The 72,089-nt window shown below is 42.8% G+C and overlaps 1 long non-coding RNA gene across 1 annotated transcript; it reads left to right on the top strand.

Annotated features, from left to right (window-relative positions):
* Positions 1-34,587: 34,587 nt before the first annotated feature.
* Positions 34,588-48,953, top strand: LOC122455989. Its single transcript, XR_006274569.1, has 2 exons — positions 34,588-34,913; positions 45,540-48,953. It is a non-coding gene; the product is annotated as an uncharacterized LOC122455989 (long non-coding RNA).
* The last annotated feature ends 23,136 nt before the right edge of the window (positions 48,954-72,089 follow it).

Genomic DNA, 72,089 nt, shown 5'->3' with positions numbered 1-72,089 from the left:
ATCCAAGATGTCAAACCCGAAAAGCACAACTTTCCTTCCAATGTGTCATTCAAAAGCATGGGCAGGTGTTGACGCCTGCTCCCAATACATCTTGCAGAGAGGCTATCTTGGTCCCATCGATATTGATTTTCATTCCTGCAGTGTGCCCTATCTGCACTCCCATGATTGTTGATGTTACTTTAATATCAGGGTATCTTAACTTTGGATCATTTATTTCAGCTAATATTTTCCTTGAAAAGGTGTCAATATCCTCAACCATTGTCATTCCAATTCAAGTGTTCAAGCTTCAAACTTTGGCCATATCATCTGCTACCTCATGCCCATATATAAGAATGTGATGGAATCCACTGAAAAACCAATTTATTGCCCCACTTTCTGATCCTCTGTGCCTCCTTATGCATTGCATTGTTGATAGCATTCTGTTTTCTTTGAAAGGAACTGAGGATTACTGCCTGTGAGTCACAAACATCACAACATCCATCTCTATTTTTTTCTGTTTATTTAGTTCAGTACAGTGAGCATAACTTTCATTTCAGTCATATAATCTGAACTGATGTATCCTGAACCAATGCTCTTTCTTGTACTCTCTCCATTTGGCCACTGGATGAAGACACCATAATCATCATTCTTGAAGGATTTGTCTGCCGAACCATCAGCATACACCTGAATCTGTTTGCCTTGTGACTGATACTATTGAATGGTCTTTTCTTTAGTTTTTCTCAATGTGGCCAAATTTGGGTGTTCCACTGAAGAAGGCTCCAAAAGGAAGATTCATGGATTCCAAGGCCAGAAGGGACCACTGTGATCACCTAGTCTGACCTCCCATATAACATAGAACTTCCCCCAAAATAATTCCTAAAGCAGATCTTTCAGAAAAATGTCCAATTTTGATTTTAAAATTTCCAGTGAAAGAGAATCCACCATTACCCTTAGTAATTGTTCCAGTCATTAATTACCCTTACTGTTAAAAATTGATGCCAGATTTCCAGTCTTTTCCTGCTAGATTGAAAAGCATGTTATCAAATATTTGTTTCACATGTAGGTACTTATACATTACAGTCAAATCATCCCTTAACCTTCTCTTTGTTAAGTTTAAGAGATTGAGCTCCTTGAGTCTATCACTATTACACATTTTTTAAAATCCTTTAATCATTCTTGTAGCTGTTTTCTGAATCCTTTCCAATTTATTAACATCCTTTTTAAATGGTTGATACCAGAACTGGACACAGTATTCCAGCAGAGACAGTATTCCAAGGAGAGACATTTATTAAAATAAAGAGGCTTCGGTGGAGAAATTACTGGGCATACGAGCTTCTTCATGGACTTTACCCTCCGATCATCATCAAATGCTTCCACTTCTTCAATAGTCTTTACTTACCTTTTGAAACAAGGCAATTGTTTCAGCCTTGATTTGGTTTTCTGATTTCCGAACAGACCTGAACAGTGATGAGGTTCAGATAGGGAACACAGATGATTTCCATGCCAAATTAGCTTTTCTTTCTATGATTCTCAGAAGGTTGAACGTCAGACTCTTCTTCACAAATTGTTGTTGGAATAGATCTTACTTATCAATTATCATGTGAATGGCAGACTATTGCACAACATTGATCTTTGCAAGGTTACTGAGAATAGTTTGCGACCAGACAGATGCGGCATATTCAAGTATTGGATTAACTATTGAACAGGACATTCTTCTCAGTGTCCTAACACATGAATCCAAATGGTGCCAGCAATACAGAGTAGAAGATTCAGTCTTTTCTTTGCTTTGGCTGCCATCTTTCTGACTTGTGGTCCAAATCACCTTAGTTCCGTGTCCAAGGTCACTCCAAGGTATGCCAGTTCCTCTCAGTGGCAATACCTTCTCTATCAATGTCAGTTTCAGACTGTAGTTGAACCTCTTATGGTTTGTGGTAAAGTAGGTGACTTTGTTTTTGCTGAATTCAGCTAGAATTCACATTCCTTTGCCCATCAATTTCCAAGTCCTCATTCAATTAATTTTCCAATACATCTATTTCACAATAATACAAAGCGCACTATTGTCTGCATACAGTTGATTTCAAGTAGCCTGACAATCCAGAGTAGTACAGAAGGAAGAGAAGCAGCACTGTAAGTGTAGACAAGCCCTATGGGAGCAAGTTGGATAGGTACAGAGTCACAGATGCCCACGCAGGGGAGGTTCTCAAGAGAAAGGGACAGTCCACCGTGATGAAGGCAATTGAGAGGTGAATAAGCCCAGAGACGAGGCTCTGAGGTTTATCCAATAGGAACCTTGATGAGGATTGAGGGGAGAGAGGAGAAGCCAGACTGAGGTGGATAGACAAGAGAGCTGGAGGACAGGGAGTTAAGGCAATGGGGACAGACAACACACTCAAGGTGCTTGAAGGTGGTTAGGAGGGCAGATGGGGGTATTGGAGAGGAGGAAGGTGAAGTTGAGGAAGGCTTTTTGATGAAAAGGTTTTACAAAAAATGTTTCAAAAATGTTTGGTGAGAAATGTTGCTGTTTTTCAACCAGCTTGTAGAGTGGTGGACTTCTAAAAAAAATCTAAACGTTGACAAATCTTTTTGAAAATTTTTCAATATTTTTCAGCCAGCTATGTTATTTACATCTGTGTAAATGGAGAGAAAAATACTGCAAAATCCGAAGTCCTCATTCACTCACATTAGCAGTAGAGATTTTATACCTACACTCATTTTGCTCTGATTGTCAGGCGACACAAATTCCAGGGCTGAGGAGAATCAAGCCTACAATATTTAAGGACCTAGAGAAAGAGCTGATTGTATATTTAACAGGAAGTTGAGGAGATCAAAGGCATTTAAAAATGGCTCTGTTTTTAAATTATACTCTAGCTTTATTTTGTTTAGAGCAAGCTGAGGCCCTTCATAAAGAGGATAAAAGGAGAACAGCAACATCTAACAAAGACATTTCCCCTCTCCTTAATAGTCAAGACAACTTGACATCTCAGTCAAGCAAAAGCAAAAGAACCATTATATGCAGTGTTACCAGAAAGGAAGCTATTTTATCCTTGAAAAGAAGACAGATGTTATCTCCTACAAAAGAGGTTAAGTTCTGCAGAAGTTCAGTGCTGTTAATAGATTGTTATGACAACACGCTGTTGCATTTTCAGTGAACAATACATATGAGAGTGCTGTATGCTGGGTCAGCTAAGAGAGAGAAAATAGAAAACACAAGAACCTAGTATCTGATACTGGCTGGTCACGTATGCCAATGAGTACTCTTTATTTAAGAGTTAAGGGCCAAACTGTGCCACCTTTACTCTCACTGAGCCATTCCCAACTCAAAACACAGGGATGCCTCTGCGTGAATAAAGGTGGCACAATCTGGACCCTAATGAATTAAGATGAAATAATAATTAAACTCTGGGAAGAGAGTCTTAGTGACTAATCAAAACCAGAGTCAGAAAGCCTGATATGACATCATGGGAGCCTTTCCTTTGATTTTAAAGGGGTTTTAACTAGGTCTCAGGCCCAAATTAAAAAAAAAAATTAAGCACATGCTTAATTCTATCCTTGTTCAGCAAAGCACTTAAGCACAGGAGTTAAGCATGTTCTTAAAGTTACACCTGTGCTTAAGTGTGTTGCTGAACTGGGACCTTAATGTACAAGTTAGTAGTGCAATTCAGTCCCACGCTTTGAATATAGCATGCGGACAGTCTTACGAAGCTGAAATCTCAGCATCCATTTAAAATGGGGTATGAAAGATTACAAATGACAGGATACCAGAGGAAGAAGACACTCTCCAGAGGAGGCAAATATTCCCTCCTTGCATCAGAATGTGGAGCGAACAACAGGCAGTTTCCCATCTCTGGAGCCACAGCTGATGTTAACAAAGTAATTATAGCAGCACCCGCCAGAGTTACTATAGTTAAAGTGGTGCCAACTTTTCCACTGGAAACCCTTATATTCAGCGTTTTATAACTAAGCCGTAAAAGTTTGCTTCAGGCTGAAAGTTGGCAAGTAAAACTCCCAGCCCTGCAGCAATATTTTAATACAGTTTCTTCCCTCACCAAAAAACCTGTGAATATTTTTTAAGCTTAAGATTTGCAATTAAAAAATGTTGCAAGGGTTTTTTTTGGGTGGGGAGGGAGGGAGGTAGGGATGAAGTTTGCACACATATAAGTCTAAAAAGGCTTCATACGTTGAAATGAACTGTGATGTCATCCCTCTCTTCTGTCCAAAAGGAAACTATACTCTTTAGTTAAAACTTTTCAATGGTCAGGAAATTGAAAAAAAAATGAACATCAGTCACCATGTATGAGCACAAGTGTCAGAGGGGTAGCCATGTTAGTCTGGATCTGTAAAAGCGGCAGAGAGACCTGTGGCACCTTATAGACTAACAGACTATTGGAGCATAGGCTTTCATGGGATGCATCTGATGAAGTGGGTATTCACCCATGAAAGCTTATGCTCCAATACGTCAGTTAGTTTATAATGTGCCACAGGACTCTTTGCCATGTATGAGCTGTGACTTTTAAAATATATTTTTAATATGCATACGTTTATACTTTTCTAGGGTATCCTCTATCTGAGTATCTTAAACTGATTGATAAACATTATCTACTCTTTCATCACCAGATCTATCTACCTGGATCCCTCTGCCCATCTGTCGCTATCTGACCTATCTGCCTATCCATCTACCACCATCCTCCCTAGAGCTATATGTTGATCTATCATTGCCAGACGCTATCTATCTATCAACCCAACATCCATCTACACTGACCTAGCTACGTACCTAACATCGCTATACCTATCCACCTATCTATTAATCTGCCTAGCTACCTACCTCTCTATCATGCCCTTTCCCTTACTATAACAACTTTTGAGCTGTGTTCATTAGAAGGTATCTGCAGTCTGATTCATTTAGCTTCTGTCTGTCAGAGCTATTCAACACCAGGCTCAGCCAGCTGGTGGATGCATTTTTCTGTGGCTACATGGCTGCCTTCTGTAGTGTGCAGTTGGCACAAGGAGAAAGAGGATGTCTTATGTTGATGGGTTTTTGTTCCCTGTCCCCTTGTGCAGCTTTTCTCTCATCCTGATTCAAAGGGATAAAGCCCTGGCGCTGCTTCTCCCCCCCACTCCCAGCCCACGGCTGCAGTCAGAAGGGTTATGAGGCTGTGAGTCAGGCCTCGCCTGCTCGCCCACAGACAGCTGCCCGCTGGCTTTGTGGTCTCTTCTGGCAAGATGCACAAAACTTTTGTTTGACTAACCTTAGCAAGGCGCTCCCTGTGTTCTCCCTTTGACCAATATTGCCCTCAGTTGCTCTTTTTCTTTTTAAACTTGTAAATCTCTTTGGCTTTGAGACTCTCCTAGCTTCTGACAGCAAATGTTGCCAATCCCCGAGGGAGAAAGTCCATTTTCCTGTGCTGGTTATCCCGGTGATATGCTCAATGGAGGCCTCTGGAGCATCAGTATTGACCCCTTCTATAAGGCTAGGGTATGCAGAGGATATCCCTGAGTGGAGGAAGAAGGTGCAGGATGCAGGGCCAGGAGACAGATCTAGCCTTCCCCAGCTGCAGGGAGGAGACAAATGTATCTTCTGAGTCAGGATTAAGCACCTGTGGAGCTGAGGTTTGGCCGACTAGCAGCCTTCACTATTAAAAAGAGTATTTGTTCAAGGAGAGCACTCACCAAAGGTATTATTTGCCCAAGGAATTGGCAAATGAAGCTCATCTGGGCCATGCAGCGGTGAAAGTGGGCCAGTACGGCATACCAGTAAGAAGTGGCCGCCGGTACCGACCCGTACACAGCCAACGTTAAAGTGCTGCATCACTGCCCTTTTCCCTCCCTGCGTTGATGGGGAAAAGGGCAGCTGCCCCAGGGCCCAGTGATTTACAAGGGCCTGGGGCTCCTGGCCACTGCCGCTACCACAGCAGTGGCTGGGGACCCAGGCCCTTTAAATCACCTCCAGAGCCCCAGGTGGTGCGGGCTCGGCAGCGCAAAAGGGCGGGCTGGGGAAGACTGACCCCCAGCCCTGCCCCTTCTGCCCGAGGACCCGCCCCTTATGGGGCCCGGAGCCTGGCCCCCGTTCCAGTAAGCCTTTTATGTTACTTTCACCCCTGGGGCCATGTCACACATCAACTGAAGTGAGATGACCAGCAACACAGCAGAGATTGAGACATTTAAAACAAGTAACATCTGATCCAACCTCAGAATGATTTTTTCAGTCTGAGCAAAAGAAATTTACCCTCTGTGAACACAGGGAACAAATTACACCAGTATTACCTAGAAATCAATGGAGCTGACTTGATTGACACCAATGCAACATAGAGCAGAATTTGACCCAGATAATTTCTGGACCTGTGTGACACGCATGCGATTGCCTCTAAAACCATGTTAGCCTAAATCAATATAGCAAAATGTTTGGTGACTTGTTCTAATAGTGCATAGGGCCTTTGACATGTTGTTTCCATGTGTATGTGCTGTATTCACCAATCACATATTTGCTCATATTGTGAAATACAAGCCTGTATTCTAATGAATAAAGGGCTAGACTGTGCCTTTTAAAGACAGTCTGGAGTATGGGGCGGTGGGTAGCTATACAACACCTCCCAGGACAACCTAGGGCTTACACAGAGCTCTTCTTCAGGTCTGGGAAAGGTACTGAGAGTGTCACAGCTAAATACAAGGTGGAACAGATAAGGAGTTAACAGGTTGCAAGAGACCATTCAAAGTGAAGAGGGCAGTCATCACCTCTGATGTCCTAGAGGCACTGAGACAATGGAATCATTTGTTTAAGCTCTTTTCAGGGTGCACTTTACTCTCTCCCTTCTCCCCTTCCCCGCCATGTATCCAGCCAGATTCATTAGTCAGCACCAGGTGTATGGGGCATGGGGAGCTGAGCCATGGATTTGCCTTCCCCCCCCTTTCACTCTCTCCCCGGGAAGAGCATCTAGCCCTGCCTCCAGCACCCATAGCTAAGATCCATGTAACCCTACACAGACACACAAAGGTTCTTACCCGTGCTGCAGAGATGTTAGGCTTAGTAATGATCCAGGCCAAAATGGGCCAGATTCTGATCACAGTTAGGCCAGTGTAAATCCAATGGAAGTCCACTGAAGTCAGCGGAATCACTCAAGATGTACACCAGTGCAACTGAGATCAGACTTTGACCCACTCAGTAGTTTATCACTTTTGAAACAAAACCCTACTGTACTAGTCCTCCCATTCTTGTCAGAGCAGAACTCACACTTTCCTACTGAAAGTTCAACCTAATTTTGGATGTTTTTGCCTAAATATAAATGTCACTGAAAGCCCAGTTCTAGATCTTTGGGCTTCTAGTTTCACCCTTCTCTAAGCCCTGGGGAAGGTTATGCAACAGGCACTCCATGGTGAATCATCATCTGGCATTGCTGTAAATTAGGAAACGTTTGCTGTGATGTTGCATAAGTTTCTTCAGTCTATCTGTGGTTTACTTTTTCTCTTTCAGAAGAACGTAGTGCTTTTACCTTTCAAAGGGTTGTCTGTTGCCCTAATCTGATCCAGGAAAAGGTTTATCAGAATGTGTTGTAGCTCTGTTTATGAGCGAAGGGTAATGACAGCAATTATGTTAAGGAAACAATGCAAAAGAAGTGGTGAACACCCTTCTTCAGTACAGACTTCTGCAGGAATTTCCCATAATGTATTGAATCACTTTCTTTGTCTGCCTGTAACTACTAACCTCATAGTTATTCGTTAGGTGCTCCAGACCTGAAAGGATCAGTCAGTCAAAAAAACTACCCAGCTATGATCAAGTGTTTGTTCATGAAGTACAAAGATAGACAGGATCTCGATGGCAATTCGCCATGGCTTACCCTGCAAAGTTTTCCAGCACAGCTGCACTGGCTAGAAATGTCAAAAAATCATAGCTGCAGCTGGTGTAGATGCAACTGCACCAACAGAAGACTGCTTTTCTCAGCATAGCTAGCAGTTCAGGGAGGTGGTGTATGCTGGTAGAAGAACTACTTTTGCCAGTATATCCTGCGTCTCCACTAAGGGGCTTTGCTGGCATATCTATGCCAGCAAAGGCTGTAGCATAGACAAGCTCAGTACTGCTAACCCCAAACAGTGAAAAATGTCGAGTCAGACCCAAAAAATCATAAGATTGGCCTAAAAACCAAGAGATTTTAAAAATACTAAATGTGCGCGTGTGGCGGGTGGGGGAGATTATGAGCACACTAATGTAGCCATTTGGGTTCATGCTCTCAAGCTTTTTTCTACAGCTTAAGTGCTAGAAACTTAATATTTTTATATGTAAACTGAGATTCTCACATTAATCGCATGAAACCAGCAGCTGGGATGTTAAAAAAAGTACCCAGACTCGTGATAAATTCCTGAGAGTCGGCAAACACTTACACATTGCTGTACTTACCTTGCAAAGCAAGGATATAGGCTGACAATGGCGATCCTCTCTTCAGAGATATGGACCTTAATGAAAACCTCAGGTAAACCTCAGATCCAAATACTGCTGCCTTTGTGCATTCACATGCATGTGTGTGTAGGGCAGAGGATTGGGGGTGGGAAGTGCTTCAAAGAGCTGAACCTGGAGCAGAAATTTTGCAAATGAACTCTGTCATTTTAATTAAGAAGGTCAGATCTCCGGATGGGACATCCCCAAGTTATCACTGTGATAAACCATATCTAGTTTGGAATTCTGAAGCTTGAGTTTCTCTCTATTTCCATCTAAACTTAAATTCCAGTTTAATAAAAGGGGACGTCAGTTTATCATGCTGCTGTACATATTGTTTCATGTTAATTCTTCGGAGTTAGAAAATGGGAATTTATTCTGCCATGGAAATCAATTATGGCATCAAAAGTCCAATTTCCTCAAAACAGTATCCATCAGTTCACTTGAAGCAGACATTTTTATAGCTAGCCATGTTAACAAATCCAAACTAAGCATCCAATCTGTCAAGGAGAAAAAAGAAGAGTTTACAATGGGAGTATGCATTGCTCAATAAACTTTAATGCTGAGGCATTTAAAAGGAGAAAGCCATCCATTATAATGTTGGTGGAATACCAAGATGTCAGATTTTCTAGAGAGAATTTTTATCTTGGTGTTTAAATATATTATTGTTAAGGATGGCTGTTACTTTTTCCCCTTCAATGGGATTTTTTTTAACCCTTTAGAGGAAAACTTACAATGTCCCCAAACCAAAGAGTTTACTAGCTGATCTAAACAATATTAAAGTCCATGACAAGAGCTGGCTCCTACAGCTTGAAGAGAAAAGAGCCCATAGGAAGCAAGCAGCTCCCAACCAAGAATTACATACATCTGTAATAACTGCCAAAGATCATGGAAATCTCGGATTGGACTATTCAGTCACATGAGACATTGCAAACCATCTACAGTATAGGCTGCAATTCCCACTGTCTCTCTTAGATGAAAAAAGAAAAGGAGTACTTGTGGCACCTTAGAGACTAACAAATTTACACTCTATACGGCTAAATTCAGTGCCTTGCATAATGACAGGTTTCAGAGTAGCAGCCGTGTTAGTCTGTATTTGCAAAAAGAAAAGGAGTACTTGTGGCACCTTAGAGACTAACAAATTTGTTAGTCTCTAACGTGCCACAAGTACTCCTTTTCTTTTTGCGAATACAGACTAACACCGCTGCTACTCTGAAACCTGTCTTAGATGAAAGAGTGCCAACAACAATTAAACCCAACAGAAGGACACATAATGGCATTAAAGTTAATTGTTACCTCCTGCATAACCTTCAGAAACAGGGACTTTGGGGATTTGTACACACCATTTTACATGGATAGTTTGGATGGTGTCAAGCCATTTTACGTACTATAGTGATATAGAAACAAACAATTTAGGAAACAAATGACTTGAATTCAGGGGAAATCGGTCAGCCTTGGACACGGCTCGAGTTTCAGTTTCGCAGCTGCTTTAGTAATCTCTAGTTTGCAAAGCTGAAGGCCCCTGGAATCAGAGAAATGTAGAATCCTTATGCGGGGCCTCCATACAGTTACAAAGTTAGAATACTGAAGCTGAAGGGAAAAGCTAAGGGACACCAATCAAGGATGCCAGGCCTAAAATTAGACTTACCAGCTCAGTGCATTCATGTGAGCACCTCTCTCCATTCCTCCTCTGTCTCTTGGCTGCATTTATATTGAGCTGGAAGTGGTTGGAAACCAGAATTCTTGCTTATTTCAGTGCTGTGTGTGATGACTGACAGACTGGAGGAACAGCTTAATAAACACACATCGGCTAGAGGTCTGCTGAGTTCCAGCATGGAAAGACTTTGATTGACTTCACTGGGCTTTGGATCAGGCCCTACATGAGCAACGTAGTGGGAAACAGTCATAACAGTACAAGAATGTCATCCTATTTGCAATGAATGCCAGTGACTTATATCCTATCCCCCAAATCCTTCATTGGTCTCGTCTATTTAGGTTATGTCTACACTTATGGTGGCATGTAGAGTACATACAAGGTATGCTTCCAAGCAAGGGTATAAACAGCCCTGTAGATGGTGAAGTACTGCTTAGATGACTAAAAATAGCAGCGTAGTGTCCTGTTGCCCCCCCCCGTGACAGAGCCTTTCACTGCCGCTTGTAGGTATACACTGCAGTGTGGATGCAGCCTGTTTTTTGTAGCTACATGTACCCTACACACTGCCACTAGTGCAGACAAGGCCTTAGACTAGTGGTTCTCAACTAGGGGTATGTGTACCCCTGAGAGTACTCAGAAGTCTTCCAGGGGGTACATTAACTCATCTAGAGATTTGCCTAGCTTTACCACAAACTACATAAAAAGCACTAGCGAAGTCTGTGCAAACAAAAATTTCATACAGACAATGACTGGTTTATACCGCTCTGTATACTATAAACTGAAATGTAAGTACAATATTTCTTCCAACTGATTTATTTTATAATTCTATGGTAAAAGTGAGAAAGTCAGCAATTTTTCAATAATAGTGTGGCTGTAACACTTTAGTATTTTCATGTCTGATTTAGTAAGCAAGTAGTTTTTAAGTGAGGTGAAACTTGGGGGTACGCAAGAGAAATCAGACTCCTGCAAGAGGTATAGTAGTCTGGAAAGGTCAAGAGCCACTTCCTTAGATGCTAAACTCTCTGGGGAAGAGACTGTCTCCTGTTCTGTTTTTGTACAGCCTCTAGCACAATGGGTTTGTATCTCAGCTGGGGTGGGAGGGCATCACTTGCTGCTACTGCAATACAAATAATAAATAATAATTTTAATAATAAAATACTGACTTCGGTGGGCTTTGGGGCAGCCACTTAGGAGCACTGACTCTTTGGCTTCCTTGTTTCCTCCTGCTGATGAGCTCTTCTGCATCATCAATTCCCTGAGGCGGTTATCCTCACTGTTGTTTGGATGTGCAGGAAGTACCATTGCTTAAGTCTGTTGGCCTTGGGATTTTTTTCCACTGACGTGTTGTAAAATCTGCCTCCACACCCTTCATGTCCCAGTAACATCTCCCTGAAAAGCACATCCTCATTTAAAGGTCAGCATTTGTCCACTAGGCAGTGGAATCTGGGATATGACAGCTCTTTCCAATCCTAAGCATAGTGAAAAGCTGCAGATATTCCTGGGGTCTGTACGTTAGCAAAACAGACATTTTAGTGTGGACCACTTTAACTTTCTGACAGAAGACAGTTAAAATATTTTTGCGTGAAAAACGTTCATTGATGAAAAATGGCTTTTTGACCAAAATGAAAATGTTTGTGGACAAGTTTTGTTTCTGTTCAAATTTTTCATTCTTTTTGAACAAAAAAATGCAAACAATTATGAATTTTCAGTTTTCGTTCACTTTTCCACTGAGAAAAAAGCGGGGAAGGAAGAGAAAAATGGGGAGAAAACCAAAATATTGGCAACCAAATATTTTTCAGGGTTTGTTTACCCCAAAAAACCAAAATGTTGTCTGAAAAATCTTGAACAAAGTGGACATCTGTCACAGAGAATATATAAGATTTTCCAACCAACTCTGCTTGTGACCTATAATTAAAGAGTAGTCCAAGCCACAAGATTCAGAACCAGACTTTCCCACAATACACAGGTGTCTGGGATTTAGTCCAGCCCATTGTAAAACAGAAGCCAGGAAGCTGAGATCCAGCTCCATCCTTTTACCAAAGCATGAGGGTGTTTGGAGTGGTTTCCTCCTATATATCAAATCTGGCAGACTGATAATGGGCATCCTCTTCCAGCATATGAGCATTGTCAGTTCCACTCTGCCCCAGTAGCCGGGTAGCTAATACAGGACAGAGTGTGATGGGAACAAGCCAATCCCCTTATGAGTAGCAACCAGCTTTGCACTGCTGCTGCGTGCTAGCAACTGATGGAAATGAAACACATTTTTTTGTATATGATGCTGGTGCCAAAGTCCCATCCACAAATGCCAGGGATGTTTAAGCTGTATGTGAGTCACACTCCGACTTCCGGGATTGGCTATGGGGAGGTCTTTCTCACTTGCTCTCCACTGCACAGGGGGCAGGGTCAGCTGCCCAGGGAGACACAGCCAGAAAACCTGCAATCATGTCCTCCCTCTGTCCAATATGTAATGGGTCCCCAGTTTGTGGGTTTGCTGTCAGCTGAGCAAATCGGAGCTGTGTCTAGCTAGAGAGGGAAGGCATTCCTGGTGAGGAGGAATGGGATGGATAGGGACCTCTTTTACTGGGACACATGGATGGGACCAAAGTCTTATAGCCAGCCCTGCAAGGAAAGGCTGCTGCTGCAACCTATGGAGAGACTGGCTTTTTTTCCATGTGTTTGCACAGTGCCTAGTATGAGAAGGCCTGGATCCCATGAGCTACAAATAATAAATAATAACAAGGATAATGCTTGGGGGACAGGGAAATTGACTTTCATTTATTTCTTTGTTTCTTTTAGGCTCTACCTTTAAAATAATTATAACAACTTTAAAAAATAAAGGGAAGAAAGAAGGAGGAAAGAAAACGAAAGGAAGTGGAAGGGAATTACACAAAGTAACGTTAGCGGTTGAACCTAAACTGAAAAACACCAGACAAGCGAGGGTAAGGCTGAGACTCATGATTTCTGGTTTAACTCATGATGGTGGGAAGGTGGATAGCAAGGAGTGCTGCGAGGCTGCTTCCAATGACCTGAGGTCTTCTCATGCTTGGTGCAGTAAGAGAACCATTTGTGGCACCATCAAGTTTGATATTTCTGTATTAAACCTTATGAGCTAGATTTTCAGAAGTGCTCTGCCTGTGGGGCACTGAGCTCTTTTGAAAATCTGACCCCTCCCTTGCCAGTGCTGAGTATTTGCAAATCTGGCCCTGAGCTCTATTAAAACCCCCATCAGGACTAGTTCTGCATGGCCAGCGACCTCAGAAAATCTGTATATTGGCAGGAATTCAGCATTGTTTGTAATTCCTTCTACCAGGTGTTGTTTGTAGAAACGTGCCGTCCTCACCACGGTACCTTATGTGTTAGAACAATTTAATCGTGTGTTTTGGATCCAAACCAACAAGCTATTCCTACAGGCTAATAAAAACACTTATTTTATTTTATTGTTGTTAATATGCCTGAGTGGTTTGAAAGGAATTCCAGAGTCTGATGAAAACAGGTTACCTGCCTCTCCTCTCAATGAGACTGATGGGGCAGTTTGCCAGGAACAGCTGTTTCTTAATTCCATAGACACTTATCTTGTCCTGACACCATATGCAAACATTCATGCTTTTCCTCAAACATTGGAAATTGGCTGCACAGATTTTTAAAAAATTGTGGGCACTCATGTGCTTGTGTGTCTAGGCCTCAAGGATGGTGGAGGCAGATGGAATAAATGTCTGGGAGGGAATTGGGTAGGTAGGTAGCTCTGAACATGGAGACACAGAGGATCAAGAACTATGGGTTCTGGCAGGTGGGTATCTCTTAAAATAGGTGATGGTGGTTCAAGGTCTGTGGTTGGGGCGGGCACTTCTGAATGTTGGGGTGGTAGTGAATCAAGACCTAGAGACTTATTGGTGGGAATACTTTGAACATGAGGGTAGTGGAGAATCAAAGTCCATACACAGCATAGGGAGAATACTTTACTACCCATTGACTTTTCCAAATAGCCCAGGGCTCTACAGTTGCTTGCAAGGGGAGAATCTCTAGGCAGGCATCAACATATTGGCTAACACAATGATGGCATCCTTGGGAAAAGCACATACTTAGAGGAACTATTCTGGGCATGACATACACACATCTGTTTGTCACAGCTGTGTAACCTAATCACAGAGGGGAAAAAATAACCGCCTGGCTAGAGCTGCGCTTTACAGACCAAAGGAACACACAGGTGTTATGTATGCACTATGGACTATACGATATTCACTAGTCCTTGAAAAGCAGCTGTGCGAGAATAGGACATTTTGGACCTATCTGGCTGCCTGCTTCTTCCGGGAGTGCGACTGCAACTGCAAACGGTTGACTGCCTGCCAGCTCCATCCGAGAAGTCATTACTTGCTGATTTCTAGGGTCCAATAGTTTAAATCTTATTTGGCCCAAACAGAGGGTCTGTTTCATTCCTGAATCCCATTCACTTCAGTGAAACTCCAGCTGCGATTTGTACAACACCAGGTCAACGAACTAGGAGCTGATTATTCAGCTTACAACAATTAATCAGATTTTTTTAATTTAAGTGAGAAGAAATTGGATTCCTTTAATATGGAAAAAAATCAAGAAGGATGGTTTTATTCATGCTAAAGAGAGGGGTTAAAAAAAAAAAGCCTCCCTGGGGCCGATTCTCATCTTGCTTACACCAGTTATCTGTTATCTTTAACGGAGACTCTCCTGACTTACACGTTAATTAAGATCAGAATCAGGTCCTTTCTCTTTACATGAGCTCAGTTGTTAGGCTGAAAATTAAATACTGATAATTTCCACTCCTGAGGACTATTCCAAATCAGCACTTTGCAGCAGATTTAATTAATGGGTAAAATTCTGCACTGGAAAACTTGAAAAAACTCATCTCTTTGGCCTCCACCGACAAGGGACAATCTAGGCCACGCAGCCTCCCCACTCAGCCGTCTCAAATCAAATGTTTCTGTTTCATTCACATGCACTGGCACGAGTTCTCAGCATATCACTGACTGAATTTCTGTTCATCTAATGGGGGCATATGTACAGGTGGCAGAAAATGCTCATTCCAAAGGGCCGTCCTGTCACATACATTTAGTAGACAGAACTGTTGTTTAGCTGCTTGTGAATCTGGAGGAGCAGGGATGCCATCTGAGAGGTTGCCACAAAACTCTACCCACTTATCGACATGGTGGCTGTGCCCAAGTGCACATCTTGGTGGTAGCGAATAGGCAAAGTATGTGGACAACATGTGTGTGACCTCTCAGTTAGAGTGTGGGCCAGATTCTCTTTACAGCAGAGAATAGCCTTATTGACCTCAATGGGAGGGGTCACTCCTGATTTTTAATGGTTTCACCTATGAGCCAGATTCTGCTCTCATATCAGTGTAAATCCAAAGTAATTAATAAATCACTGGGATTACTCTAGTTTTACACCATCATAAAAAAGAGCAAAGCATCTATTATCAAATTGCATCTTCTGCCTTTGTAACAATCTTAAATTTTTCACCCAAGAAAGTCCCTTGGTGTGGGTGTGGGTGGGATTTCTTTTGAAGATTCCCAGTGCTGGCTGGCTCTCAGCAAAGGTTTTATTTTTGGTGCTCATCCCGAAAACCAAAACCCTGCTCCTCCCTTTGCTCTGACTGCTACTTTTGGAAGCCTGTCTGATGTAAACATTGACCAACTAAGGACAAGATATGAAAGGAAAGCTGGGAACCCAGCTTGTGCTGTGAGGAGTGGCTACAGAAATGGTTATGGGCTGTCTCAGTCAGTGATATAAATCATCATAATTAAGGTTTCTCTGGTGAAGACATGAGATCACTAGTGGAGGGGACCTTGAAATATCTCTGTCTCTTGCTCAGGGCATGACATTTAAGAATGCCCCCGTTAAAGGATACTGTCCTTGAATAGAAATCACCAGTTAGGGTGGTTAGCACTGGTGATCAAAACAATTCTTCTAGCTGCCTGCCTGTCTCTTACAGACACTCCGATGGAAAAGTCCTGTAGATTTTACCAGGGATTAAACCATTTTGATTTGATATAGATTCATTAAATGTAACAGGAGGATCGTCTTTTTAGTGGGTTTGTAAAACTCTCTATAGAAATCTGTAGAAGGCATATGATTTTCTATTAAAGTCTAAAGGATGGTTCATAAACAGAGTCATTTAGGGGTGTGATTTTTTAACTCAAATAATTATACTGGTACAATCCCTAATGTGGATGTAATTATATTGGTAGAAAGGTGCCTTATACTAGTGTAGCATATTCCCATTTCCATACTAAAATAAGCTGTACCTGTATAAGCGCTTCCATGTTGGTCATAATTGTGTTCACACTAGGGGAATTGCACACTGGGTATAGTGAAAGTAGTACAACTTGTGTGTAGAGAAGGCCTTAGAAAATTAGTGTGTCGCGGGAGCAGGGACTTGGTTCTGACTAAGGACAGCAACTACACTCTGCTCCTTACCTGTCTAACGAAAGAAGAAAGAAGGAGCCTGTTAAATCAGAGCTTCACATTCTTCTTTCAGATTCTGAATCGTGCTGTCTAAGGTACTTTCTGAAATGCATCTTCACTTGATTTCCATCATTCTGCTTTTCGAGTTGTGTTTGAGTCTCTTGCTTTTTGCCACTTGCGAATCACACACATGAACACGCACACACACACACACACTCTACTAATGGAGTTTACAACTTCAGTACTTTCACAACAGGACTGCAGGGGTAATGGAAATGATAAACAAAATAAGTCAGTCCAGAAAGGGACTATACCTGAAGCAAAGGGGAATTCCACTGAATTCAGGCACTGATTCAGTACAGCACTTGAATACATGCTTAATTTTTAAGCTCAAGGCCCATCTAAAGTCCATTGACATCAATAGGAGTCTTTCCGTGGATTTCAATGGACTTTTAAGTCAATGTGCTTAAAATTAAGCACATGCTTAAGCACTTTGCTGAATCAGAACTTTGTGACTTGAATAATATAAAAAAGGAGCAATTACCTTTGTTTATAGGTCAAATTTCATTTGGCAGATGGATGAAAGGGCCCCAAGTTGTCTACTACTTGGATGAAAGGTACAAAGTATCATTAAAGGCTCTCAAAGTGCTTTTTAAAAGGTTTCAGAGTAGCAGCCGTGTCAGTCTGTATTCGCAAAAAAGAAAAGGAGTACTTGTGGCACCTTAGAGACTAACAAATTTATTTGAGCATAAGCTTTCGTGAACTACAGCTACATTGCATCCGATGAAGTGAGCTGTAGCTCACAAAAGCTTATGCTCAAATAAATTTGTTAGTCTCTAAAGTGCTTTTTACAAATGATAATTAAGAGCCAAGGTCCAGAGTCTCAGGTATTTAGGTTTTTAAGCTCCATTGAAATGAATGGAAGTTAGGAGCCTAAATACTTTTGCAGAGCTGGGCCCAGACTCCTTACACACACTGCGATACCTTGCTCCCGGGCACTCCTTTAATTTCAGTGGGACTATTCGTAGTCAGCATGAGGAAATGTAGCGGAGTCATGCACTCATGTTACCTATCATCTCTGTGTTCTTGGGAAACCAGGTTGCAGTATCCAGACTGTCTGACTCACGAAAGACTCCCCCCGCCAGCTTCTGCTTGAACCAAAGTCGATCAGAAGAAAGATTTACAAAAAGCAATGAAAAGGCAGTGGAAGATACACCTAAACCCCTCCGGACAATGGTGACAGGATTATGGAAATGCCCCTAGCCTCATTTGCATCAAAGATGGAACAGGGAGGCATCCCCGTTAGCATACAGAATGGAGAGCAGAGATTCCAAGGTAAGAACTGCACTGATCTCTGCGACCAAAAAAGCAGGAAAGCACTGCATGATGGGGAATCTCTGCTCCAGATGTTAATGACCCCATGCCTGCACACCCCCAACTCAGTAGTTATCAGCCCAATACTAGTAATAAATCCTTTATTGGTATCCAAAATAGTGAAGCTGCCTAATTGCATTGTGAGCTCCTTCGAAGGAATACCGCCCATAGCCAGGAATGATCAGTTCCTATTGTCTAGCCTGAACAAAACAACTTTGCTATACTCCCTTGAGCCATCAGTTTACTCATAAACAAACCTAGTGTTCTCCCTTGAACCATTGTTCTTTTCCTACAAAAAACCCTACCCATGCTCAAGTAGGTGCTCTGATGCCTGGATCCAAAACCTGCATCAGTTGAATTGGGACTATCTTCTCCTGACTGATCGTGCTGGGGGCTCTGTCTGTCTCCAGCACTCAGGACCCTCAGCTACCACCACCACCAGGGACCCCCAATGCATTCAAGCTTCATGGAGTGGTGAGAAGCAGCTCTCTCTCTCGGTATAGCCTTCTGATCCTGACTTGTGTGATCAGGTATAGTTTTCTAAACCTGACTTTTATAGTCAAATTTAAGTTAGATTTAATATTATAACTGTTTTGTTTGTTTGGCTCCCCTTGCATGGTTATTACCTGGCAATAAATAACTTTGATAGTTAAGCTGGTTGCTTCTCTCACTCTCTCTCTGTCCCCCTCATGGGTGTTTTTTGGTTTCCCCATTCACTCTATGCTCCTCATACCCAAGCTAAAAAGATCCCTGCAGCGCCTAAAACTCCTGTGGGGTTTGCTCATCAAGTGGGTTACTACCAGAACAACTGTAACATGAAAGTGGGAATAGGGACATGCTGAAACTGGGACATATGAGGATTGCAGCTTGGAAGTGCTGCTCCACCCAGTCTACTGACCCAGGGACATATAAGGGGTCAGCTTGGGAGTGCTGATAACCCGGTCCTCTCGGACACTCTCTGTCAATGTGTGTGTGTGTTTGCCTGATTCTGGAGCTCGAAGAACCCAGCCCTGGGGAACCTAGGTCCTGCAGGATAGCTCCATTGGGAGGGAACTTGCAGAAGGGAGTAGAGCTCTGTCTGAGAACACAAGTGACAAGCAGTACATTGATAGAATTACAGAACCCCCCCACCCCCGCAGAAGAGTAACCCTAATAAATGAGCATACCCCAAAGTAACGGGCAAATCTGGTAACACTAGGTAGCCTGCCCAACAGCGATTGTCCTATTTTACAGACAATGGAACTGAGGCAGAGAAGTTAAATGTTGTGCCCAACTATCATGCAGTGGGTTTGTCTGCGGTAGGATTTTACAGACCCCCCAAATCCCCAATGACTGCAGGCCACTAGTGGTAGCACAAGTAGAAGCTGTGGCGTAGGGCTCAAGGGTCTGTTTGTTTTTTTATCACTGTGGCAGGAAGGCGAAAACACCTGACCACTGTCTACATTACAGCTCTGTCATTGCTACTGAGGGCGGCCAGCTTGCCCATCCCCCATCAAATGCAGGCCTGGTCCCTAGATTCACAATCTCACTCCTGTGCAAGGCATAAACTTCAGGTAAACACACACCAATGTCCTAAGGGCACCTCCTGGTGAGTTTCCCCCAAGGAGGGAAAGGAATTAGTGTCAGAGCATCCTGTGTGACGCCGAGGAGGCCTCTGTCTGACATACATAAAAGAAGTATTATTGTTTTGTTTTGCCACTCAAATACCGGGGCTCCAGTGAGAAAGATTTTCCATTTGAAGTGGGGGAAAAGGCTTTGTGTGAGCTCCAGACAGACTGCTCAGACAGAGGGGGATGTTTCAAAGTACTTGGTTTCCATTTGCACAGCCTTTCATGTTGAACACCCGAGAAGTGGCATTAATAATCTGGGGTGGTGGTGGTGATGGTGAGGCTGTTCTTTACCACATGTACACCAAGCAAGTAGGAATCCCTCTTGGTGCATGGAAGGGAGGTGAAAAAACACCTGGGTTATTGCAGTCAGCCTTTCTAGACAGAACTTTTTTGTTTTGACCGTGCACTAAAATTGCCCATCTTTTAATGTGACTGCAGCACTGAAGCGTGACACAGACACTGTGTGTATACACACACACACACACACACACTCTCTCTCGCTCTCTCTCTGCTGGAAATATGTTTGTCCACAAGTTTTGCATTAGCATTTTCCCATTAAAAAAAAACAAAACCTCACCAACCACACAAACATGTGGTTTCAATTCCCGTGCTTCAGAAATCATTTAGCAACGAGTTTCTCCTGTGTCTGCAAACAATATCTACTTCCAGACTTTCACTGGGTCATATTTTTGCTATTGGCACTAAGCTTTCACAGAAAGGTAACATTCCTTTCTCCTTGACAAATTCATTTCATTGCATCTAATTTCTCTCTCTGTCCTCCAAACCCAGGCTTTTGTTTAGGAATGCATAGGTCCATTAACATGACCTTATGGTTTAATTTTTTTTCTTTTCATTTGATTATTTGCATTACAATCACGCCTGCTGGCCCCAACCAACACGAAGGGCCAATTGCATTAGATGTAGCACAAACACAAAGTAAATGGCAGCCCTTGCCCCAAAGAACTTGCCGTCTAAATAGACAAACAATGGAAGAGAGGGGAAACAGAAGCCAGAAAGGAGAGTGACTTGACTCAGGCCACAAAGAAAGTCACGGGAAGAGCCAGGTATAGATCCTGGATCTCCAGAGTGCCAGTCCAGTGCCTTATCCGCTAGACAAACACTGCCATGCACAAGAAAAAGAATAATCTTTTAAGACAAGAATCTTCCCCTTTTTAAAAAAGGGCTTGCTAATTTTTCTTCTAAATAAATACATTCAGGTGTTTTTTTGTTTTGTTTTTTTTAAAACAGGATCATGTGTGGGAATATACAGACTTGCACAATGTCAGACACATTTAGGTATTTACTAACCCCAAAAGTTAAAATAACAGGCAGAAATCATGCTATGCTGCCTGGTGTTTTCAGAGCACAAGGTATATCAGGTCCCACAATGTTCTGTTTCTAGATCACAGTGATGCCTAGACATAACATTATGTGATACAAGAGGTGATGAAAAGGTTTCACGTCAAATTCCCTGGCTTTTGCGGGCTTTAATCGAACTCTGATTATTGTTTTAATTTCTTCTTTGTGTTTCATTTCCTCCTTTTAAAAGAAAACCCGTTATTAAGGTCATATGGATGATCCTCTCCTGAAATTGGGACAGCCTGCCATTGAGACGCTAACAGCCCATGTGATGTTAGTGCTAGTCAATCAACAGACAAACAAGCTGTAATGGCTCCAGAATCATTCCAATATTTATTATATTTGTGAATTATTGATGAGATAGGGTTGTGTGGAAAAGCTCCTTCTGAGTCATTACTATCTAAGAGCCCAGTGTAAACATAAACCCAGATTCCGACCTGAGAGCCAGCTGAGGTGGAGTATTTATTTTAAAATGTGTTCTAGTATCATCCCATTATTCTGCTCAAGTGCAGTGGGAGTATGTTCTGCAAAGTAAGATTCACAGACAGTGAATTGCCTGAAGAACAACAACAACGGATTCCAGAACCAGGAGAATGGATTATTTTTCTTTTCAGATTACGTTTGCTCATTTCAACATACGTCACAAAAACTTGGGGGGTTAAACATTTGGGGGAGGCTGAAATTGCAGCCAAGGCTCCACCCAAAACTAGCTCGTAACTCCTTTCACCTCCTCCAAAACACCCCTACTCCCAAAAAACATATGTTACTTGCTACTACATGAAGGCCGAATTAGTCACAGGTGGTTCTTTTCAAAAATACATATGGGCTGAGTCGGTGAACATATGGTCTGATGGCATATTAATAACAGAAATCAGAGATTCTCTGTTAGTCACAGAACAATGAAGCAGATTGAGGAAAAGACACCTTTAATAAAGAATACCTAATGCACTAGAGAACATGAATCACCCTTAACCAGGTCAATGTGTTCTCAGCCTTGCCTAATAAAATTAGCCATTTACGGGCATTGAAAGATTGTGTTTCTCCTGTTTAGATGCTGGGTATTAATAGGCAGATATACTCTCCCATTATTATGAGATTAAAGTCATTTTGGGGAGTATATGATAAAGCCCATTTGTATGTTCTGATGAAGATATTTTAATCACTCACTGTTCCTACAATGTCAGGTTTCAGAGTAGCAGCCATGTTAGTCTGTATTCACAAAAAGAAAAGGAGTACTTGTGGCACCTGAGAGACTAACAAATTTATTAGAGCATAAGCTTTCGTGAGCTATGAAGTGAGCTGTAGCTCATGAAAGCTCATGCTCTAATACATTTGTTAGTCTCTCAGGTGCCACAAGTACTCCTTTTCTTTTTGTTCCTACAATGATCCCCTTGCAATAGCTTAGTTGTAGCATTAATAATCTGCCTGGATGTCAGAGTCAACCACAAGCCTGATTCCACAGTCCCTACTCAATGTCCTTTGACCTCTGTAAACACAGCTATCATGTTTCTGGTTATGGGTCTGTATGCAAATTCCTGTAAGGGCTCAGCTCTGCCGTCCTGATTTACACATAACTCCTCATGGGGAGTTTTGCCAAAGTAAGGACTGTGAGGGCAGGCCCAAGTGTAATATTTGAGGATTACTGACCAACCCTCCACATAACTGCACAGAGCCTGAATTTGATCCTACAGTAGTGAAAGTGCATTCATGTCTATATACTGCCACATGAGGGCCAGATCTGAATTATACAACTGTAAATCTGGAGTTACACCATTCACGTCATGGAGTGATGCCAGATTTACACTGGTTTAAGTCAAGATCAGAGTCAGGCCACGGTTGTTTCTGTGCCTTCACAGCACTATATAAGAAGCCATTAGCATACAAAAAGTACACAACGCATGCACTAATATTTCCTAGATACCATGGCAATCGATGGATTGGATAGATCGTTGTTGGAGGCCAGGGACTAAGTTTAGATGTTGACATATGAAAAAGGGATAGAAAATTGATCTTGGATTCCTGGCTCTTCAGCACTTCCAGATCATGTGAACCAATAAATACAACTTCATTTTGAACGGCTTCTTCTATACAAAACACTTCCCAGTCAACTCCAAAGGAGGTGGGTCAGGAAGCTGCTTAGAGTTTATGCACTCCCTAACGATCACATCAAGAGGACCCAGGGTCTATATAAGGGATCTTTTAAGGATTTGTTTACCTTGTCCGTCTTTATTCCAGCCCTGCCATTCCTGTCTCATAATGAAAAATCAACTCTCCACTTCTTCACACACTTTTCCTTTGTTCTCCTCCCTTTTCTTTTCACACTGTATTTATTCTTATGGAAAGCAAGACAGATTTCCCCTTGTTCTTTAATTGCTAATTATGGCTAATAATACACATGATCCTGACCTAGCAATCCCACTCAGTCCTATAGGAAAGCGGAGTCTAAATTCTGTGTATGTAAACTCACTGATGTCAGTGACGCTGCATGGGAGAATCAAGGGATAGAATTTGGCCCACCGACTTTAATGGAGTCACTCCTGATTTACACTGCTGTGAGATCAGATTCAGGCCCTTTGGCTTTAATGGGGTTGCTTGTGATTTTCACCAGCGTCAGATCAGAATCAGGCTGTAAGGATTGCAAGAATTTATACACATCGCTTCTCCCATTCCGGCAAAGAACCACTCTTCTGCATAACAGGGGTTGGTTTCCTTACTGTGCTGTGATCTCACTCATAACTCGAGTCCTGGGAAAAGCTCAGACATGCTGCGTGCTGGGAGTGGTGCTGTTTAATCCAAACAAAGCTACGAGCAGCGACTGGAATGAAGGCAAAGCAGACGGTTCTTCCTTTGCTCCCAGCAAACCAGATTCATGTTCTCATTCAGTGTGATAAATACTCAGCAAATCCGAGAAGCCATCATGAAATCATTAGTCACAGTTCTCTTGGTGAAGGACTGTAAAACCACTGCAAATACATTTATCTAAAGAATGCAGCAGGTTGAAACAGGACAGACAGTTAAAGCTGGGGCTGTCCTGGGCATGCCTGCAGCATTAGGATGGATACCTGCAGGTTGGGGACGTTTCTTGAGATATATATTTCCATGACTGTCCTAATACTGCTAAAAATCAGTTAACTCTCCGAGCTAAAAGTGCATTCGAAGTTACATATGCCAGGAATCTATACTGATCTTATAAATCCCCTTTTGAGTGGGAAAAAATGGTTAGGGATTATAGGGGATTCAGGAAACAATGCAGTCTTTCTTTTGCCCTCTGTCAGCTGCAAAGGCCTGATTTGGGTTGCGGTATAAGGCAGGAAGAAAATGAAAGCTAGCTGTAGCAAATGTTTGGAGCTAGAAACCCAGGAAATGTATCTGATGAAATGCAACAGAAATGAGAGTGCTACCTTTGCCACAATTCCTTTGTTTTACCAGGAAACTGGAGAGAAAGGATGGAATGTGATTATTTCAATGACTTGCTAGGTTTTCTCTTGAGACCAGTGGCAGTTTTTGAGTTGCAAAGTACTGATGGAAGGTGCTGTCTGATCAGACTAGTGACCTATTGGTTGGTCTGTACTCTGCCTTCAGTGCACGGCTTGATGCTGGAAGTGTATTTAATACATCTCCATACGTTCCAATGACTGACACATTCATAATATGCAAAAAGAAAAGGAGTACTTGTGGCACGTTAGAGACGTGAGCTGTAGCTCACGAAAGCTTATGCTCTAATAAATTTGTTAGTCTCTAAGGTGCCACAAGTACTCCTTTTCTTTTTGCGAATACAGACTAACACGGCTGCTACTCTGAAACCATTCATAATATGCCTTCTGTTAGTATAACATTAATGGCCACATTCACACTGGCCAGTTTTAGACACTCCTACTTTAGAAGGATTTGACTATATGCTAATTAGATTTTCCAGGAATTTTAGTCAATTTAAAGCCCAAGCAGCTTTGAATGTGCTTAAAAATAAACCAAAATGCTCAGATTAGATCTTCTTTCATCTCGTACCCTATATGCTTCAAGAGTCTGATTCCAAACTCACAACCGCTCTTCTCCAGAGTAAGTTCATTGCCTTCAATAGATTTACTTCTGATTTACATGGGGGTGAGAGGAAAACCTGGCCCAATATCTTCTTGTTTGATTCATACCAAGATCAGTGTATTTAGTGGTGAAAATCCAGGTGACTAAATTGGTAAATCTAGCCTCCCCCAATATATAACAGAGAAACATGCATACAAGATTTGTTTCAGTAAGCATCTGCTCTTTCTGTTTTATTGATTCAATCGGTCAATTCAGATGTGCTAAGGACTGTTTACATATATATCCAATGATAAACAGTATAATCTGATTTCTGGGCATGGGACCTATTAGCAATATTGGGGTTACATGTGTAATTCCTACAACTCATTAGCCCCCTTCCCATACAGCTATGCTAGTATAAAGCAAATTAAATTATCATAGAATCATAGAATCATAGAATATCAGGGTTGGAAGGGACCCTCCAAGGCTTTGTGGAAGGGTCCCTCTGCCTCTCCTCATAAGTCATGTGCTCTAGACCCCTATTACCAAATTACTCTGGTATGACTGAGGTTGTCAGAATATGAGCTTTATTCTCCTCTCACTAACACTGGTGCATATCCTAAATCACTGAGGCTGATGCTATGGCATGGGGTAAAAGTGATGTAAATGAGAGGAGGATAAAGCCCCAAGCCTCTGCATCTGTCTGGGCTTGTCTACACTGGGACACTCAGGAAAGCGAAGACAAGTTCATGTCCCTGTGGGGATGCTCTCACGCAGAAGCAAAGCGGCTTTGGTTTGCTTTAGCATAACCCTCCTCATGTTATTTGGCAGAATGGATCACGTGGGGATCCATGCTCCATTTACCCCAGAGGCTATTGTATAGGTATACTCTGGGCCAGACCCTCAGCAAGGGTAAATCTGCATAGCTCCATCGACTTGAATGGAGCGAGTTCCATGTCTGCCAGCTGAGGGTCTGGCCCTCTGGTTAGCATATTACATCAGCATAAGTGGCTCTGACCCTTGGGGAACATGGTGTTTGCTCAGGATGTTATGAGAAATCCGGAGCAGGAAAAAGATGGTTAAAAAGCAGTCAAACGTAGTACACACGCAGTCCCAGTGACAGAACCTCCGCACTAAACATGGTGCCAGAACCAGAATTGGAGGCTTTAGAAACAAAGGCAAATTAGCACCCAGATCCTTTCGGACTGCTAAGGGACTGTGTAGGGTCTATAGGCCTAAGGGATATTTTGCTCATGGCAGCTGGGGAAAACCCCATGGGTAGGAGAGTTCCAAACTATTCAGCAATGTGGTGGCTGCCCAACACATCTGAATGCGCCATTTTTGGTGTTTGTGCTCCCTCTTGTGGATACTGCCTCGCACTGCACAATTCACTACCTGAGACCATTCAGAGTAGCAGCCGTGTTAGTCTGTATTCGCAAAAAGAAAAGTACTTGTGGCACCTTAGAGACTAAAATTTATTTGAGCATAAGCTTTCGTGAGCTACAGCTCACTTCATCGGATGCATTTGGTCCTATATATGCATTTTTTTCCCACCCAATGCATCCGATGAAGTGAGCTGTAGCCCATGAAAGCTTATGCTCAAATAAATTCGTTAGTCTCTAATGTGCAACAAGTACTCCTTTTCTTTTTACCTGAGACCATGAAACACTGAGTAGGCAATCCAGGATATCGGAACTCAGTGTTACTTCTGAGCCGGTTTGCAGATGGGAATGCACAGCCATTCCACTGACGTACAACCAACATGAACCAACTTGCAGGAGGAGCATTTAATAAGAGGATAGTGATAAGCAAATTCTGTTTGTGGCAGGCTTAAGTTCACTTCAGATCAAGAATACTCTGTTGAGAGTCAAGTGGTTTCTAGGGGCCCTGAAAGCCACTGCAGAGGCAGATCCAGCTTCAAAGATGCTGAAAGCAACCCATATCCTTAGGCCTTGCCCCTCTGGGGAAGCATTTGAGCAGGAAATGACAAAATGGACTCTCGCCTAGGTATGTGTCTCCAGATGAAAGTCTCATGCTCCTCATGCTCCATTATCTGTTGATCCTTTCATGCAGTCAGGATGCTCAGGCCTCTGTTAGCAAAGGCTCTGTTCTGGGTCCTTTTGTGTCGTCACCAAATCAACCTCAGGTGAGGGATCAGGACAAAAACCTCTTCCAGTTGATATGATCCTGCCATTCTCTGAGGAGAAAATCCTCACGTAACTCATCGAATACACAATCCACCTGCACCATCTTGTTTGTTGAGACCCCTTTAACTTTCCTGATCAGTTCAGTCACAGCCCCTTAACATGACTCCATTTGTCAGGTCCCAGCCTGATCCCCAGTACTTGGAAAGGGGATCCATCAGTTAGGGGGCTAGCCTGGGACTTTGAAAACCTGGGCTCAGTTTCCTGCTCCACCACAGACTTCCTGTGGGATCTGGGCCTTAGTTCTCCATCTGCACAATGGGGATAACATCCCTGCCCTGCCTCCCTCAGAGGTTGTGAGGATAAATCTGTTAAAGATTGTGAGGTGTTTGCATGGGATGGTGATGGGGGGCCAGATAAGTATCTAAAATAGATAAGTAGAATATGATATATCATTCTTCTTTTTATAGTAGAGATGGGCCCTCCCAAACCCCTAGGACCTGTAACCCCCAATCATTGGGGCAGTTTGGATCCAAACCTCACAGCCAGACCCGATCACCATAATGCGCCGAATCAAAATGCAGGATGCAAGATGTCCCCAAACCTGTATTCACATCTACAAATGGACTTGGCGGCTTGGACCCATCTTTACTTTAATTGATAACTGGCTTCTAGGTGCAGTGGTAGATGCCGATTGGTCCTTCATAAAGCTAAAGTTGACCATACTTGGCATTTGTATAGTGAACAGACCCCTAGTGCATTTTTTTTTTGTAGCTTGTCGAGAACTGCAAAAAGGAGCTCACCAATACATCGAAAGAAAACCACTGGCATTCGAAAGTCACTGATACAGTACAGCATGGTGGGTCTCCTGGCAACCTTCCTGCAAATTCTTTTTCCTTTTTTTTAGAAACAACCCCATTTATATTATGCCAAAAGATAGCAAAATCTTGTATCTGATTTCCCATAGCAAATACTGTTACAGACTAAGTGATATACTAGGGGTTCTTTTTCTGTGTATTCTTGTGCTGTGTTTGTACCACTGCCTTCTACTAGATGGACTGTTACATCAGCTCAGGTGAGTGAGACTGTTCTGTCTTTTGGGGTACATTTATGAAAAGCACGTTAGTCCGATTGAAAGTCAATAGTACCACACCAGCTTAGGGTATTGATGTCTCTTTAGCAAAGGTGACAATGTTCTCCTGTACTGGCTAAATCCTATGAACCAAAACTATGGAACTGACATCACTAAAGTGCGTGTGTTTGGACTGCTCTCTAGTGGCTGCAGCCCACAGAGTATAAAAGCCACACTACTACACAGGTTTGAGTAGTTCAGCAGTGACAGCACAACCAACACCAATCCCATCAAAACTGTATTTACCCGTTTTTCAGGTTGATCTATGCCGATGCAATGATCTGGGCAGAGCAAGTCTTTTTTATTCAATACCTCCCATCTGCAGATATTTCCCTCTCTGTGTGCCTCTAGAAGTTTAGGTGATTTTGTTTGGAGCCGGGAGAGGTGTCGGGTCTTTTTATGTATGTGTGTGTGTGTGTATGTGTCAGGGGGACGGGACTTTTCTGAAGGTGCTAATGAAAGATAAGGCACAATAAATGGCACTGGGGATCTCTTGCTTGATCTTGGTTTCCAAGAAATGGCTGGTTAAGAAGATAATGGCAGAAGCTACAGAGGGAGCAGCAAGTAACAGCCAGTGTCTGTACTCTGGGCTGTTTAAGCAGCACATTAATAATTCTGAATGACAGCGCTTGCAGGAGCAGATACACTGAGCTAATAGATATGTTTATATGCAGGAAGGTGGCCATATGCTTTTATGATTGCATTGCTAGCCCTTACTGCACCACATATGCTTTGCTTTTGCACCTAATAGATTTCTAAATTGCCTCTTTCTATCTGAATGGTCCTCTTAAGTGTTTCCATAACACATTTTTTATGACTAATAAGGCTGCAATTTACTTAACCTGAACTGTAATCAGTGTCAGACAGGTTTTCATACAAGTCCTAGTCAGAAGTGCTCTGCTCAGCCTTCCAAGACCCCTGCTCCCACAGAGCCTTTCCTTGTGTCTTGGTTAAATTCCTCTAGGGAGTTTTGCTACCAGGAAAGCAGGGATGATTGTTTCTGTTCCCTGCTTCATTTTCCCAGGGAGATAGTGCCCTTGGAATCTGGCGCAAATAGCAGAGATTCATTTAGCTTTTCCCATTCACGCTCCTTATCACCAGAATATTCACAACTCTTTCTAAATTCTGGCACTTGGCTGCTTAAAAAGAAACCACCCAGAAACGTTCAGTCTGTTGGGAGGCAGAATACTAAGGCAGAGTGAGAAAACTCACCTCCCAGCAAAACCTAAGGGAATCAACAGGCTTGCCTGGGACAGCAATACAGTGATCGCTTGATGAAGGGAGAACTTGCAGTGAATTTACCCAGAGTGTATGTGATGGGCTGTAAGAGCAGGGCAGTCTGAAACCTTCTCTAGGATCTAAGATGAGTTACCATGCTGAAGTCAGCCTGGTGAAGGAAAACTCTTCCCGGCTGCTCCTCAAGCTTGGGAGACGCTCCTTGTCAACGTCCGCCAAACCACCTCATTATCCTCCTTCAAATTCTCCTTGGCCGTGAGGCCCACAAAAAACTTGACAAGGGCTAGGCTGCTGGTCGGCTGAGACCACTGCCTGTCATGCTGACCAGTTGCGACTCCTTGTATTCCCCTGTCCTACCGTCTTCATCTGTTTTCTCTTTTCTTGTACTTAAATCGTAAGTTTTTTGAGGCAGGAGCCATCTTTTTGTTCAACGTTTGTACAGCGCCTAGCACACTGGGGTGCTGGTCTATGACTGGGGCTTCTAGGGGCTATGGTCATACAAAGCATAAATAATAATAATTAAGGTGCTGCTGCAGCAAGGGGCCTATTACAGAGTCCCAGCTATGACTGTTATCGCATACATGTTTCTTTTGTAGCTAATAATCTGGTATTTGGCCTTGCAGCCCAGGAGGCCTTGCAATTTGCAGGTTCTGATTCCCGAGATCCAGGTGAGCATCTATCTACACCACAGGGCCCAGCCCTGCAAAGGGCTGAGCATCCTCAACTCCCATGAAATCAATGTACCTCTTGGGAGACACCAAGCGTAGCTGCTGTGGGACATTTTTCAGACCAACGATTTTGGTGAAAAAAAAGGAGAAATGTTCTGTGGAGCAAGGCACTGAACACGTCTTCCAAGTTCACCTCTGGCCCATCCTTCTGCTCCACTAACCTGCATGGATTTACTATAGTGTTGTTCAGAAAACAAACCATGTTCCCTGGACCTGCAATGCTGAGCTGCTCCGCTCAACTTCTATGATTAAAAAATGCATTTATATTGCCCTGTAGGGGCCCTACATCCCCTCTCCCCCGCCCATGCATGTCTCAATTAGTGGTAGCATTCATTATCTGAATCATGGAAGAACATGGAGGTCCCTAACATGTCAGGACCACCATGACAGCAGATCAGGGGCATCGACTGACTTGACCATGTTCAGTTTTCTATGTAGAACGATGCAGGTTATGGCAAGAACCATCCCATTCTTGATGGTTCCCAGTCCACTGGGCAGGGAAGTCTAAACAAGATAACCCCATGGGACACTACCCACTTGGGTCAGGCCCGCCCTGGACAATATCTACATATTTTATCTATAAGATTAGCTCATTTTAGAACCTTGCTGGACATGCAAAGCAAATGCCCTGGCTGCCAACCGACTGCTCCAGGTGAAACAGTGTGATTGTCTGGCTATTGCTAGTCCTTTTTAGCCCCCCCCAAGAAGTGCCTTGTATAAGAGATGAATCAGAGGTAGCAGCTGTGAGTCCCCTTGCTATGGTTACAGAGAGGCAAATTAGTGTCCTGAGTCAGGGAGTAAAGGATGATGAAAGATGAAGAGCAGCAACCAGGAATGTCAACACCTTTTAATTGAAGGCCAGAGCTGAACTAACTCAATAGAAAATAAACAGTAACTGTACTTCAATTCCATTTACCTAGATGGGCTGGTGACATTTCCAAATGAAGCCTAAGCCTGCACCACTCTTAGAGTGCAGAAAATGGGGCTAAATGGTAGGAGAACTGAGTTTTTATCTTTATGCTACTCAGAATTATCAAATGGGCATGAATAATGCTGACCACACTGGGTCACAGAGGGGAAATTAACCAGGGGGAATCCTGCATTACACTCATCAGACACATTGGCACTGGGGAAGCATTCAGGGGTCTACATATTTTGCAGGCTGGGAATCGGGGTCTACAAAGCCTCCCTGCATTCCAGGGTCTTGGTGGGAGGACTAGCACAAGCTGGGAAAAGGACCTTGGATCTATCAGCAGCTCCCCATCACAGATGTGTGATTATATTGCCCTCTAATAGTCGAATTCTGTTATCTAGCTGCACCCATCCACCCCCTTTCCTGATCACCAGATCCAACAAGTACCTCCATGACCTTACTTGTGTAACTCTCCTCTTCCCTAACCCTTCCCCCAGTCCCTCCCAGCGACTGGGTATCTCTTACCCACATCTTCTTATAGGTTATAATTACAATGTAGAGCACAGTGTAGGTTGCCTCAGTTCACTAATAAAAAATTTAACAACAGAGCCCAGCAGCACTGCATCATTATTGGGCCAAGATCCTGCAGTCCTTACTCAGGCAAGACTCCCACTTAAGTCATTGTGAGTTCTGCCTCATGAAGGACTTTTGAAATCTACTGATGAGAAGTGCTACATAAGAACTAGGCCTTGTTAGTGTTGTTATATGCCAGACACAGCATTTGATGATTTATACAGGTAACTGCAAAGGTGGGACTCCCAGTCTCCCAGAGTATGTCAAACTAGTGGGTAAGTAAACGTGCCCTAAAAAGTTGACTGAAGTTCAGGCAGGGCCAGCCATGCCTGAGGCCTCAATACTTCATTGTTTGCACGTCTTTGCAGACTTTACAAAAAAAGCAGCCATTTGGACTAAAGACATGCAGTGAGACTCTCTTTGCCTGGGCTGATCAGGAAGTATTTGAATATTGAATACATGAAAACCCCTGTATGGCTTTCAGTTAAAGGGAATCACTTTGCTGTGGGCCAGTGAAAGAGAGTATTCTAGGCTGGATCCCCGGGCCAGGCAGTAAGGACGGACTTCTATCTACAGACGGCACTTAGCCCAGATCCAAAGCTCCCTGGAGTCATTAGAAGGAACCCCACTCACTCCAGTGGCCTTTGGACCTGGCCCAGGGTGAATGATATGTAGCACCTGCTCACCCTGCCCTTGTCACTTCAGCTGGATAAGGCAAGAGTTCACTCAGCCAGTCCCCTGAGCCCACCAATCACACGGTAACACACATGGGGGGAGAACCTTTCCTGCCCCCCGTTGGATTATGTCAGAGGTGGCCAGCCTGACCCTGAGAAAGAGCCAGAATTTACCAATGTACATTGCCAAAGAGCCACAGTAATATGTCAGCAGCCCTCCATCAGATCCCCACCCCCCCGGCTCCCAGCACCTCCCACCCACCGGCAACCCTGGAGATCAGCACCTCCCCCTCCCTCCCCGCACCTCTCGATCAGCTGTTTTGTGGCATGCAGGAGGCTCTGGAGGGGAGGAGGAAGAGCGAGGGCACGGCAAGCTGAGGGGAGGAGGTAGGAAGGGGTGGAGTGGGGGTAGGGCCTATGGCAGAGCCAGGGGTTGAGCAGTGAGCACCCCCCGGCCCATTGGAAAGTTGGCGCCTGTAGCTCCAGCCCCGGAGTCGATGCCTCTACAAGGAGCCGCATATTAACTTCTGAAGAGCCGCATGTGTCTCCGGAGCCACAGGTTGGCCACTCCTGGACTATGTCCTGCAGTAAGAGCTTTAACTGCCCTTCTTCTCACTTGCATCACTCTCAGTGGCATCATTGGTTAACCGGGAGGCGATGCTGCTCCTTAGACGGTATTCAAACTATTTGCCACACAAACAGGCACACGCCTCGTCTCTTGCTTCCCAACAGCACTTGGAGGGTTAATCCCCAAGTCGATGGTGTCACAGTGAAGCAAAGGGCACCCTGAGCAGAACCAGTGACATTCCAGCGATGGTTTGTTTGATCAATGCTATAGACTGACAGATTGTTTGGGGAAGGGTTTTATCTCAGCCCTCACATCTGTTCTCAGTTTAGATGCCGGGGTACAAGGCTTGTTGTGAATAGCAGGTGCTGCGTGTATCTGGTGAACATTATGGAACATTCATTTCAAGGCTCTGGAGCTGCCAAAAAGTGTGCCGGTTGGACAGATGTTACTTTATTACTGTCAACTTGTCGTCTTGGATGTTTTAAGGGAACAGTTGTTTGTTAAGGAAACACAGCTGTTCCCACGAAACTTCTTGTTTTCTTTCTTTGGCTGAATGGCAAAGAGAAAGTCCGAGCCATGCAGGCCGTGTGTGAACTCTTCCTGCGTGGGACTCTTGCTCCCCAGCTCTCTGATAACGTTCTACCTCACATGGCCCTGCTGGAAGCCTTCTGAACGAGCTCCCTTGGTTAGCCAGGTCCCTGGTTCTGGAAGCAAGATTCAATCTGACACATGGATGGGGGTGATGTTGCTGTGGTGTAGACAGATGGGAATGCACCATTCGTTTCTGGGCTGGGGGTAGGCACTAAAGGTGAAATGCTTACTCCCTTGAAGCTAATGGGAAAACTTCTTGCACCCCAGAAGCGTAAAGGTTCACTGCAGACTTGGGAGTTAGCGTTTTATGACGAGGAACCATTATAGTGTGGGGTATAGTCCAACAGAGTGCAGCTGGGAACCTTTCATCAGAGACAAATTCTGTGTAGATATCCATCTGGTAGCACCAGGGGGCAAGTGTCAGTGCCGAATTGGACCCAGTGGGCTACCACAGAAGGTGGAATTCACCCCAGGGCAAAGGACCAGCACAAGACCTGGCCGCACCACTTAGGTCCTATTTAGTCCCACCCTAGTGGGATGGACGTGATGTGTACTTTTTGCAGTGCACACAGGGCTGAGTTTCATCCTGCAAGGTTTACTGTCAAGGTTAAGACTATGGACTCTGGGGGTAGCTGGGTGTGAGGAGAAGACTCATGTCAACACAGAATGACAGTACGGGCTGTGATTTTGAGCCCGAGAACTGTGGCAGGCGGTAGGAGAAAGCCTTGAAAAATCCCCATATCCCCCTGAACCGGGAGGCGCCCGATGAGCCTGTCCAGATTGATTTTCCTGTGCATTTCTTTATTTTGTGAGGGTGGGTCAATCTGACATGGGGCTGAGTCTCCTCGAGTCTCAGCAAAGCCAAAGGGATTTGAGAGTCCTTCAGCCTCTCGCTGGATCAGGCCTTACCATTGGGCCAGTGTCGTCAGTGCACATGGCACTGACAAAGGTAACCTCTCTCTGTCCCAAAGAGCGTAAAAAGTAAGGGCAAGCAGGCACAGTACAATGGGCCTGATTCTGTAGCACTTATACAAGCAAGACTCCCACAGACTTCAAAGAGATATTCCCTCCACTAAGGATCACAGAATCCGGCCCAGGGGATCATCTAGGCTGGGAGGTTTGGAAGGAGGAGACTGACTATGATTAAGAAGCTGCTCAAGCATCCAAAACATTTCAGGAAATGGAAAGATCTGAGCCCTTCTAGGCAACGGAAACACTGTTACGAACACAAGAAACATGATACCCAGAGGAGGCACTGCGCAGATCTTCAATTAGCTCTGAGAGTCTTGCTTCAGATTGCGTAGACTCTAACAGCTAATGCTGGATGAGCGGAAAAGGATGTCCTAGGGGTAGAGAACAGGAGCAGAAGTCAGAAAATCTGGGTGCTATCCCACAGATTTGCTGGGTAGTCTTAGCCAAATCACTTCCCGTCTGTGTGCCTCAGTTTCCTCATCTCTACCGTGAGAACAATACATTCTCTACTTTACCAGCATGCTGTGAGGTATGTTAAACACTCTGGTGTTCTCTGATGAAAGGAAAAGTGTTATTACAAGCTGATTGTATAATTTCTAGAGAAGGGCAAGAATCTGTGTTAAAGCTCCGGCTATGCAATGACATCCTTTGACTACACAGTGAATAAGGCAATGAATCTTTTCTTCTTAAACAGCAGCGGCATTTCTTAGTGAGGTCCTGGTCTGTTGTGTATTTATTCTTGGGCAAGTCTTAAATCCTTTTTTTATGCTACAAATCTGCTTGTCAATAGCTGCAGCTAAGTGGGATGGAAACTGAAAGCCATACAACTCATCAGAGTATCCCTTTGTGAGATCGTCCAGCTCTGGGACATTTGGAGTCACTGAATTGCATCGGACCACCCAGTATTTGATCAATTCTGAATTATTACCCTGCCACTTATTAACACATGCTGAATGATTGTCCAGTACAGCATAGAGCTTATGATTTCTTGCAAATATTTGTTTTCCTTTATTTTTTATCCGCAAGCTTTTCCACTTGGATTGATCCCAAGAGAAAATGTGCAAATGAGGAGTCAAATATCTTTATGGCTTAAGCACTTATTGAAGGAATTCATTCTTCTTAATAACCTCCCCTTACATTCTGTGTACACATTAAAAAACCAATAAGCTTTTTCAGCTAGTTGGAGTAGGAGTCTCTCTTTCTGACATTCTGTGACTGTAATGTCAGTCTCAGAGCACTTGCCAATGGGATTGAAATACTTACGTGAGTATTGATACATGTATATTACGTAGGCAAGTTGACACGTATTCTTTCACAAATTGACCTCACAAGGCACATGCACCACCAAAGCCCTGACTAAACGCCGCGTAAATAGCTCTCTCTTGCTGTAACGCTGGAATTTTTAATGTTGGCTTGGCTAAAAATGTACCTCTCAAAAGAAAACAATGCAAACGCATGGAGTCAGGCCATGGATTCTCTGATTAGCCCACAGGTGCAACTCTTTTGAGGCTAATGGAGTTTTGCCCAATGACCTCATGGCTACATTTGCCCTGGCTGTTCAGTTTGGTAATATTAGTTGGCATTTTAAACTCACTTTGCGCCAACTTCATCCCTAGAGCGACTCTTTCAGTGCAGTTCAATTGGCCCATTGTTTTACTAAAGGGAAACCAACTTATCCATAGTTACCTTTTTCATAAACAGGTTTTCTTATGCGTGTTACTCCAAAGCCAGTCCTTTCTGAACTTCACAGTGGGTCTGCAGCAAACCCACACCCTATGTTGTGCTTTAGGTTCTAGTCAGATCCAAAGCAGAAGGCGCATGTTTATTGGCTCCCTCATGGATACAGCCTGAATCTCACATGAACAACCATTCTTCTTATAGCTTGGTCCAAAACAGCAACAATCTCACAAAACACGTCTGAGCTGAGGGGCTTGCTTGCAAGAGAGCAGTTGCTTCCAAGCTTTAGGTGCATTGAACCATGGTCCAGATTCAGCCTCAACCCTGACCTCTGGAAGGATGGTCCAGTGGGTAAGGAGTCCCTTAGGGCTTCAGAGAGACCAGAGTTCAATTTTCTACTCTGGAACAGGCTTCCTGTGTGACCTTGGGCAAATCACTTAGTGTCTCTGTGCCTCAGCTCCCCAATGGGGATAACAGCCTGCCCTGCCTCACAGGGAAGTTGTGAGGATGAACATATTAACAAGTGTGAAGTACTCAGATACTGTAGTGATGGGGGCTTATCCTGGAGTGCTCTATTCACCACTGGGTGGTGCCTTCTTCTGGGGATTAGCCCCTCTCAATTCAGCACCCTCCCTTCTGGTCTTTCACCTTTGCAGTTCTCTCACACATGGAGTTGCAATACAGCTGGATTGTGACTCGGCTCTCCAGCCAGGTCATGCTGTAATTTCCCCTTCTGGGCGAGTCTTTCAAGTACCTTCTGCACCAGCAGTGTCAGGCTGGCCTCACACCCACCATGGCTGGTAAAGAAACTCAGGCTCTCGCCCTCTATTCTGCGTTCTAGGGCCCTGTAAGGAAGAGTTGGTCTGGGACTTCACCAACCTGTACTGCTTACTTCATGCCCTGCTTCTTTAGGCTTCTCCTTCACGAGCCTCCCTAACTAGACCTCTCTGCTTAGGCCTACTAGGTAAGCCCCTCCTCATGGGCTCCTGGCTCCCCCTCCTCAGGGACAGAGACTACAGGCTTCCCCCCTGAGGCTCTCACTTTGTTGCTGGCTTTATAGATGCCCCACCTGTTCCTCCCAGGTGAGCTTCCTTCTAATTAGTACCCTCCACTCAGCCTACATCTCCCCCATTTGAAGCTCAATTGGCTGATTGGGCCAAGCTGGCCTAATTCAACTCTCTCAGGGCTGGTGTGGGCAGTACACCCCATCACAGGGCTGCATCAGAACCTAAAACAGATGGCTAGAGCCTTGGCCTGATCACCCCAATACTAACTTGTGACACCTGAAGTCCTAGTTCTGACCATGCTGAGACAGTGTGCAAGGAGACTGCAGAACAGGGATGTAGGGAACCCTTTTCCCACCACAAGAGCCATGCAGAATATTATCAGAGCACACTCTAGGTGGAGAGATTTGTCTAAAAGTAGCTAACACACTTGCAAGAGAATGGCCCTTGGGATGAGGGGTGTGTCCATCTCCCCAGCTGGCTAGCACACATAACAGTAAGTGCCAGCCCATAGCTGATAACTACGCTATTTAGAGGAGAAGCAAAGTGTATTGTCTCCCAGCCCATTGTGAAAATCCTGCCCTTTTGTGAAAAGGATGTGTCTGGCTTTATTCTTCCTTGCATGTGCTGGCTCCCTGCATCAAAGGTATGACCCCAGCCCTCAGCTTATTAAATTTAAATCTAAAACTTCTTTGCTTTTCACCATCCACGCTGGCTAACTGCTTTTGGCACTTCACCAGTGAAATTAGACTTGCCAGTTACATGTTAGTTTATGATTCATTCCTAGTCAGTTTCTCTTAATGGTTCCCCTGCTCAAGTCTAGTGCTCTAGAGTTTAAGATGCAAGTGGACTGTTTAAACTGAAACAGAAAACTAATTCCAATGACATTCCCCAAAAATATTAAGGAAAGTTTCTATTAATATTATGGATGGATGGCAGAGGTGGGCAAATTTTTTTTATTAATAATTTGTTAGTGGAAAGATGCAGTTTCGGGTCAACTGAAACTATCTATGAATTCAGAGAATAGTCTCCCTACTGCCCGCGCAAAGGAATTTTCTTTGAAAAAGTCAAAATGTTTTGGTTTGGTTTTGACATGTTCAAGCCAAAACAGTTCAGCTTTTCATGTTGAAAAGACAATTCATTTGAAAACTTAGCTGGATTTATTTTTTAAAAATTAAAACAGATAAAAACAACCAAAACCTAAACACAATGAAGAAACTGAAAAGAATTTCTGTTTCATGTTAACTCAAAACAATTTTTTTTTTCAATGTTTTTGGTTCAGCCACCAAACTGGAAAAAAAAATCAATTGTTTGCTCAGCTTCCTATTAGGCAGGAACTTATTCTGCCTAATATGAAAACCACCTACAGCATCGTTGTTCTGAAAGACCGTCTTGAATGCAAATGCTAGCGGCTTTGTGCTTTGCTTATCTCAGGCTGTGAAAACAGGAGCAGAAGGGAAAAATCTGCAGGAAGTATAGTTATACTGTACCGTGGAACCTCACTGTTACAAACAGCAGAATTACGAACTGACCAGTCAACCACACCCCTCATTTGGAACTGGAAGTACACAATCAGGCAGCAGCAGAGACCAAAAAACCCCAACAAACAAATACTGTACAGTGCTGTGTTAAACAAACTACTAAAAAAATTAAGGGAAAGCAGCATTTTTCTTCTGCATAGTAAAGTTTCAAAGCTGCATTAAGTCCAATGTTCAGTTGTAAGCTTTTGAAAAAACAACCGTAACGTTTTGTTCAGAGTTACGAACAACTGCCATTCCCGAGGCGTTCGTAACTCTGAGGTTGTACTGTGGAATATGTATATTTATATAGGCAATTGATCAATTTGTTAGATGGTTCTTCAGCTATCCCTGGTATAAAACACAAAGTTACCAGTGGAGTTCCTCAGGGATCGGTTTTGGGACCAATCTTATTTAATCTTTTTATCACTGACCTTGGCGCAAAAAGTGGGAGTGTGCTAATAAAGTTTGCAGATGATACAAAGCTGGGAGGTATTGCCAATTCGGAGAAGGATCGGGATATTATACAGGAGGATCTGGATGACCTTGTAAACTGGAGTAATAGTAATAGGATGAAATTTAATAGTGAGAAGTGTAAGGTTATGCATTTAGGGATTAATAACAAGAATTTTAGTTATAAATTGGGGACGCATCAATTAGAAGTAACAGAAGAGGAGAAGGACCTTGGAGTATTGGTTGATCATAGGATGACTATGAGCTGCCAATGTGATATGGCTGTGAAAAAAGCTAATGTGGTTTTGGGATGCATCAGGAGAGGCATTTCCAGTAGGGATAAGGAGGTTTTAGTACCATTATACAAGGCACTGGTGAGACCTCACCTAGAATACTGTGTGCAGTTCTGGTCTCCCATGTTTAAAAAGGATGAATTCAAACTGGAGCAGGTACAGAGAAGGGCTACTAGGATGATCCGAGGAATGGAAAACTTGTCTTATGAAAGGAGACTTAAGGAGCTTGGCTTGTTTAGCCTAACTAAAAGAAGGTTGAGGGGAGATATGATTGCTCTCTATAAATATATCAGAGGGATAATTACAGGAGAGGGAGAGGAATTATTTAAGCTCAGCACCAATGTGGACACAAGAACAAATGGGTATAAACTGGCCACCAGGAAGTTTAGACTTGAAATCAGACGAAGGTTTTTAACCATCAGAGGAGTGAAGTTTTGGAATAGCCTTCCAAGGGAAGCAGTGGGGGCAAAAGATCTATCTGGTTTTAAGATTCTACTTGATAAGTTTATGGAGGAGATGGTATGATGGGATAATGGGATTTTGGTAAGTAATTGATCTTTAAATATTCAGGGTAAATAGGCCAAATCCCCTGAGATGGGATATTAGATGGATGGGATCTGAGTTACTACAGAAAATTATTTCCTGGGTATCTGGCTGATGAATCTTGCCCATATGCTCAGGGTTTAGCTGATTGCCATATTTGGGGTCGGGAAGGAATTTTCCTCCAGGGCAGACTGGAGAGGCCCTGGAGGTTTTTCGCCTTCCTCTGTAGCATGGGGCATGGTTGACTTGAGGGAGGCTTCTCTGCTCCTTGAAGTCTTTGAACCATGATTTAAGGACTTCAATAGCTCAGACATGGGTGAGGTTTTTCGTAGGAGTGGGAGGGTGAGATTCTGTGGCCTGCGCTGTGCAGGAGGTCGGACTAGATGATCAGAATGGTCCCTTCTGACCTTAGTATCTATGAATCTATGAATCAAAGTTCCCTTTGTCTAGAAAAACAATTATTAAAAATATTGAAGCTCCCTTGGGAAAACACTCCAAGCCTAACCCTCCCCCATCCTCACAATCGCTTCCCCAGCCTGACACTAATATGATGTTTGCTGCCCTCACACTGTTCACTCTGCTTGTTTGTTTTGCCTTCCCCCACCCTGTGGCTGTGTGGTCTATTTACACTGTAAGCTCTTCGGGGCACAGACTGCCTACTACTTTATGTTTGTATAGTACCTAGCACAAAGGGCCCCATTCTAGATTGTCCCTTAGGCAGTGCTGTGATAAACATGATGAATAATAATAAAAAATAATTAAAAACACAGTTTTAAAATACAGATGGGTCTGAATCTAAATATCAGAACTGAGCACTTGAGAACTCTGAAGGGAGCTGAAATCTGACTGTAAATAAAACCTGATGATAAATGCACTCCAAAACAAAGCTGTATATAAACAATGACCAGTTTTGCAAATAGTTCCTCTCTTTATACCAAGCCAAATCAAAATACCAGCTGTAAACACTACCCAGTTTGTGGCATTTGAAATCCAGCTACAGATTAAAACCTTGCAGCTTGGGCTCACCACTAGTTTGAAGGACAGGAGAAAAACAAATATTACAAAATATCATATGACTTTTCCAAACACAAAATATAGCTTGAAAGGCTCACAAAAACCCCCTCAATCCGTGCATGATTTACCCAACCCTAATTGCTATTTGGTTCTATAAAACCTTATTATTATTGGGTCACAGTAGGCTGTTGCTTTTTTAAGCAGAGGCCCCATTGGAGTTCAGTTTAAAAAGCAATGACTCTTTGTGACCCCATTGTTACTTTTTTCCTACAAGAACTTAACTCTGGGTCTAAACCACCTGACAGTGCCCCTTTTAAGCCTGCTGGACTTGTAGGAAAGGTTGTATTACTACCCAGAAACCCCACAATTGCCTTTGGCTTATTAATGTTAAATAAAAGTTGAATTCTGTTTGCAGTTACAGCTGGTGCTGCAGACTTTCAGAACGAACCCTGCAGAAAATGAGTTTTATATACTGACTGGCTGAATGGATAATTAAACAAATAACAAAAGTGAAATGCAATTTTGTTTTACCTCCTGGGAACATTATTGTTAGTTTATTCTTTTTATCAAAAGACTTGGGGGGGTAGGGGGAGGAAATGATGCAATTTAACAATATTGCTTTTGTAAACAATTTAAAAATCCAATAACTGTAAAACTTATGACATGTTATTAAAATGTCTTAATTTTCCCCCAAAAAGTGAGAGAACTTTCCCAATCTCAGATGCTATAATTTAATTATACACTTTAGGTTTTTAAGAAAACCATAATTCTTAGCACTGAATACGTTCGATTTAATGTCCTTCTGGTATGTCTAAAGAGCTCAGACATCCCTGAACTCAACAGCCTTTTCTGCACTAAACCTTCCTTCCTGAAATATTTCACTGATGTGAACACCAGTGTAGCTCAATCAGTACAGCAATGATGGGAGGCCCAGCATACACGAGGCTCCAGAAGGTCACTGGCGCTTTTGCAGCTGTGACATCTAGAATTGCTCTGAGAACAGTGAGATGAGACAGTGCGTAAAACGCTGGTGGCACCTGGAGCTCCAGCTGTTGCTGATTACTGGTGGAGTGAAATCCATGCTGGCACCAGTGGAAATATTTTATAGGAAAATGTTTATGGTAAATGAGACTTTAGAGGCCACTATAAGGGACTGATGGGAAAGTAAATTAAATATAGACCTTGAGGAAGGGAAGCGTAGTTGGAGCACAGAATTGCAAGCCAGGGACTTCTGGGTTGTAATTTTGGCTCTGACCCTGACTCCATCTGTGGCCTCAAGCAACTGACTTATCCTCCTTGCCTCCATACTCCATACTGAGCTCCCAGGGGTGACGTGAGGATTGACTAGTTAATGCTTGTCAAGGGCCCTGATGATGGAACAATTCTTTGGTTGTGGGTTCCTGTGTACAATCTGACACTAAGTCATTGATGGGGTGAGTTTGAGTCTCAGCTGACCCATTTGTACTGCATCAGCCAAATTCTGCAGTGACACACATCTTGGACAGTATGAGAGATCCAGGGCTTATTTTCATATATCTTAATATCCGCACACATCCACAGATATCCAGCACTGCTGCCTACCTTTAAGATACTTCCCATAAGGCCACCCTGCATCGAGACACTGAGCACAATAACACAATGAGCCAGTATATCCTTCGTGCACAAATGAACGGTGAAGAAGTGGCTACTTAGGGACAGAATCATAGAATCACAGGGTTAGCAGCAACTGTAAGGACCCAAGATGCAGGATTTGTTGTGTCTAAACCATCCAAGACAGATGCCTACCCAGCCTCTTTTTGAAAACCTCCAGTGAAGGAGCTTCCATGTCTTCCCTAGGCAAGTCTGTTCCGCTGTGAGCTGTAGCTCACGAAAGCTTATGCTCAAATAAATTTTTTAATCTCTAAGGTGCCACAAGTACTCCTTTTCTTTTTGTCCTACTGTTCTTACAGTTAGGAAGTTTTTACTCAGATTTAATCTAAATCTGCTCTGCTGTAGTTTGAACCCATTGCCTCTTGTCCTGCCCTCTGTAGTAAGAGAGAACAACTTTTCTCCATCTTTTTTATGGCAGCCCTTCAAGTGTTTGAAGACCACTGTCATACCCCGCCTTTAATCTCCTCTTTTCCAAACTAAACATACTCAGCCTTCAGCCCTTTCTCGTATGGCTTATGTTCCATCTCTTTGATCATCTTTGTTACTCCCTTTTGGATCCTTTCCAGTTTCTCTACATCCTTTCTATACACTGGTGACCAAAATTGGACACAGTTCTCCAGCTGAGGCCTAACCAGCGCCGATTAGAGCCGTACTATCACCTCCCGTGATTTGCTTGCTATGCCTTTGTTAATGCAATCTACAGTTGCATTTTCTTTTTTAGCAACAGCAGGATGCAGCTGACCCTTGCGGGAATCTTTGCTATAATGGGAAGAACCCGTTTAGATGGTTAGTCCTGTCAGTGGTAATGTGTGCCTAGCGGAGTCTGATAAGTGACATGTCCCCGTTTTAGATTGATCTAGCCATAAGGGTATGTCCACACTACATTGTGAGCCTGGGTCTGTGGGACCTGGCTTGTGGATTCAGTGTTTCCAAGCTCGCACTTGAGCATCCATACTGCATCGTAAACCTGGGTTTACAGTTGCTGGACCATGGTCTCCCAGCTATGCTAACGCAGCCATACTGGGCTAAGCAGGTCTTCTGACGTGTCTATGGGTTGACCTGCGTCCACACTGCAGAATGACAGGGCTTGGGCTTGGACCTAAGTCACAGTGGGACTCGGGCTCAGACCCACCTCCCACGTAGGCCCTAGGCCCTGAGTGCTCGCTCACTCAAGTCAGAGTGATTTTTGTGTGGATGGCAGGGAGGGAGAGATGGAGTTTGAGCTCTAACCGGAATCAGAGCCCAGGCTTCGTGTGGAATGTAGACATACCCTAAGTGACCTGCCCAAGATCGCACAGCACAACAATGCAGCTCTCCTACCTTTCTGTCCCATGCTTCTTCCCCATAGCAAGTCTTATTATAAAAAGCATTAGCAGAAAAATAGTCGCTTTGTCACAAGAGAGTCCGTCTCCTCTGCTCTACGATAAGTCATAAAGCTGCCAATGGTGATGTTACAAACAGAGGAGTAGGATTTTGGGTGGAAATTGGAGCAGGAGCAGATGCACATTTATTGAGCAAAGATCCTGCTTTAATGCAAAAAAAGGGTCTCTACTGAAAATACCCAACCAACCCAAAAAACAAACCAACCCCCAAAAGGGAGCAGGGAGCGAAACACATGCAATATTCAACTAAATGGAATATTCTTCACAGTTCATGCAATGAGAAGTCTTTAAAATGCAAAAATAATAAAGCAAAACGCTTCCTACTCATTCTTGCTGGTGCAGTCTGATGCATTTCACAAGGCATTTAGAGGCCTAATTTCCCGCTGACCTGCGCCTTGTGTGATCCGTTACACCTGTGCACAACACTGCTACATCAGAATGGACACGGACAGCACAAGGTGATGGAGAATCAGACCTCGGGGGCCAGGTTCTGCACTGGGCAGGGATCAGGAAGTGACGGCTTCTGACTCACCCCCACAAAAAAGCATTGACCTCTAAAGCGTTCTGTCTGACTTCTAACTTGTGCCCCAGTTGCCACGATCCCTACGCCCCACTGTGGGCGTATAGAATTACAGGACTCCCTGGCCTGGCTTCCTTTTACCCTAGATTCATAGAATCATAGGACTGGAAGGGACCTTGAGAGGTTATCAAGTCCAGACTCCTCCACTCGTGGCAGGACTAATAATCTAATATTCACCACCTTCCTTCTATGGCCTGCCCCAGAATGAGCCCTGCAGGGAGGGTTTTGTAGAGGTGGAACAGAGCTGGTGGAGGTAGGTCTGCACCTGGCATACATGTTCCCAGTGACGGGGCATCGTGCCCACCCCACAGCCTCTTAGTGCCAGCCGTCACTGTGACTGTGAATCTGAACCACTGAGTCAAGGGGGTTTGAGCAATCTCTTCACTGCCAGCAGGATAGGGCCCTCAGTGGGAGTGGAAGTGCTTCCCACACAAGAATTAATTTAATAAAAATATAAATGTTAACAAATAAATAAAGGCAAGCTACACTGAACGAGTAATAAGGTACCTTTGGATGTTCATTATGCTGGATTTCCAGACAGTTAAGTTGTTTAATGCATTTCCCTTTGGCTTGCATATCAATCTCTCAGCCTGTCGGAAAATGTAGTATAATATCCTCTGCGTTATACATTATTATTTAAATGCCTCAATGGCACCAACAGTGACGCTCCCACCAGGTAGGAGCTGTGATTCATTGACAGCAGTGGTGTGTGGATAATTGATTGCAAGTGATTGTCAGCATGCTACGATTATCTCTTTGGGTTGTCGGCAAAACAATTAATAGCAACAAATATAATTTATTTAATTAATCATTTCCTGTAAATAAATGAATAAAATAAATCACCATATTGTTTCTAAACAATGGCTTCCTTTAAAACCCTGCCACAGGTTGGCGCAATGGAGCTGATGATGGGGAAGAGACATAGGGCGGAGCAGGGTGAATATTAACCCCATGTTACACATGCCGCTCCAAACTTTGGAAATGTATAAAGTATCTCAGAGTGTGACTGTGCTGTAAATAATCTGTAGCTTCAACCCTATAGGGTAGGGATAATTGAGAAGAATGAGCTTGAAGAACAATGCTGGGCTGTCCTAATCCTCCTGGACCTCTCTGCAGCATTCAACACTGTCGACCATGAGATCCTGATGTTTCTCCTGAGAGAGGTGGCAGGGTGTGCAAAAAAGGTTCTGAGTCTTTCCCGGAGGGATGCACCCAAAGAGTAGTGATGAGAAACTGAACCTCTGCCACTGGACCCTTTGCTTGTGGAATCTCCCAATTCTCGCTCCAGTCCTTTCCAGCATCAACATGCAGCCAATGAATGAACTGTTCAGTCAATATGGACTCAAGGACCCAGATGACACACAGCTCTACCTATCCTTCGCCACATACAACCACACTTCTGCCATCAAGATGGCCCAGTGCTTGGATGAGATTGGCTCCTGGATGAACAACAGTTGGCTGAAGTTGAACCCGAGAAAGGCAGAAGTAATGCTGGTGGGCAGAGGAGAGCATTTTGAAGAGTCTGGAGCCATGGTGCAGTCTCCGCTGGTTGAAGGGTATACACCAACAATTCATCAATTCAGTCTGCAGTTGAGGAGTGCTCACATAGCAGAATCCACAAATAATTGCTTTCTGCCATCTCCAGTTGGCCAGGAGACTCTGTCCCATCCTGGTGGATGATGACTTGGCCTCAGTCATTCATGCCATTTCTTAGCTGGACTAGAGCAATGTGCTATACCCAGGCATGAAGCTTTCAGCACACAGGAAACACCAGCTAGTATAGGACACCACAGCTCACCTCCTCAGCAACACAAGCTACTGCGAACACAACAGACGTGTCATTTACTACCTACATTGGCTTCCCATAGAATTTTGCATCAAGTTCAAGGCCACAATTCTTATCTGTAAGGCACCCATGACCTAAAACTGGTGCATCTAAAAGAGCCTAAGGCTCTTGGGTGAAGACCATGGTCAACACATTTGCTCCACTGGCACAATGGAATTCTCGTCAGTAGGGATAAAACTCATCTGAGCGGGAGACAGAGTTTTCTCAAGGGCTGGGCCAAGACCGTGTAATGACCCCCACCCTGCCAAGAACTAAGGACAATCACGAAGCTCACCACTTTCTGCTCAACGTGCAAGGCACATTTCTTTGACCTTAACTTCTCTAACAGCAACACATATGTTAAAAAACTGCCAAAAATACCCCAGCAAAACAATACACTCCACTTCACACATTCTCACTCCAAGGAGTGGAGGGGAGAACAAAGGCAGAAAAACACATGACAGATGTTAGTCATGTTGCTTAATGCACTGCTGGAGAGTGCTCAGATACTACAATGATGAGCAAGGTATAAGAAATTGCACAGAATAAAATAGAAGCCAATGGACTATTAGAGTCATCTGACAGAAGAGCTTTGACGATGACTATCTAAAATGTAACTGTTCATCTCATGGGATAATGCTTTTTTCATCATTACTGTACTTTGTTCCTTGCTTCTAATCTCTTCTCAAGTCTTGTATAGTCAGAAAGTTTTATTTTCATTATTATTCTTCTGTACTAACTGGAGGTTCCAATCAGGATTGGGCTCACTTTTGTGCTAGGTACAGTACACATCTGTATATCAGAGCCTCTCTCTCTCTCTCTCTCTCTTTCAAACCCACACCCACATCCACACTTCAGATCAGGAGTCACTCAATAAGTGGTTCTTGAGACATTACGCTTTAAGACTGGGGCAAAACCCGTGACTTCAAACCAAGCTGCTTTGAAATTTCAAAAGGTTCCAACCAATCTCCAGTTCCAAACCTGTTCCTCTGGTTTTCATTCAGGCTTGAATCCTGAACTAAAACTGGACTTTGCTGGGAGCTCACAGAAACAGCTCTCTCACAAGATTTTTGTCCTAAGCCAATAAATTCTACAAGAGCAGCTGATCTTGTGAGATTCTCACTACTTCAGTGCTGGATTTCCTGGGTGTCCCTCCCCCAATCCCCCAGTGGTCGACTAGTTACGTACAACTAGTGTTGACAATTTAGTTGTTTTCCACCACCCCCGTAAATTTGAACACCCCACCTCTAATTTAAATTATTGGGGAAAACACTGGGATCAAATCCGAACCCAAAGTCTAGCTTTGATATGTTTAGACCTTAAACCTGAATCACACTGTAAATACAGACCTAGAGTCACACAACCTCCTCCACCCATCTCTACAGCTTTCAGTCTATACAACTACTTTGCTTTTCAGAGTAATATCCATTAATGTCTGCCACATGGTTGAGTGAAACAAAACGGAGAGTACTAAAGGATCACATCAAAGCACGGGCATGAGCATTGCATCCCATAGTCCAATGGTAAACACTTCACACTTTCCGATGGAATCGTTACACACTTAATTTAAGTAATTTTTGGTGAAATTCTCCTAGGTATGGAGGCACTACTCAAGAACCTCCTCATCAATTAAACTCCAATGTAGGGAGTATCTATATGTGTAGAATGACATTATTATACTGAGTGTCTCCATGCTGGGCAGCTGCAGGGGAGCCCTGGAATCTGGCTTTATTTGAGTCCAAGTAGCCCAAAAGCCTCATATAGGGCATACAGAAGGGCAATAGCCAATGTTTTAGCCCAAAGCTGTGTCCCCACATAGTTGCTGTCACAAAGCTAGCTTTCTTATGCTTCCTGTGGTTAATTTTACCCTTATAACTTGCAAGTGAGACTAACACTCAAAGTTATGCTCATCTGAGAGCACACCCGTTTCGTACAATTTCAGGAAACCTTCTGGCAAACAGAAAGTATGGCTCTTGTTCCGAAACCTCAAACCAGCCAAAACTTACCTACCTGTGGATTTCACTACAAAAATGTTTCACACAATGCCAGTCGTAACATCAGCTGCAGTTAACATGTTTCATATGGGTCCAAGCTGCGAAGGACTGGACCATCCTTAAAATTCAAAGAGGTTTATGAGTCCAGAGATACAGGCCCTTCTCTATTTATACTAGAAAAAAACCCTACTGGGGTGTACTTTTCAGCAATGAGCCTAAATCAACCCCCTGGCTCTGAATAAAATTCACATTCAGCTGTGGATCCAAACTCTTGAGACTGTTTCTGTTGAAGTGCCAACAACTGCGCCTATTTAAGTCACTTAATATATTACCACCCCCAACTCAGGTCACAATAATTTGCCTCATGGGGTAAATTTACCCTTGACCCTGTTAGACTAAGAGGTGTAGATCAGGGGAGAATTTGGCCTTTGGAGACAACAATAGGCAGTAGAAAAAGAAAATAGTTAGTTTTAAAGAAGAATAATAAGGAAGATAAATCTCCAGACTCTCTATAAATAATCTGGACCAGAAAAATACATAAGATGTGTCATAGAATGGTAGCATGTTAAGAACAGGGAAAGTTTCTAAAATTAATTTTCTTCATTTTAGTTTATTAAAATTGCTTTCATTTATCTCTCATGTTAAATATTTTATTTTTCCATATTAATGGTTGCAATTTCTACTGTGGCTTGTTTCTGTCATTAACACTGTACAAACTTAATATCATTAGTAGTTTTTCCCTTAATTATGTGACTGGAGAAGAAAAACATCAAAGTTTCCGTGAAATTGGAATAGTATATCTAAATTGCCTCATGTTTATTTTAACATTAACAGTAAATGAAGCTAATGGGCTTTTATATTATTAAAAGCAGCCATTTGTGTCCTGCCTGCTATAATATATAACAAAGCTTTAAAAGATGTTAAATAATTAGTTATTTAATAGGGATGTGCAAAATAGATCAAACAACAGGGAAACTTCCTAGTAACAGAAGTTCCAACTGTGACCCCTTTGTGATGCCTTAAAACTGGGTTTCTCCTAAACATGTCTTACGTCCCACTGTTAATTTGATTGCTTTAGTTTATAATCGGCCCAGAGGGTTGCCCTGCCTTCCAGCCTCAGAGATGCAAACGAGTAACAGGCCTGGACAGGGTATTGACAATAATTTCATAAGGATCTATGGTTCTGTTTCTACACCACCTGGTATTAAAATTCACACACGCAGCAGCAAAAGGTAAACCCAATAGAGCAAAGCACCTTCGTACCTGTGTCATTTACACAGGGAGGGCTGTCCCATTGGCTCATCAACATCTACATGCCTTGGACATAAGGAAGCATGTCTGGAGTCAGAATGACACTGGCTACCCTAATAGGCTGCGATATTTTCCTGATCTTAGGGTGTGGTACCGTGGTGGGGATTGTAGGGCGAGAGACGATAAACACTTCTTTTTTTAATGTTCATTGACCCTACTCACCAGCAGCTCAATTCTGCTCCCAGGGAATTTTGTGGCGATGCTGCTATTGATTTTAATGGCCCTGGATCCGGTCCCAGCTAATTCTAGCCTTTTCCAGAGGTGAGCTTGAATTGACACTCTAGACTCGAACCCCCTGAATTTTGGTGGGGTTTAGAGTATTTTGCATAGGTCCCCACTTTTGTACAAAGGGTGAGCCAAAACCCTGGATTTGAAGTTCTCACCTATGGTTAGTTTGAAATCTGGAGCCAGAACAGATTTTGCAGCTGAAGCCCATCTAGAATTTGAATAGGTCTTATATATTACAAGTCATTTGCCCGTCTCATTCCAGACCAGCTGACACAGTTTCACATTGTCAGTGCTAATGTTGACGAACCAAAGAAACTACTCTCAGTGACAAAGGCAGCTGTATTGTTGGGAAGGAGTCCAAATAGATGGTGGGGGAGGTCTTTTCTTTCACATGAAAAATGAATGACATTTTGTATTTTGGGGGACAGACACCCTAGGCCAGAATTTCTGCTGCTTTATGCCTTGTGTAATCATTTACACCTGTGCAAATGGAAGACATATTAGAGATAAAACATCAGCAAATCAGAATGGTAGCATTCTGGTTTTGCTTTTTATGAACTACCCAAGAGCTCAGGGGATCAGTGATGGGCTATTCCCCTTCATTTCTAGGTTATGATGCAGTCTGTGGCCTGATGCCCAAAAAAATCAATATTGAGTTCTGCAGCCAGATTTAAATGCCGATACCTCCTACCCATGATGGCTAGAAATGACTTTTGATGTTATTGGTATAGGATGATTCCTAGCATTCCAATACAGCAGTTACTCTAGCTCAGAATACCAGACCTTAAAACCATGACAATATGATGATGGAAAGTATACTTTACATAACTTTCATAGGTTTCAAAATTAGGTATGATTTTTCTCTTGCAGAGGCCTATACAGTTTGACTTAAAGTAATGCCCATCACTCGTATTTGCGTAGGACTACTACTGGAAATCAGTTTCCATATGCAGGGTTCAGGAGATGCACCAGGGCACATTGGTGTCTATGTTCCCTCCTACTGTCTGCCGAGGTGGCATGATGATATTCTGTTGCACGTTCGGCTTCCTTCGTAGCAAAGGGCCAAACTGGCCTGTCGTGGTCTGTATTCTCCCAGGTCATTAAGTCCAGTCCGGCAGACTGTACATGCCATTTGATGCAATCCTTGTAGCGAAGTTTAGGGTGGCAAACCTCCCTACTGCCTTTTTAAAATTCACTGTACAGAACTCTTTTAGGCAGTCGATTGTTATCCGTGAGTATGACGTGGCCGACCTAGGTCATTTGCCTCCGTGCTAGCATGACTTCCAAGCTGAGCATGGCTGCCAGGTGTAGTACTTCATTGTTGGTGATTTTGTCAGACCATTTGATTCCCATTATGCTGAGTAGATGGCACTCTTGCTGCAGGCAGTTAAGTTTTGGGATATGGCGATAATAAAAGGGGCAGGTCCCTAACAAGTATAAACAATCCTGGCTTTACAATCACAGGGTGCAAAAAATGGTACCTAAAAATATTTTAAAAACTCCCCAAATCCTTTTCCTGTAACACAGGTAGCATATACAGAATATGGGGGTGGCGGAGGTGCTTGAAAGGTTTTTTTGGCATTTGTTCTGGAGTGATCAGAACACACAAGGCATGTGCATCTCAAATTCAAAGCAATAAAAAAAATGTATACCACTTTATACCACATCATGTGCTCCCTCTCTCAATAGAGTTAATATGATATAACTTCCAGGAGAAATCCCTCAGAATTTAATAACAATGAACAATAGGATTATGTATAAATTTGAAAATACATATATAACTTAACAGAGAATGTGATCCCTTTTATAATTTTTGACCCATTTTGTAGAAGTCATATAGCATTCTATTAATTGTAACATGATAGTTGAAAAATTCTAGAAAAAGGTTCTCATTTTCAATTACATTGTAAGACTTTCTATTAGGGACAGTAATGCAAAATGCTACCATTATGCAAAGGGGCAAAGTTACAGGAGAAATTTTGTATTTCTTACATTCTCATGCTTACAAACTCTGTGATAATATAGCATTAACCCAATTCTCTGTAATTACATTTGCAAGCATGACGTGACACCTGTGCATGTCTGTCTCTCACACTCACACATATCCATACTGCAATACTTGAAAAACCACCGCTCACAACTTGTGTTTCTCCCCCACTTCTTTCCATCACAGACACACTTACTTAAACCACTGCAGGGAGCGTGTAAAGAAAATCAACTCTAGACTTTAGTGCTATTACAATATATATATATAAATTAATAACAATAACTAAATTCTCTGGTACAGCCAGTATCCATAAGGGATGTCAGCCTTTTGTTTGGTAGTGAGAATTGTATAGCCTCCACAGATGAAACTTTGCCTCCTCTGAGTTACAGTGTGAGTGAAACAGGAGGTAAAACCTCAGTACCACCTGTTAGGTACAATGAAGATCTGTCTGTCTATCATGGATATTATTGAAACCTACTGCTAGTGACTAGAAGAGCTCATGTTTCATAGCTATTTCATTAGATGAGTATGTTCCACTATGGAAAACTACTGCCATCAGACCACAGTGTAACTGTGAAATAGAACTTCACTAAACACAAGTATTTCCAGCACTGTCAGTTCCAAGGGATCACAGACATTCATCCCTTACCATGCTAGTTACCCCTGCCACCTTAGATTTCCACCTCAGAAATAGCGTCCCACAGCCATTTTGGAAGCTTTATTTTGGGAGGCTCAGTGGGATAAAGATATTTTCAACTCTAAGTGATGGCAGCTGAGGTTGGTCTGCCTCTATCGCATGACCACAATCCAGGGTAATTCAGAGTTACCCTGGAATGGATGCTGAGCTATTGCAAATACTGTGACGATACCAACAAGAAGATAAAGACAAGGGTTAACATAATCCAGAAGCTTGCTGCCACATCCTGGGGATGTGATTCTTTCACGCTTCAAACATTATAAGCCCTGGTCTTGCTAATAGCAGAGTACTGTTGAAAAATTTGAGAGAAAAGTTCTCATTTTCAATTACATTGTAAGATTTTCCGTTAGGGATAGTAATGTGAAAAGCTACCATTATGCAAAGGAGCAAAGTTACAGGAGAAATTTTGTGTTTCCTACATTCTCATGCTTACAAACTCTGTGATAATATAGCATTAACCCAATTCTCTGTAAAAAGAAAAGGAGTACTTGTGGCACCTTAGAGACTAACAAATTTATTAGAGCATAAACTTTCGTGAGCTACAGCTCACTTCATTGGATGCATCTGTAGCTCACGAAAGCTTATGCTCTAATAAATTTGTTAGTCTCTAAGGTGCCACAAGTACTCCTTTTCTTTTTGCGAATACAGACTAACACGGCTGCTACTCTGAAACCAATTCTCTGTAATTACATTTGCAAGCATGACGTGACTCCTGTGCATGTCTGTCTCTCACATTCACACATATCCATCCTGCAGTACTTGAAAAAACACCGCTCACAACTAGTGTTTCTCCTCCACTTCTTTCCAGCACAGACACACTTACTTAAACCACTGCAGGCTTTCGGATCTCAAGATTCAGTTATAATCCCAGATGGTTGCTTTTCAAATGCCATACAAAGCAACAGCAGCAGCTGAGGTTGGCAGAATGACTGAAAGTTGCGGCCATATGCACGGTGGTTGGATAGGGTTTATGAAGTGAGATTAAGGCCTGAGGCAGGCAGGTGCTGATCTCTGCCTGGAGAGTGCTGCGCGCTCTCCACTTCTATTGCCTTCAGGCAGTACTTTGCACGATCAGGCTCTTAGATCCATGTTTTCAAATGTGGGTGCCACAGGTAAGTACCTAAAGCTAAGGAAATGCAACCTAGATGGAGCTACTATAAGGTGGGTGCATAATTGGTTGGAAAACTGTTCCCCAAGAGTAGGTATCAGTGGTTCACAGTCATGCTGGAAGGGCATAACGAGTGGGGTTCTGCAGGGATCAGTTCTGGGTCTGGTTCTGTTCAATATCTTCATCAATGATTTAGATAATGGCATAGAGAGTATACTTATAAAGTTTGCGGATGATACCAAGATGGGAGGGGTTGCAAGTGCTTTGGAGGATAGGATTAACATTCAAAATAATCTGGACAAACTGGAGAAATGGTCTGACGTAAATAGGATGAAACTCAATAAGGACAAATGCAAAGTATTCCACTTAGGAAGGAACAATCAGTTGCACATGTACAAAATGGGAAATGACCGCCTAGGAAGGAGTACTGCAGCAAGGGATCTGGGGGTCATAGTGGAACACAAGTTAAATATGAGTCAACAGTGTAACACACTTACAAAAAAAGCAAACAAACATTCTGGGATGTATTAGCAGGAGTGTTGTAAGCAAGACATGGTAAGTAATTTTTCTGCTCTACTCCATGCTGATTAGGCCTCAACTGGAGTATTGTGTCCAGTTCTGCGTGCCACATTTCAGGAAAGATGTGGACAAATTGGAGAAAGTCCAGAGAAGAGCAACATAAATGATTAAAGGTCTAGAAAACATAACCTATAAGGGAAGATTGAAAAAATTGGGTTTGTTTAGTCTGGAAAAGAGAAGACTAAGAGGGAACATGATAACAGTTTTCAAGTATGTAAAAGGTTGTTACAAGGAGGAGGGAGTAGAATTGTTCTTCTTAACCTCTGAGTATAGGACAAGAATCAATGGGCTTAAACTGTAGCAAGGGAGAATTAGGTTGGACACCAGGAAAAACTTCGTAACTGTCAGGGTGGTTAAGCACTGGAATAAATTGCCTAGGGAGGGTGTAGAATCTCCATCATTGAAGATTTTTTAAGAGCAGGTTAGACAAACACCTCTCAGGAATAGTCTAGAAGATAATACTTAGTCCTGCCATGAGGGCAGGGGACTGGACTAGATGACCTCTCGAGGTCCCTTCCAGTCCTATGATTCTATGATATTTAGGTACTGTGACAGGGTCTGGCAGGATGGCTATAGGAGAGTAATAGAAGGCAGATATATTAGCCCCAGGTTAAGTAGGTCCCTTTCCCCGGGTAAGGTAAGAGGGAAGGTTCCAGAACAATCAGGAACCTTCTGGAGACAATTAAGACAGACAGGCTGATTAGAACACCTGCAGCCAATCAAGAAGCTGCTAGAATCAATTAAGGCAGGCTAATCAGGGCACCTGGCTTTAAAAAGGAGCTCACTTCAGTTTGTGGTGTGCATGTAAGGAGCTGAGAGTGAGAACACGGACTGTTGGAGGACTGAGGTGTACAAGCATTATCAGACACCAGGAGAAAGGTCCTGTGGTGAGGATAAAGAAGGTGTTGGGAGGAGGCCATGGGGAAGTAGCCCAGGGAGTTGTAGCTGTCGCACAGCTGTTCCAGGAGGCTCTCTAGACAGCTGCATTCCACAGAGCTCTGGGCTGGAACCTGGAGTAGAGGGCGGGCCCCGGTTCCCCCCAAATCCTCCCAACTCCTGGTCAGACACAAGAGGAGTCAACCTGGACTGTGGGTTCACAAAAACAGCCAAACTGAGGGCTGCTGTGAAGCTCCAAGGCGAGCAAATCCGCCAATAAGCACAAGACCCACCAAGGTAGAGCAGGAACTTTGTCACAGTACCTAAATAAGTGGTCTGCCGAGTTTAGTGGGTTGAAAAACTGGGGGGAGGGAGAGGGAAGGAAATGGCTGAAAACAAAACACAACCAAAAACTGCAACCAAAAACGGAAAACTTTCAAGACACTTTACATGACAATTTACATTTAGTCAACAACCCAATTTTCCTTAAAAGATGTTTTTAGACAAAAAAAGTCATTCTTAGTACTGAGTGCCTGCAGGATACACTGAAGTCAAAATAGGGTCCTGGTCCCTCTGTGTTCTCTTGTGGTGACCATCCATGCTGGGTGTACCCATGACACTCATGGGCATGGCACAATCTCTCCTCGGGTGAATGCCCCACTTCACTCCCCAACAGCACAGTGGCAATGCAGTGTCCCTCTGCTTTTGGCCCCAAGGGGACTGCATGGAGCTGAAGATTGGGCCCCAGGGTTATTTTCTAAAGTAGCTGGGGGACTGACTCTCAGGTTTGTTCATTTCTATCCAAGGAACCCCACTGATATTTTGTGTAGGAACTGATTGACTCATGGCAGGTTTGCTGGCTTTTCCAGCAAGCCATGCACAGCATGTTTCCATCGACACTAACCTCCAGTGTAACCATAACTTTCTGGAGTCACTGCTGTTTCCTGTCCCTCAGGGAAATAAAAAGTTGGGCTAAGGATCACTTGGCCTATGGGGCTGTAACATGGGCTGCACATGTAGGACTGGAAAAGAAAAACTGGCCCTGTGTTGCAAACCACAGGAATTTGTCATCTGAGCGGCTTTGGAGAGCTGAGAAATTGCCATGAGGCTTTACTCTGATGTATGTATTCTAGTTCACACCAGCAATTGTAAGTTTAGCCCAGCACATGCAGCTCAGTTATTCTTTCGTCACCCACATGTGGATAGCTGAACTTAAAATATGAGGAATAAATATCTCCAGAAGTCACTCTGAATACATGACATGTGGGGGATGTGGATGGGAATGATGTCTGGAATAAGGATGGTAAATTATACACAATACTTTAGCTTCACTGTTTATTTTGGTAAAAGTGCATAAAAGGCACAATGGAACAAAGAAAGAGGACTATATCTGCTAGAGATAGGACTGATCCAAAACCTCCCACTCCTGCATTTTGGAGTGAAACCAGGTCCAGAGGTTTCCAAGTGACACCTAGTTTTAAAATGGACTGACCCCAAACACAGACTCTGCCCACCACCTGAGCTGTGTGGTGTTCAAGAACCGGGTCAGCGTTCTGTGATCAGAGCTCTCTGCTGAAGTCTGCACCTAGCAATCACTTGGACACCTTTAGTCACTAATAAACGGCGCAGCTACTCCAAGAAAAAAGAAATCACAAACAGATCAGTAGCAGATCCAAATGGGAGCCTGTGCCTGTCTTGTACCTTTGGCAGAAGTTTACATGAGTTATTGTTGCTCAGTCTGCATTTGCCTTCTTATTCCTCTGAGCATTATGGCGGCACCAGAGGCCACTCTTGTCAGTGCTTTTTAGTCCTTTCAGAAAGTGGGACACGGGCGAGGGAACAAAAGCCAAGGAGTCCTCTCAGAAAACCCCAGCGCCTCCCCATCCAGCCGCCGCCTCTGGCACGGAAACAATGAAAAGAATGTGTATGTACCCATTGTAACTTCATTGCAAATCCAACCTCAGGCTGAGTGAGGGAGAATAATTACAAGAAAGTGGCAGCTTTCCCTATGCTTTGGAAGGAACAGTTGGGGGTGCCACAGAAACGAATATAAGGTAATGTAATCATTTACAGAAGATTTGTGGTCAATGAGCGTTTGGCTTCTGTCCAAGCGCGCAGCCAGAGCTCATTACATTTAAGAAGACGGCAGTGAAAGCTTTCAATGACCACTGTTTGTCTTTCATTTCATCTCACGTCTGACCCCCCTGACCTCAGGGAAGCCTGCTAAGACTTTTCTTTTCACTGGCCAGATTTCAACTGCGGTAAATGTGATTTCTAAATGACAACACTAAATTCCCTGTGCGCTGGACCTTTCGCTTACAACGAACCACGGACTTTTCAACCTCAAGTACCTTTGCGAAGAACAGATTTTTTTTTTTTTTCCACATGAAAACAGCAGTGCTGGGCCCTGGGATAGGGTAACTTAGCAACTCGACCACAGGGATTAGGAAAATTGACTCCAGACCAAAATAAAACACCAGAGTTTCCTGTTCTGAGCCTTTCTGTACTATGTTCAAATTATTTATGAAAAGGGTAACAAAAAGGGGGAAAAGGGATTAGGGTCTGAAGTGGGAGCAGAGAATGGATTTCCTCTGCACTGTACTGTATTCTAAATGAAGAGCTGGTAAATTTAACCTTTTGGGGCCTAAGGGGCGAGAGGGTAGTTGCGGGGGGTGGGGGTGGGGGGAGGGAAGAAGTGTTTATCGGCACTGAAAAAAGTAGCTCCCTGACATTGGATATCTAGTGCTGAGATGCAAATTGTTCTTCCACTCCTTTGCCCCTGCGCACATGGAAGCGCCAAGATAACAGAGTTAGATGAGGCCCCTCTCTAACTGCGCCTATTGTAAAGCTGGCCAGCACACTGTGTGTGTTGTCACTGTACAAAAGGTACAGTGCCCCCCACTGTATAGGTACTGCTCTCCCTGGCTGCTTTGGGAGGTGGGCGCTAACAGGAATTGCACTGTAACTGACTCCAGAAAACAGTCAAACACTCAGTCTTTTCCCAGAGATGACAGGCAGAGTTCTTTGCAACCAGGATTCTTGGGCCTTTTTCAGTTAATAAAGAAGTATTGTATTTATCAAAGCTTCAAGGACAGACCTGAAATCTGCCAGACCTCATAAGAGTGGGATGAACTAATGCCATCTGTGAGACTTGTTATCTGCAGGACTCTTGACACCGGGTGATTTTTGCAAGGCATGTAATTTTAAAAAATACATTTTTATTTAAAAGAAAACAAATTGCAATGTAATACTAAATTTATACAATGCCCTTCACAAGCATCATGGAACCTCATACTGCTAAAACAATGTAAAAACTGAAATCTGCCTTGGGTTTTCCCATGCGACTTCCACTGACTTCAGCAGAAACTGTGGACAAGAACTTCAGCTGGGGTGAACCAGCATAGTGCCACTGACGTCAATGCTGATTTACAGCAGCTGAGGATCTAGCGTGCTGCGTGGTTAGGCAATGGCAGAATTTGACCCATTTTATACCTAGAGAATCAAACCATCCTAAACAGAAATTTTAAAATCTCGTGTGTAATTTAGACGGGAAATTCTGTCCTGGTTAGCTGGTGGGTTCAGTTCTACCCTCTGTTACATCAGGTCTGGGCTGGTGCAATTTGAACAGAACATAGAATCAGGCCTGGTGATGGGAGAAAACTATTAGATGTGAGTACACAGCGTTATTACAATACACTTTAACTAAAGACTGATATACCTTGTCAGCAGTAGTATAATAGCAATGCTTGAGGCCCCATCCAAGATAGGTCCATCAAAGGCTATGAGACAGGATGGGCACGGATGGTGTCCCTAGCTGCTGTTTGCCAGAATCTGGGACTGGATCACTTGATGATTACCTGTTCTGTTCATTCCCTCTCGGGCACCTGGCATTGGCCACTGTCGGAAGACAGGATACTGGGCTAGATGGATGTTTGGTCTGACATTCTTATGTTATGTTCAAGATGGTTACCCCTTTGTGCTAGATGCTGTACATACCGTTGGTAAGTAACAGTCCCTGCCCTGCAGAACTCACACTTTACATAGCTAAAACCGACAAAGGCAGAAGGAAAGGAGGATTATTATTCCCATTTTGCAGACACAGAGCTGAGGCAGAGAGATTAAATCACCTGTACCAGGCCTTAGAGCTGCTCTGCCGTGTCCAAGCTGCCTACTGTCACATACTGAGGTGTGGGCAGTGTGACCTAGTGGTTTGCACAGCAATCTGGCCAAGTGCTTGGAGCTGAATCAGAGGTCAGAACTGGAGATGTGGTCAGGAGACAAGGCAATGGTCAGAGCCAGGCATTAAGAATCTGGGGTTCAGAGATAGGCCAGGACGAGGGCTCGAGTGGAGGAGGTAGTGGGAAGGGAAACAAAAGGTGGATAGGAAGCAGGTCTGGTGCAATCTGCAGAAGTGGTTGGTCTTGAGCAACCACTGGGCTGCTGTTGCTCCCAGGCTTACATAGGGATCTGTTGGCCCTTCTGTCCCATCTGGGAGCAAAAAGAAAAGGAGTACTTGTGGCACCTTAGAGACTAACAAATTTATTAGAGCATAAGCTTTCGTGAGCTACAGCTCACTTCATCGGATGCATCGGATGAAGTGAGCTGTAGCTCACGAAAGCTTATGCTCTAATAAATTTGTTAGTCTCTAAGGTGCCACAAGTACTCCTTTTCTTTTTGCGAATACAGACTAACATGGCTGCTACTCTGAAACCTGTCATCTGGGAGCAGAGTCACTTAGTGAGGGTTTATTGGGCAGGGAGAAGGTGCCCGGCTTCCTCTCAGAGCCTGATCTCCAGGGCAGTCTTCAGGAGGCCGAGCTACCCCCTTGGGCTGAGGAAGGGACTCACCTGGGAGGAAGCACATTTGTAGCCCAGCTGATCCTGGAGAACATGCCATTGCAGGGGAGGGAGCTGTTGACAATCCCCATGCAGAGGTGTTCAGCTGAGCCAGAGATCCCAGGCGCTGTGAGTGTCCTCTTGCCAAGAACAGATTTTCAAAAAGCATGGATTAGCCACTGTCTGCTTTGAAAATCACCCCAAACTGGGCAGACCAGGTCTCTGCAGGGAGCCTGATGTGAAATCTCCCCTGTTCTCTCAGAGCTCAACTCTCACTGTGTGTGACCCAAGGACCTCTGGATCCCAAGTGGCAGAATGGGGTGCATAGGGGTTTACAGGGATTCCCTGGTCTGAAGTTTACATCACTTGTCAGGGATGGTCTAGTTAATGCTTAGTCCTGTCTTGAGTGCAGGGGACTGGACTAGATGACCTCTTGAAGTCCCTTTTAGTCCTATGATTCTATAATAGTTTGCCAAAGGGTAGCATGTAAGGACTTTGTTGAGAGCCTATAGGCTGCTGGTCATCATCATCATTGCAAAATGTAAGGGTATTATTTAAAAAATTGTGTCTCTATACTGGAAACTGTGCTCTTAAGGTATGTAAATTAAGACAGGTCACCAGAAGGTGATAAACAGGCAGGGGCAGAGGGAGGGGAGCGTGAGGAGGAGACGCTTATGTCCCTGGCTGACCATTGTGTATTGTGTCTTACAACAGAAGTCTATTTGCATACAGAGTCACCAGCTAATCAAGAGTCACAGTCAACAAGAGATTGCAAAATCTACAGGAAGGAACACACAGCAGTGGGTCCTGTTTACAGCTAAGAACAAAGAACTAGTCTGGTACATCAGGAGAATGCAAGGAGAAACCTGATTTCCTTCACTGAGGAGAGAACTGCCAGCAGGTGCTGTCTTATGAAAGGAGGGTCACAATCTGCTTGGTTGGAAAATGCTGCAAAGACTTGGGGTGAACTAAACTTCCTTAAAACAATATTTTGTTAATTAAGTCTAGGCTTTAGAATATGTGTTAAGGTTTTATTTTACAGGTAACCATCTGTTTCCAATTCTTCTATTTGCTATTACCTGAATCTCTGTTCCTGGTTAAACAAACACGTCCTTGTTTCCTCTATAAACAAACCCAAGTGCTGTGAGGTGAGCGGAGCGGGGATGCTGAGGAGAAGTTGGCAAGCGGAGGGGTTCTGTTCCTTTGGGAGCCGTGGATCTGAGAGCATCCAGAGGACCAGGTGGACACTCTGAGGTTGAAGTCTGCCTATTGCAGTACCACGACCTGCAGAGCAGGGCCAGCATATGCTGAGAGAGGAGGGTGTGTGACTGGTGGAGTCAGGGACCTGACCCTGTGTGGGCACAGACAAGTCCCCCTCACGCTAAGGGCAGGTGCTAGAGAGGTGCCTCACAGCCCCTGGATACCCCCAAGAAGCATCACACCCTGCCATGCTCAACTCCAAAGCAGAGATTTCCTCAGAAAATGCTGTGCCACTTTTTGAGTGTTAAGTGCATGGCCGGTGAGGGGGAATGGCACCCTGGATAACACAGAAGCCCCTTAGATCAGGGGAATGATGGGGGATTTTAACATTAAACTGGCAATAAGTTTCAAGTTCAAGAAACCAAAGCCAATTGTGCAGCTATTTGGCTCCACAGGAAGTAACAAAAACCAGCCACAGGAGAGAAGCCAGGAATATATTTAGAAAAGGGCAATAACTGTACTCTGTATGGAGGGTGGTTCTTGAGGATATAAAGAGCTTTCTTGGACATTGAGACCTGAGCACGTGTAACAGTCCTTTGCCCAGGCTATTCGAAAGCTCTGAACATGGGCCTTTTGGCATGGCAACACAGATAGCTACAGCTTGAGCTAAAAGAATAACTCCAGTAGTAGTACACCAGCCATCAGAAGAGGACATAGCATATGCTCTACCAATGTTTCACAAATGCTCAGCTGATATTAGAGATAGTGGTGGACAAGCAATCTTATACACCTTTTCCATAGTATAAGGAACTGTGCAAGTTGGCTGGCATAATGATTCTGAGTTATAAAATATGTAACTGTGGAAACTATATAATGTACACTACTTGTATTGATTTTTTTCTTTGTAAAATCTAGATGTACACCTCACAGACTCTTAGCTCCCTGGTATTCCCTGCTTTATACCCTACAGTTATTGATTTACACTGGCACTCTATGTACCTAGTTTACAAATAATGAAGTTTAAATCTACAGTTAGAAGTGATTCAGACATACTGATAGCTTGTTTTCCTAGAAGAATAAACAGTACTTGCGTCACCTTAGCAGCCTCTTTAGAGGAAGTGCATCAAATAGTTAGTAATTACTACATAGCAAATATGTCATAGTGGGAATCACCAGGGGGTGCTCTTACATAGTCTTACGGGTTCTTATTCTTGTTCTGTGAGAACTGTACATTCTCTGAAGAAATTCTTGTAGTATTGTTAGTTGTGTGATGTAGTTGCTTTTTGGGGGGGGATTCTGACAAGCAGCAAGGAAATTTGCTCTCTGCCTTCCAAGTCTCTTTCTAGAATCAATGCTTGAGGCCAAGATTGTGAAAAGAGGGATTGCATGTGTGTCATTAGTGACCACCTCTGTTCAAAGACTGGCCGATATAGTGTAAAATAAAAAAGATACACTAAGTAAATACCCAGGAAGTATAAGGAGCCAAAATGAAAAGCTCCAGTATTTGCTACCCCCTCTGGACAGGGATGATAATATAATAACAAATATTTGTAGGGCCTTTCTCCCCAAAGAATCCCAAAGGCTTTACAAATTATGGGTAAAATTCACCCCTGTGCAAAGAGCCTACACAGGGTGTATGCATCACTTAGGGATTAAGTAGGATCTAAGTGGTACATTGGCCTTAGCGGTCCATCGGCACATGCTGATAAACCCTCCTTTGCACGGACGTACCCATCGTGGGAAAGCAACTACCTCTGGAGCGAAAGCTGGTTTAACGGCTCAGTAACACTGTGCCACAGTTTTGGAAGAATATAGTACCACAGCCAAACACACAATGGGCAGATTTTCGAACAGAAAGAGAAAGTACTCAGTGTGGAAGATAGTCAGGACACGAGTCAACGTTTTACTCCAGTGATGAGCTGCCAACAATTTAACCAGAGACTTGTGAAAGTTGCCTACCTCTTTGTCTGTGATAAACCTTGTGCTCTCTACAAAGGGAGTATACACATGCAGAAGGAGAGTAGAACAGTTCTTCAAAAAACCTTTCCCCGGGCACGTAAAAGAAACGTCTCTCCGGCCGGGAGGATTTAGCTGTATTTAGTGCTCCATCCCTGAGAATTTTAACATGGAGCTCCTGAGAGCTCCCTCCAAAACACTGTTATCCCAACCTTGTGAAAGGGTTATGGGACCTTTTTATGACAAGGCCTCAGAACCCTAGTTTTACATCTCATGTGACAGACACAGAAGCAAATTCTGGCCTCTGTAATGCCCCTGCTGCATAGTTGTAAGAAAGGCCAAGATTTTAAAACATACCTAGTGATTTTAGGTCCCCAATTTCACATACCTTTAAGGGGCTTGATCTCCAAAAAGTGCCGAGTACCCACTCTCTGAAAATCAGGTTCCTTTAAAGCCTGTCCAACTGAGCACCTAAAATTAAGACCCCCAAAAAGCAGGACCCATTTTTGAAAAGCTTGGGCAAAATTTGTCTGATACCTTTATTACACCCAAGGGAGAGCACAGAGTTCAATTAAATAAGCCTAAGTGATCACGTTCTTCATATATTAAAATAGCAAGGTAAGCAATACACAGTCCAGGTACCACTGAACAGCTCTTTATGGTTTCTCCTTATGCCCTAGCTATAAATATATAGGACTAAGTTCTTTCAGTTACACCTCTGCTATTTCCACAGAAGATAATGGAAGGAGCCTGGGTACCTCTGAGGGCAGAATTTGGCCCAGAAAGTCTGTGCTAAGGCAAAATAGAATTCCCTCTTCTGAATGCAGAACCGTTTGGACCATTGCTCTCCTATTTTTGGAAGGATCAGGTTGTTACAGAGGACTATGTTACTCCTTTATGTTATGTTTTTCCTTGTTAAAAATCAATTCTTTATTCCAATCTTACCATTGTGCATCTGTGATAAAAATTAAAGTGGGTTTGAGCATTTGATTTTTTATGAGCACAGAATTAGGTGATGGTTTAAAGGTGCTTTATGTTTGGTTTTTTTTTGGTTAAAAAAAATTATGTTAAAAATGGTGCCTATTTCCTGGCACTGAGCTTTAACTAGAGGTGTATGAATGTCTTTGCATGTTTTCAGAATGTCAACAGTATTTAAAGGAACGTCACTTTATACAAACACTGCAGAAAAGTTTGTGGAAAATGGAAGATTTTGACAAATTTGAATGAAAAATTTCATTTTAGAAAACAGGCCATTTTTTGACAGAAAAATGTTTTGTGTAAAAGATTTCAGCCAGCTCTATGTATAGTGTAGCATGTCTAAATTTTCAAAAGTGCACGTATTTGGGTCTCCATCTTGAGACACACAGGGTGAGATCTGCCATATCTTAAAAAGAAAAGGAGTACCCGTGGCACCTTAGAGACTAACTCCTTTTCTTTTTGCGAATACAGACTAACACGGCTGCTACTCTGAAACATATCTTAAAGAGGCCCAAAGCGCAGTCTAAATTATACCAGTCCCTAGCCTCGGTTTGCGAGAAGCTGGGAGTGGGTGAGAGGGGATGGATCACTTGATGATTACCTGTTCTGTTCATTCCCTCTGGGGCACCTGGCATTGGCCACTGTTGGAAGTCAAGATACTGGGCTAGATGGACCTTTGGTCTAACTTTGGTCTAACTGACCGTTCTTATGTACCAAGGTCTGCAGAACAGCCCAGAATCAGAAGAGCACAATGTGAGCTAAGCCACCATAGCCCATCTTCTCCTGGGCTGCAATTGCTGTGCCTCCAAGAGAAGCCCCCATGGCTTTGGTCCTTGGTTTTTTCCCTTTCTTCTGAGGATACATGGGCATTCATGAGAGGCTTCTACATCAGTATTCCCTCATTCACTGAGAAAAGGGTACTAGGAATGATTAATGTAAAATATGCCTGATCAGAGGAGGAGTCCAACTGCTCCTGTAAAAACTTTCTCCATATGCAGCCCGAGCTGGCTGTCCCTTTGCAGGCACACAACTCCTGTGAGAGTCATCTGAAGTTTTTCCCGCCCCAGCTAAAAAGACCCCTAGCCAGGTCTACACAAGAAAAATCACCCTCTGCTGATATAAGTTTAGCTCCATTTCAGCTGCACAGCATTTAAATGGAAGCGTAGACCAGGCCAAAATGTGCTCAGCACTGGTTAAATAACCCTGTGGTTAAGACTTGTTCTGAGCAGGTTTTAAGCATCCCTTTCTCCAACAGTCATTGGGCTCCTGCTGGGCTTGCAATTAAACTGTTTGCAGCAGAGCCAGTCTGTGCTGAACCCTTTGCTGACACCTGTTGACAGCCCTGGGTAATAGTGTAGACCAGGCCCTAGAATTTAGTTCAAAGCTACTGCAGGGACTGCAAAGCTAAGGAAGTACCTGAACAACTGTTCCTATTTCCACCCAAGGAGTATTTTTTAAAAATGAAAATGTGTGTTTGATGTGCAATAGGATTATTCAAAAGGCACAGAGAATCTCAAAATGCCTCGTCAGAGCCTGGCTCATATATCATCTATCCCTTAAGACATATTAAAATGGATTTAAAAGGACATTTTGCATTTTCTATCTGTAAGGAACACATTACGAGGCATAGGCTTTTGTTTTAATTAAAATAGGTATTGAAATCCTCCATGAAGCTTCAGTGGAATTGTTAAAAACTCCAATTTTCTTATGTGCAGCACAACCAAATATATTGTAATAGGTATTTTGCAACAAGGCAGAAGTCTTATTAATTTAGTTCAATCAAATCAAAGCTATTTTAATTTATGAAGCAATAAAATCCATGAGCATCACTTTAGATCAAAGAACAGTCTAAACAAAAGTGGAATGTTTATTTTGTACAATGGTCCATAACTGCATTTATGTGATTTAAAAGCTTTTTGAAGCATGGGATAATGTTACATGCATATAGAATTGTGTGCTTGTTATGGCTCATTACTCTCCACAGAGACCAAAAATCATTTGCTATTCAACTCCTACCTTAAATATTTCCTTTTACATATAATTTTTTCCTCTTGCTTTAAATGAGATCTGTATGTTAATTTTTTTTCCTCCAGAGTTGTGATGCAAGATCATTTTCTAAAAGGGATTATAATTTTGTACAGTAAAGATCTAAAGAAACTTGAATTATTTGATTTTGGATGAAAAGATTATTCAAAGGTTTCTTCAGAGATAAAGGGATGTCTCCCCTTATCTGGAGCCTGATACTGCAAGGTGATGAGTAACTTAATTAAGCTGAAGGTGCTCAGAACCTCAAAGAAGGCATGCAGCAGAGCTAGGTGATGTTTGTCAGCCAAAATGTTCCCCCCGCCGATGAAAAATGCTGATTCAGCGACACTCAAATATTTTGTGAATTCATGCCACTTGCGTCAAGTTGTTTTGGTAAAAAAAACCCCCCAAAATACTGAAAAGATTCTAAACATTTATGTTTAGACATTTTCAAAACAATACATTCATATTTTGGCTCAAAATGACTGTTTTGACATTTCCTTTAATTTTATTAACAGACAATCGAAACATTTAACTATGGTTGAAATTGAAATGAAACATTAATTTTGTCAAAATTAAACCTTTTGGTTTTGATCTGCCAAAATTTTAAAAATTTCCTGTTTAGGTCAACCCAAAATGTTTTATTCTGATTTGTTTGGAATTGCCAAGTTAATCAACAGCTCCAGCACATAATGGGGAGTCGGATTCAGTTCCCGTTGAAGTCATCTGGAGTCTTTCCATTGGCTCCAACGGGAGTTGGTTCAGACCCTAATGGCAAAAGTCAAAATCTATATTCAAGGAAATCATTGCAACTTATTCAGTATTAGTGATGTAAGATGGTCAATTCTTCTTACATGTGGAAGGATTTTTTGGTTGGTGAGAACTACAAGTATCAGCAAGACTGGAAAGAACTCAGTACCTCAAAGGAAATGCTCTGCACTGCTCAGGTTCCAGCTGTGTATCTGCAAACATTTTGGTACAATCATGATGAATGTACTGTACTTTGGAAAGAATAAAAAGTATTTGCATGCTAACAACACTGTGCGTACAAGAGAAGAATCTCACTGATTAGAAAATGAGTCACTCACTTTGAACATGAAGCTTTGCATTGTATTTTCCTGTCGAGAGTGCTGAAAACTGTATGTAGGTTCTCAACAACTATAAAATCCTCCCTGACGTGAGAAGAATGGAGCATCCTGGAAACCGAATGACCTGTCCAAACTGTGAGCCAAATCCTAGTGAGCACTGTAACTAAAATATCATATTCTCTTTGAAAGGGATCTGTTTCTCTATGGGTGAGGATCTTGAGGGGAGATAGGACTTTTTTTTTTTTTAAAAGCCTTTTTTTCCATTGAAAATCTAATTCTGACCTATAAAACCCAATGAAAAATGTTAAAACACATTTGTCTAATCCCCCCAACCCAGTTTTTTAATCCACATTTTTGTCCACATTCCAAAAAATGTCAAATTAAAAAAATAATTAAAAGTATCATTTTTTTTTAAATTCTTGAGCCACGTTCTTCAATGGAGTCCCTGGATTTACACCATTGTAATGGAGATTGGAATCTGGCACGGCGAGTTCAAATTAAATGGCAAAACCTAATTTAATAGCTCTTTTAGCACTTGGACTACACAGTCGCATACCTAGCCATTGTTGTGTATTGCCTCTATAAACCTAAAGTGGTCTCAGTCTTAAAAACACTGCCACCTCTCCGATGTATTGATGTCTATGAATGAACAAATTTGTGTAAGTGGTCTATGCAACGTAGTATGTACCCATTGTTTTTCTAGTTCATAAAGTCCATGCACATTTCTTGCTTTTGCTGACATTCATGCAGGAGTAAAGACAATTAAGGTAACAGTAGAATAACTGTAAATAACATACAGTAAGAGTTATGTGACAAGGGCAACAATAATTGCTAGCTTCTTTGTTTTTTGTTGGCAACAGCTCACTGGGAGCTATCTGATTGGTCTGTTTGACTGTGTAACAATCCTGCTGATGTATGCCTTGCCCTTCTTAGATTCTCTTTCTGGGCTAGTTCTCTAGAATTTCTTGAAGACTTGATTTACCTGGCTTTCATCACGTCTTTTTTTGCCATCTCTATTGACTTGTCTTCTTGCTTCTACTTCTGGGCATCTCTCTACTGTTAAGGGGATTCAAACACTAAGCAAATCAAAGGCACCAGCACTTAGTGTTTTAATAACAACACCTGTAAGCACTTAGGTTCCCTTCAGGCTTATGATCCTATTATATACATCATCCTCTGGCTTACCAAAGAGCAAGAAGTGCTTTACGAACAGAAATATGCCTCAAAGCATGAAAGGTTTGAATCCAGAGTATAGTTAGGTTTCAGAGTAGCAGCCGTGTTAGTCTGTATTCGCAAAAAGAAAAGGAGTACCCGTGGCACCTTAGAGACTAACAAATTTATTAGAGCATAAGCTTTTTCCACCAAATGCATCCGATGAAGTGAGCTGTAGCTCACGAAAGCTTATGCTCTAATAAATTTGTTAGTCTCTAAGGTGCCACGGGTACTCCTTTTCTTTTTGAGAGTATAGTTAGATTTACTCAGAAAGGGCCAAAATCAGACTTCAGATAATGACAGGAAGATCCCTGTCTGTGAAGTCAATGGGAATTGTTTGTTCACATCTGAGAGCCAAATCTGTCTTATAGAAAACTGATTGATTAGGCAGTGACCAAACATTATAAATGCTTTTGTAAAACTAGTGAAGGCCACAAGACAACTCTACATCTCAGTCACTCCCCAATCTGGGAATATGGAGCCTTGTGCAAAAATTAGATTGTCCTGCATTTTTAATAATGTGTTAAAAATGGTGTATTAAATTACTGTAACCACCTAAAAAAGCCCAGCAGGTATTCTTTTTCACCTGCTGACTGACTCGTTTCCTTCATGATTTGTCACATTTTATTTACAAAGGCAAAAATATAATGATTCAACTGACCTGTTATACTGTTCTTTTGGTACATCTATCAGAGTTTAGCTTTAGGTCACATAAAGCTGGGAAAACCTGTTGCTTCTAAGTTTATTTAATTGTGAGCATTCCTAGGTGCATAAGCAAACCATTTTTACCTCCATCTTTCTACTATATCAAATCTCTCTCATTCCTTTTTATTCTATGTATTTGATGGCAAATAATGCATCTAAGTAGAATTTAATATAAAACCTACCTCAAATCCTTAACAAGGATATGTTGAGATGTAGTCTGATTCAGAGTCCACTTAGGTCAGTTGTGTTTCCATGGACTTCAATGGGCGGTGGCGCAGGCACTAACTTAATAATTAGGCCATATTCTGCTCTCAGTTACACCGGTGTGAGGGAGGGTAGAAATTGTCCCAATGTTTGTGCCCATCAACATGTGTGTGTGTATAATACTTTTGAACCTTAACTATAGTGGAAGATCTTGCTACTGCTACAGCAATGATATAACTATACATATTCTATGTATAAAATGCAAAAATACCAGGTCCTTTATAATTCTAAACATTGTAACTGGCCTTTTACTTATTAAACGCACAAGGAATTTTTTTTTCCAATTGTTCTTGAATCTGGTACTTTTCTTGTTGCTATTTAAGATGGCTTTATAAAAAAGAGGAAACTTCAATGGCAGCAGATGGCAGATAAGTAGGAATGGTAAATAGTTTTAATTACTGCATAATGTAAGTGAGACAATAAAGGGGAGAGAGTGGAAGCAAGCTGCTGCCATGGCAGCCTTGAAACTGTTGCGGGACCCAATTTGTCTAGAAGGCAGCATGTGTTGCTTTTAGTCTTAGGAGGGCTTTAAAAGAGAATGCTGAAAAATATTAATTGCATGGCTCATCTGCCCATCCATCTTCACAACCGACTAACACGCTTTTTTAATTTCAGGGGAATCGTTTTCAAATGGGAATCATGCAAATGAGTATTTTAGCTATTCATTTGTTTTACTGCAAGCGCTTTGTGAGCAAATGGCCTACAGCTTGCAATGAATTAAAAGACACGGGCACTGGAGACCGATTTTTAATACAAAGTCTTGACACAGAGACGACCCCGACCGACAACACAGAAAATGTTGGCATAGCAACTTTGGGCATTTTCATGCAAATTGGCTCCTATATAGATGATACGAATGCAATGTTTTCCTTCAACTAATCATCATAAAATTAGTTTCACTATATTTAAATGCCTCTACTTAATGCATTATATCCATATGCATGAAATTGCCTCAGCTAATGCAGTACATAAAATGCCAAAGATACAATGAATAGCCAAATTGCAAGCAGTTATGTTATCTCCCATAAAAACTCGTTTTTTGTTATTGAATGTGTGGGCCCCAAAGGCATCTATCACAAATTGCTATTAACACGCACGCACCCACCCACCCACACACACACACGCGCGCACAAAACACCCATGTTTAAGTAACGTTAAGGTTGTTATACAATCTAACAAGCCAACAAATTTAAATTTAAGGCTGGTGCTCCATTTGTTGCTGGCTCTGTCGTGCCTAGGTATTATTGTTCATGCTTTTATATATAACTATTATCAGGCCATATTATATATAGTGTACTATCAGGTGCTATATATATGTGTAGTCTGATAGTACAATCCTTATTCTTAGACTTAGTCCTATTGATTTCAAAGGTACTACTTATGTGAAGATGGATGATGGTGGTACCATAAACCTGATCCTAGAACCCTTAGGATCAGGTTTATGGTACCATCATCTACTGGTCTGGGATTCTTGCAATAATCAGGTCCGATGGGTTAAGAGGAGGAAAGAACCACCACTTTGAATTTCTTTGCTTTTGTTGGATTTTGGTCATAACCCTGATATTAACATCACTATTGTTCTTAGTGTGTTGATTATATATTTAGTTGAAAAGTGGCTAGGAAAAAAAAATCCATCAGGAAGGTGTTACTATTAACTGGTTTGCCCTGTTGCTACAACTGGTACATCTGTCCTGGTCCTGGAATCATTCTTTAATGAGGGCTTTTCACTTCAGTGTGAGTTCACATTTTTCCTATGCAACCCACATTGAAAGCAGTGGGACTCCTGAGCGTAGACCAACTGCAGGATGGGCTAACATGTGCCTATCCTCTTTCCATAACTGCAGCTCCCATGGATGCTGATGGGAAATGCACATGCATATGGTGAGAACAGACTCCCAGGCCCCAGATGGGCACTAAAATACTATACCATTTTTGTTGTACAAAAATCTATATTGTGGCTTGGAGGGGATTTCTTTTCTTGCCTAAATAACTCCAAGTTTTCTATTCCCTGCTCCACCAAACAGAATCACTAGTTCACAATAGGGGCCTGACTCAGCACCTACTTAAACCAGGAGAAAGGAGCCTATTGGATCAAGCTCTGTGTACAGGTAACTTGTTTGGTTTTGGTGCTAAAAAAGTAACTATCTGAAGTGCTGTAGGAGCATGCTTAGCATGGTCCTTGTGTTCATATCACTCCTAAAATGTGTCATATAGTTGTGAACCAAATGCTATGAATTTTTCTGAGTCCCATGATTCACTCTCACTCAATCAGAATAGAAAGAGACATCTTCAAATGAGATTTTCCTTTGGAGAGGGCTCAGTTCAGCTAAAGGTGTCAGACATAGGGGAAGGATTAAAGGTCACATTGCAAATATATACTAGTCCCTATGAGATATTGGAAACAATAAATCTTTAATAAACCTTCAAACCATGTAAGAGAACGTCTGGGGAAATCTACACTAGGAAATGCTCATTCCATCAGATCCTCCCACTCGTAGAAAGAACGCAAAGGGAGATTAATGGTGAAGTTGCTCTTCTACCCCTGTAATTACTCAAAGGATGTTTCCTCAAATCTTTGACCTGTGATGGTGTGTGTAGGAGTGGGACGGGGCAGTACAGTCAAAATGGGACATCATACCCATATTTCTGGGAATAGCAAAAGAGCTGTTATTTTTAACTCAAATTTATAAAAGACATTTCTGTGGGATGTAGTTTGACAACAAC

This window comes from Dermochelys coriacea, chromosome 10, assembly GCF_009764565.3.
Source record: "Dermochelys coriacea isolate rDerCor1 chromosome 10, rDerCor1.pri.v4, whole genome shotgun sequence".
Lineage (NCBI taxonomy): Eukaryota > Metazoa > Chordata > Testudines > Dermochelyidae > Dermochelys > Dermochelys coriacea.
This window is presented reverse-complemented; position numbering and strand designations above follow the sequence as displayed.